This window comes from Equus quagga, chromosome 1, assembly GCF_021613505.1.
Source record: "Equus quagga isolate Etosha38 chromosome 1, UCLA_HA_Equagga_1.0, whole genome shotgun sequence".
Classification (NCBI taxonomy): Eukaryota; Metazoa; Chordata; class Mammalia; order Perissodactyla; family Equidae; genus Equus; species Equus quagga.
Genome location: NC_060267.1, coordinates 166,903,460 through 166,975,548, shown reverse-complemented (window position 1 = coordinate 166,975,548; position 72,089 = coordinate 166,903,460). Strand labels below are relative to the sequence as shown.

The 72,089-nt window shown below is 41.1% G+C and overlaps 1 protein-coding gene across 3 annotated transcripts; it reads right to left on the bottom strand.

Annotated features, from left to right (window-relative positions):
• Window positions 1-16,085: 16,085 nt before the first annotated feature.
• ACP3 (acid phosphatase 3) lies at window positions 16,086-59,890 on the bottom strand. 3 transcript variants are annotated; one of them, XM_046668392.1, is made up of 11 exons: window positions 59,695-59,889; window positions 49,127-49,222; window positions 45,587-45,673; window positions 44,714-44,866; window positions 40,379-40,477; window positions 38,790-38,882; window positions 37,039-37,171; window positions 32,400-32,482; window positions 30,505-30,608; window positions 26,802-26,971; window positions 16,793-17,041 (listed from the first exon to the last, which is right to left on the bottom strand). In XM_046668392.1, the coding sequence occupies exons 1-11, from the start codon at window positions 59,812-59,814 to the stop codon at window positions 16,923-16,925; spliced, it is 1,257 nt and encodes a 418-aa protein (XP_046524348.1). In that variant the 5' UTR covers window positions 59,815-59,889; the 3' UTR covers window positions 16,793-16,922. The 3 variants fall into 3 exon arrangements, with proteins under 3 accessions (XP_046524358.1, XP_046524348.1, XP_046524367.1); XM_046668411.1 differs by lacking the exon at window positions 16,793-17,041 and adding an exon at window positions 24,969-24,991; XM_046668402.1 differs by lacking the exon at window positions 26,802-26,971 and having other exon boundaries at window positions 16,086-17,041; window positions 59,695-59,890.
• Window positions 59,891-72,089: the final 12,199 nt, after the last annotated feature.

The window sequence follows — 72,089 nt, the reverse complement described above, 5'->3', positions numbered from 1 at the left end:
CCTAGTAACTGCTTTAAGAAATGAAAATGTATATCCACACAAAAAACTGCACACAAATGTTTATCACAGCCCTGTTCATAATTTCTCACAGTTGGAAACAACACAAATTTCCTCAATTGGGTGAATAGCAAAATTAAGTGAGGTACATCTATACTACGGAATACTACTTAGCAGGAAAAAGAAACAAACTCTTGATACATATACTGACTTGGTTGAATCTCAAAAGCAACCTGAGTGCAAAAAGTTGGTCTCAAAAAGTTACATACTGTATCATTTCACTGATGACTATCTGAAGAGGCCAAAACTATAAAGATGGAGAACAGATGAGTGGTTCAGGGTTTATGGGTAGGGGGAGAAGGTAACTATAGAGAGAGAGCTCAAGCTCAAGAGATTTTTTTGGGTGATGGAACTGTTCTGTATCCTGATTATGGTGGAAAATACACAGACCTATACATGTGTTAAAGTTCGTACAACTGTATACCAAAAGGAAAAGGACAATTTTACTGAAAATAAAATCAAAAAAGAAAAACAACATAGAAGAAATTTTCTTAATAATAATGTCCCTTCTCTTCAAAAAGCCCTTGAAGAAAAGAAGGAAGTTGGAGCCAAATTTCATTCCCCACACCCCAAATCAGAAGTGTCAACCTTTGCTCAGCTCTCTACCTTGCTCCACCAAAAAGACAGCCATGGAGTGAGCCTAAGAAAAAAAGCCTTCTATAGACACATAGTTGAATAATATAGCCTTGCTCTTTAAAAAATAAATGATTGGGGGCTGGTCCCGTGGCGCAGTGGTTAGGTTCGCACATTCTGCTTTGGCGGCCCGGGGTTCGCTGGTTCGGATCCTGGATGCAGACAGGGCACCGCTTGGCAAAAGCCATGCTGTGGTAGGCATCCCACATATAAAGTAGAGGAAGATGGGCATGGATGTTAGCTCAGGGCCAATCTTCCTCAAAAAAATAAATGATTGTTATTGAGCTATGAATTGGTATTCATCTGCATCATATATAATTGGGACCATAAACTATGAAAATGAAAACGTGGTTGTAATTCATCAAAAACTTAACTAAAAAATTAATTTAATAATAAACAATTTAACTAATGGACACATATGAGTATATAGACCTTTATTCCACCAACTTATTTATCTATGTAACTTCAATCTGTAACTAAATTTCACTGAAATTCATTAAAATTCAAAAGACGTGCTTTTTAAGCTTCCATTGACATATTTTGTATCAAGATGATAAAACCGACACATAAAACAATTTGGAGCTGTATTTTCCTATCTTATAGTAATCTATTTCCCTAAAATTATTCAAGGACTCATTTGTTTTCCTCACTGGATTTGTTAAGATGATATTTTCTGTTGCCCGTGTGAATCTCAAGCATTTTTCCCTTTGCCCGTATGCATTTAGGTAATTTAAAAAATGCAATTTGTTTTGTTCCAAGTGAACTAAATTGAGTGTTGAGAATAAGGAACAAGTTCTAGAAAATAGATCTTCTATCACAGAGTGGCAGCATGACCCAGCAGGTCCCTTAGTCTATTTTCCAGTATCTCATCTCCCAAAGGAAAATGTGAGATGTGATTAATTACACATTTCCTCTCTGCTCTTAAGAGTATATAATAAGGCTAATTATACTGATTGTAATTCTAGCTACCACTGCACTAGGGTATTTACAAATGCCATCTTCTTGGATTGTCACAAACAGCCTTATGACATAGATAGCATAAGTAGATCTGTTAAGTATCAGAAACTTGAGGTTCTTCAGTTTAATTCCAGCTTTGACATCCATGACCTTGCAAAGCCCAGGCTCCTCACCCCTGCTCTGCTCCCAGCAAGTCTGCTTTGCTAACAGCTGCCTTCTCTGTTTTTTCTGTTGGCCTTTCCGATGTTGTCAGCTGTTCCGTCTCAGTCCCTTAAGCTTCTCAGTTCCTTCTACTATCCGGTAGACTTTCAGTGGTGTTGTAGATGATCCATTCAAAATATTAATCTTGCTGAAATTCAACTCAAATGACTGGACTTTCTCTTCAATTCAGTTACCCATTTATTGGGTCACATTTTTTACTGGGGAGTTGTGCATCTTAGAAATCAAAGACTAAAATCCCAGTTACTGACCAGACATTTATCCTTCCAGCTCTTTCATGCCCAAACTGCATTTAGCCTCGTAAAAACCTCTGGTCTCCTTGATCTCTCCATTTTCCCTTTAGTGTCAGCTCTACACTCTTCTGGCTTTTCTCCTTTCCTTGTCCAGCTTGAAATTCACGAGTCATCATTTGACCTTCTTAACACCAGCCCCTCTTTTTTAATCTTAAAGTGTTCCTTGGGTGGACTCCTTCTTGCCTTGACCCGGTGACCTCCAGTCCTGTCTAGTTCCCTCCCCTTCTTCCTCTTTACAGTCTCCATTTTTACTTCCTTATGCCCCGTTAGTTCATCCCCTCACCGATTCTTGCTTTATCCTGCCAAACCCTAAAAGTGTTTCAGGAGGGTTGTTAATGTTGGTTCAACTGCCAAATCTAAGGCACGCACGATTTCTTAATTCCCTGCGTGGTTCTGCCGCTTTTCAAACTGCAGATCATTCAGTAAGGTTTCTGTTCGGAAGCGATTTGTATTTTCTTTTCTGTGTGTTGTCTTTTGCCGGTTTTTCTGTTGGATTGCTGGCCTTATTTTTATTAATTTCTAAAAGCTCCTTAGCTATAAAGGAAAGAAAAAAATGCCCACTATCATGTATGTTGCCATTTTCCCCCCACGTCTGTCATTTGTTAACTTTGTTTATACTATTTTGTTCCATGCTCTGATTTTCCATACATATATAGTTTTATCCATTAATCTCTTAGATTATCACTTCTGTTTTAAAGACTTTAAAAAGCTTTTTCTATTCTAAAATTATACATACATGCATACACATACACACATATATCTGTATAATTTTACATGTTTTCTTGGTATAGTATATATGATTTTATTTAACAATGTAAATATATGATTTATCTGAAAATTATTTTCGGTAGAGGTCCAGGTATATTCTTTCTAAATAGCTAGCCAATTGCTTAACCTCACCTTTTCTTCACTGAAACATCACTTTTGTCATACATTAATTTTCTGTATGCATTTGTGCATATTTCTGGACTTATATTCTTTTCCCCTCATTGGTCTGTCTATTCATGAAGTTGTACAAAGTTGATTTAATTCCAGTAGAGTCATAAAAATAACCAAGGTCATATACAAACCTGTTTTTGTTTTTTTTTAAATGAATGTGAAATGGACTGACACTTTAAATGCTGTGAAGTCTCTTTCTGGAAAGAAGTGGGGAAGATTGGCCCTGAGCTAATATCTGTTGCCAATCTTCCTCTCTCTTTTATTTTCTCTTTCTCTCCAAAGTCCCAGTACATAGTTGTCTATCTTAGTTGCAAGTCATTCTAGTTTTTTTATGTGGGGTGCTGCTACAGCATGGCCTGATGAGCAGTGTGTAGGTCTGTACTCAGGATCCGAACTGGCAAACCCCAGGCCACTGAAGCAGAGCATGCAAACTTAACCACTCATCCATGGGGCCAGCCCCGTCCATACCTGTTTTTATGTGATTATATTTTTGGTAGATATATTATGATTTTTAGGAATAATACACATAAATCTCTTATTGTCTTGATCCATCACAAAATATCTTTTGTATCTCTTTGACTTTTCATGAAGTAAGACGCAATATGTGACAGAAAGTTAGGTACTCCTTTGTGCCTCAGTTTCCTCACCTTGGGAAATTAGATGAATTAATTCATGCTTATTTCTTAGAATGCACACATGGTTAGTACTCAGTGTTAGCTATTATTAATGAAATGAGTAAGTTAGGACCCCTAATCTTCCCTCTACCTCTTTCTCCACTCTTCTATCTGCACGTTGCTCCCTCAACTTTCATGAGATATGATCATCTCTTCTGTAACCATAATTAGTCCTCACATGCTTTATCTGTTGGTTGAATCTAAAATATCAATGTACAGTATTTCCATTATTGTGATTGTGTCAATATTGTTTATTATTCTATGATTTCAGTGTCTTTATTTTATTTTACTTTTTTGTCATATGCCTTCATCAAGTCACTAAGATCACTGAAGATATATTTCCCAGAATCCTCCAACTTCTTATTCCAATCTGGACCAGCTGCTTTCTGGGCTGGACGCCAACCTGTCAGCCTGACTTCCTTTCACCCTACTCCTGGATCGGAGCCAGTGTTCTTGGATCTCAAGTCTTTACCTTTCTTGGATTTTATTCTTGTTTTGGCTGAAGAATATCTTCAAGTAATTTTCTTGAAAAAGTGCATGAGAAATAAGGCTCCTTAATTTTTACGCGTCTAAAAGTGACTTTATTTTTCCCTCTCACTTGATTGACGTGTTTACTGGGTATAGAATGTTAAGTTCATAATTATTTTTCTCAGAAAGTTGAAGCTCTTACACCAGGGATCAAATAAGAAATCATATCCTTATTCCTTTGTAGGACATATTTTTCCCCCTCTGGAATCTTTTAGGATACTGTCCATATACTAGGTGTTATGAAATTTCTTGAGGCCTTACCACTGTTTGGATCTTTTTCTTTTTTTAAAATTCCTCTTGTGGTCATGATTACATGAGTGTATACTCCTGTCAAAAATCATCAAAAGGGGGCTGGCCCGGTGGCACAGTGGTTAAGTTCACATGTTCTGCTTCCTGGCGTCCCACGTATAGAGTAGAGGAAGATGTGCATGGATGTTAGCTCAGGGCCAGTCTTCCTCAGAAAAAAGAGGAGGATTGGCAGTAGTTAGCTCAGGGCTAATATTCCTCAAAAAAAAAAATCATCAAAAAACATAGTGTGTTGAATCGAATTGTACCACCAGGAGGAAGAAATCCTGTAGTGCTTAAAGCCTGTGCTACAGCATTCAACATTAGATTATACCATTGTGTATGGTCTCTCTAATTATTGTGTATTTATATGTTTAATATTTTGGTCTTCATGTAAAGTAGAAATTCTTAAACTTCCTTTTGGGTCATGAAACCCTCTGGCTTTCTGGTGCATCCTATAGAGTCATTTCCAGAATAATATTTTTAAATGTTTAAAACAAAGTGTGTAAGGGGCCTGCCCTGTGGTGTAGCAGTTTAGTTTGCACACTCCACATTGGTGGCCCTGGTTTGCCAGTTGGGACCTTGGGTTTAGACCTACACCTCCCTGTCAAGCCATGCTGTGGCAAATGTCCCACATATAAAGTAGAGGAAGATGGGCACAGATGTTAGCTCAGGGCCGATCTTCCTCAGCAAAAACAGGAGGATTGGTGGCAGATGTTAGCTCAGGGCTAATCTTCCTCAATAAATAAATAAATAACGTGTATAAGATTACAAAGGAAACTGGTTAAATTCAAATATAGTTACCAAAATGCTAAAAAACAAAATTGTAATAGAGTAATATATTGCTTCTTTATCAACGCTTTATATAGTAGGATCTAGTGGAGGATTTTGTAGCCACTATAATTTCAAAGTAGTGAGTATAAACAACATTTTGAGATAGTTGTAACGACTGAATGTGCTGTAAAAACATCTGCGATTTCTGTTGGTAACAAAATCACAAGTGTTGCTATAACGACTTTAGTTCGTACTTACATTCAAAATGGACAGAGATGCTAAAGTTTAGTTAGAGAATAGGGAAAATAAAAATAAATTGTTTTCCTTCTAAGTTCACAGACCTCCTGAATTTTCTCCATGGACTCTTATCTGTGAACCCCTGACTTAGAGTAGCGGCTCTTTGAGGTATCACAGACTGCATGTTGCAAATATCTCCCACCACCAAGCGTCGTTCACAATATGACCTTGGTACTCCCTCATTCAGAGGTACACTATTTCTCCACTTCCTTGAATCTGGGTGGACCTGTGACAGCTTCCGTCACAGAATGTGTTAGAAGGGATGCTGTACCAATCTGAGCACAGCCCTTATCTAATCTGTCAACTTCTGCTTCCTTCTTCGTAGCAGCAAGACACCGTGTAAGAAGTACAATTATCCTAGAGCACCATGCTGTGAAAAGCCTAAGCCACAGGAACAGGCCGTGGAGGGTGAAACACCATGTAGACAGAAAAGATGACCAAGAAACACTGAGATACCACACATCTGAACGAAGAAGCTGTTTTGGAAGTGGATTCTTTCATCCTAGCTACACTACTTGAAGCCACATGGATCAAAGGTGAACTGCCCCTCTGAGCTTTTCCAGAATTCCTGACCCATAAAATTGTGGGCAAAATAAAATGCCTGTTTTAAGCCACTGAATTTTGGGGTAGATAGTTAGGCAGTAATAGGCAGAATAGAGGACCCTAACCATGCTCTGCATGTCTCTTGTAAGCTTCACATTGGTTAGCAAACTGACAGGCATAAAAGAGGGTCTCAGGAATGGTTGTCATATTGAGGCTTGCATAGCATTTTGGTGTCAGTAAAGAACAACAGGTGGTAACATCATGGGATCAAAGTGTATTGTCCCATAGATGACCTACCGCTCTAAGGCACTCCTGCCTGCTTTCTGAGACCCCAGATTAGCCCTGGAATTCTCCCCAAATGCTGACTACTGGATTGGTTTGCAAAGGTTCTCAGAGGTTACACCCTATCTGGGGAAGAGTAGAAGAGGATTAAAGAAACGATAATGGAAATGTAACTTAAAATGGTGTAGTTGTACTGGAAGCAATCTCTGTGCATATGAACACTTGGACTGGTCTGGAGACAGACCCAGAGGGGCACTGCTGCATCATGGTTGTGAGCTCAGGCTCTGAAGTCAACATGTTGCAACTGAAATCTGGCTCCACCACAGGGCCTGCCAAGTGACTTAATTTCTCTGTGCCTCAGTTTACACATCTGCAAAATGGAAATAAAATAGTGTCCTCCTCATAGGAGTATAGTGTTAACGAGTTAACACATTTGCAACCTTGCTTGGCACATATACCTCACACTAAGGACCAAATGAATTTCTCTTGAATTACTTTCAGTGACTCGAAGTATTTAGGTGGTTCCTAAAATACTTATGTGCCACATGTAATTTTAGATAGTGTACGTATTAACTTTTTATGATTACAGTAGTTTATATTTATTTAATGCATATTAGAAAACTTATAGCTAGCATTTCTGAGTGCACACATAGGATAGGATAACATTTTTAAAAGGGTCAATTGAAAGATATATTAAGCCATAAATAGTACAGCTATGGCCCAGCTGGTGAAGATGAAACTAAAATGCTTGAAATTGACATGTGGGAGTCACAAATCTAGGAGTTTGCAAAGGGGAGAGGAATAGAGAAATGGAATCGTTTATTCATATTCACTGAACCAGCCTCCATGCCAGCAATTCTTTACCTTAATCTATTTTATTTCGTATTTGACCATTCTAAAATGGGCAACACTATTTAAAATCTATATCCGCCTTCGAAAAGGATAATATATCTTTACTGGGCCAAGCTGTACTATTTTCATTGCAGCATCTTTCCCTGAAAAGGATCATTAATTGTGATCTACAAAATACTGGTCTACAAAATCGTTGTGTTAACTTGGTAAAAGCAAGTTTTTATTAGATTGACTAATTTTATTGTCATGTTCTCTGTTTTCCGGGAACTGGTCCTTATTATTTTTCTGGTGTCAACTTTGAAGCACTCTTTGAGGAGCCTATGATGGACTTCCTATACTATTCAGTGATGACCGCATGATTTGGCAGTGACTTTGCGGCACAAAAATTAGGGGGAGATGTGGCAACTCTGTTGGAGATCTTGGCACTAATTTTTTTTCCAGATGAGACTAAGGGAGGGCATGAGTCATTAACAAATATCTGATTACTTTATCAACATATTAGATTGTTACCTGGATACCTTAGCCCCAAAATATGGTTCATAAAATTATGAGTATCAAATCTTTTCATATCTTATTGTATCTACACAAAAGCCACAAGCTTAAGGTCATGTCTATGTAATTGTGGTGGGACAAATTTAATCAAGAGAATTAGATGTTTTATGAGTAGATTGTAAGGCTACTTCCCAAATCTTTCAGTGACTTTGAAGTGACCAAATAGGAATGTTATTTTCCTGAATAAAGTGTAAAAAAAAACCCAACTCATTTTCATTAAGAGCCATCAAATTTGAAATTATCAAAAGAAAATTATATTCTACCTGCAAGGGACTCACATATCACCTTAGGAGTCGTTTTCTTTCACGCATCAACATGACACAAATGACAGACATTTTTGGACAGAAAAACTAACAACAAAATAAAATAAGAATGAAATGTGATTTTCTGAGAGTCTTACCAAAGTACTTTTCCTCAAAGGAAGGCAGTGTGGTTTAGAGGCTACAGAGTTCAGCACCTAGAAGAAGACAGCTGGGGTTCAGATCCCATCCTTGCCACCTTCCAGCTCTGTGACGGTAGGCACATGACTTGGTCTCAGTCTCCCAACTGTAAAATGAGCATGCTGTTCCTATTAGTACCTGCCTCACAGGACTAGCACATAGTAAGAGCCACTTAAGTGTTTGTTAAAAGAATGAAATATACAAAATTTATTTGTTGACCACAGGAATGTTTCATTAATTGCTTTAAGGAAGCTAGGATATTCCAAGTTCATAGAGTCCCATCCATATGGGTACTTTTTCACATTTTAATGAAGAATAACTTCTTAGAAATTACTTATATATATATGCAAAATGTTTACATTATGATGATAAAAGTTTCTTAATGTCTTATGTTTTGAAACTTCATTGCATTAAAAGCGTTGTATATAACCTCTTTTCTCATCTCAATTTGTCCCCGTCAATCTTTCAGAAAACCAAGGGAGATAATTTTGTGCCTTATGAGTGACCTGAACTGAACGTCGCCCTCAAGAGGTCAAGAAGATGATCTGTGTAGAAAGGAGAAAGAAGAGGAACAAAGTGACTGTTTTGGGAACTTGGCTAATAAGCGGGCTAGGAAATTGTGAGAATTCATGTGCTGTGACAAAGGACCATTCATAGCTTTCTTCTGACTTATGGGAGAGAAAATGCATGTTTGCCACCTGGAAAAGCTGCTTCATAATCTGATCATGCGGATGGCCAGAGCCTTGTTGAAATCATCCAGTTACTGAAAGGCACCCATTCACCATCAGCCCGTTCAATTTTGGAGACACCGTCATGTCTGCTTCATTGAGGTCAATGAAACGTGGGCACAGGGGAGGCAACTTCTATACTTATAAGAAAGAAGTTGAGATATAGCAAGAGACTAAAGAAAGTCAGAAAGATCTACCACCTGCGTTCAATATTATTCTACTTGAAATTATTTTGCTTTATCATTAACAAGATAACAAATCCTTAGAAAACCAATCCTTTCCTTGGCTTTTCTGTTTCTGCAATATCTACTTTCATACTGAATTGGTAATAACTTACGCAGCTTCACTGTGGAATCTGTCTTCATATTTTAATAACTTTTGTTGTCTAAGCACAAGTTTCTTTTACAGTTGTTTTCTGTTACAGCTGACCTGCGCTAAAATCTAGTTGTTTTGATTTTTCTTTGGAGAAATATTAAGAATATTGTGTTCTCTCAGAAAGAAATCCTCAATGAAAGCAGCAGTTTTAATAAGATATCAAGTTTCCTGTTTTTCCACCAAATGAAACTTTCAACATTTTAATAATAGTTGACATTTCAAGCTGTGGTATAAGAAGATTGGAAAAAAGACACTTTCAAGAATTGACAGAGAGCTAATGAAAAATGACATCTCGTGCTTGTTTCTTTTAACTTCATAAAACTTGAAATAATAGTGTTTTTAGATGAGAATGATAAATTCCTGCCTTTTTCATTCAACATTTTATTTAACAGACACTTATATGGTGTTTACTCTGTGCCAGGCACTCTTCCTGGCACTTTACCAATATTAACCCATTTATCCCTATAATGACCCTCTGAGGTAGGTGCTATTATAATGTACATTTTAAGGATGAGGAAGCTTCGGCATAGAGAAGTTAAATAACTTGCCCAGGATCATACGGCTAGAAAGTGGCAAAGCTGGGATTTGCACCTACACAGTTTGGCTCCACTACCCTATTGTCTTTTGTGCTCCATGTTTGATAATGGTTAATGACATAGAGATAGTGGCGTTGAATAAAATTTCCCATGAGTCACTTCACCAAGAATAGTAATTTCTAACACAAAAGTACTTGATAACAATTTGCTTTAAGACTTGGCCCCTCTTCTATAAAATTTTAAAATAATTTAGTTATCAGTAGATCAGGCATAGATGTGAGAAGCCAAGATACTGTTAAAAAAAGGAAAAAAAAAACCCAAAAATACATTTTTAACGATTGAAGGAGAGACATACAAGTTCTATTTTTTCCCCAACCATTTTATTTGTTTCAAGTATGATTCACTGTGCACAACATTTGTAAGAGAGATGGAAGACAGGAAGAAGTGGTGATAACAAGGAGTTTTGGAAGATATAACAACAACGGATTACATATTAAAGTTTGGCTTTAAATTTTCTGTGGTATGCTAAAAGTTACTATTTGTCCCAGATTTTTCAGGGAAGTTATTGTTTCAAACATTATATTACATTGTAAGTTTATTTTTCCTATGTTTGGGCCATGAAAATATCACTGTAAGCATACTACTATTCATTTAATAATAAGTGAGTTTTTTGGGGAACCACAAATTGCGAATGGCCGACCTTTTTGAGGAGCTATCACCCTTTGTCCTCAAGACCACCATTTTAACAGGCCTTAATTCTTTAATTTCCTCCAGTCTTCAGGTGAGATTTATTAAACCTACATTTCAAAATGTAAGCTCATTTCCAACTTCTATGATTCTTTTTTTGAAAATACATCTTCAACGCCTACTTAAGGCAGTTTTAGACCTCTAAGTTACTTCACAGATTCATGATGAAGTAGATAAACCTGAAGTAGCAGGTGAGTCTTCTGCTCACCCTAAGGGTTATTGCATAGTTTAGAGCAGGGTTTCTCCAAATAAGGTCAGCAACTTCCTTAAGCAGAATCATGTGTGATAGCAGTTAAAAAGGCAGATTCCTAGGCTTACTGTGTCAGAATTTCTGGAACTGAGACCTTGGAAGCTGAATCTTTAGCAAGCATCCTAGGAGATTCTAAGCACACTGAAGTTCGAGGACTGCTGTTTTAGTTATACTTTTGTAGAGTCTCTATCATTAATGAATTTGAGATGGGGCTTCCAACTTGAAATTGATCAAAAGCTGGTATGGTGAGCACCAACAGCAATATTGGTTGGGTCAATCAACAGGTATTTATAGAGGAACTAATTTGAATCAACCCAATATATAGGGTTCTTGAACAAGGGCCAGAAATGAGTCTTAAAAATATTGTGCAAAATTAACTGGAAGGAGGGGTGACCACGTGGTTTACAACCAGAAATGTGGTGCTGAAGAGCAAAATTTTGTGGTGACTACAGAAGGGAGGGCCAAATTCTTGAGGCGCTCTGAAGGAATAATAATATAAGCCAGTGAAAAGTGAAAAACTCAGTTAAAGAAATTATTTGGCTGTGAGCCCTATAAAGTCAAGGTCTATAAGTAATTCAGTACTGGACTTCCCATGTCAAATAATGGCACAACTACTCAACCTTTTCTTGAGCTAAGATTTCTTTTGAAAAATATGGTGGAAACTAGGGCCCCTACTTTAAGCTGAGAGCAGGCACTGAAATGTTTGTGAGCTTAAGTCAAATTGCGTGCATAGTGTTAGCTCTGTGTGTGTGTTTTCCTCCCTTTACTGAGTGGCTTGACTATCTTTCATAACATTGACAGACACAGTTATACACCCCTTTGCTAGAAAAACAAACTCAGGGTTTCCTCTTTAGGGAAAAAAAATCTAGTGCACCTAACTTCCCTTCCTCCCAATTATTTCTTTACTGAAATGATAGAAAAGGTGTTAAAAATAAGAAGGAAATCACAACAGTGCTAGAGAGAGTGACATCAGCAGGTCAGATATTTTGAGAAATTCTTCAATGAGAAGCAGATGTGATCAAAGCGATGAAGAAGTCAAAACAGGTAAATTGCAGTCAGACCCACCAGAGATGAACGTGTGTCTTTCTGAGGGAGCCACAGAGAAGGCTGGAGCTTGGCTCCTCATATAGAGCATCGGGGAACTGTGGAGCACTTGTCGGGGTAAGCAACTCAAGAATGCATTCCCCATCAGCTGCTCATCCCGCTCCTTCCTCCATATATCAGAGTGGCTGCCACCAAGGTAGAATCCGGAGGAACGCTCTCTGTGGAAAGAGGGTCCTCTTTGGAGAAGGCTCCTAGTGTGGCTTCTGTGCCCTGAAGGAGAAACAGAGCAGATGTTGAGGTAATTCAGGACTTACGTTACAGACACTGAGGGAAAATTTTTAAAAGTCAAGGTCATTCCACCCACGAGATATATACATACAAACATTCATCCTAGCCAAAAGTAAAGTCCTTTTATTGTTTGAGATGTCCCTAGCTGACATACCACTTCCCTGCCCACAAACACTACTGAGCACCTGGTGCTACAACTCCCACCCTTACACAGAACCTCGAATCAGCCCTTCTCATGCAAGTGAGAGCATCCACTTCTGATCATGGTTATGTACCTCTTAGCACACTAACTTCCACAAATAACTGTAAACTCTGGGCAAAGTGTAAAATACAACCACAATGAAAGGTACTTGGGAGCAATCAAAGGCAGGCAGATACTGGAGGGGAATCAGCATTTAGAAAAAAGCGAATAGTGCTAGGTGAGTTTTATTTTTTATGGCTTTTAGCCTGAGAGCAGGTTCAAGTCTGTGCCATACAGGGGCAGAGGGTGAGGATGAGATGGTTAAAATGGAGGGAAAAAAACCCCATAGTCTTGCTGGCTTGAAGTACCAGAAGACAGAGTTTGGGGGCATCCATAGGCTCTCAAAAGTGAGAAAGATATCCCCAAGAATTGAAAGGCTCTGACAATTGGAAGTGGGTAGGAAGACCTTCCACTTTGTTTGTTGTACTCTTCTGTATTATCTGCATTTATTTTTGTTTGAATGCAATTACTTGTAATAAAAAATTTAATAAACTTTTAAACTCTAGCAGTACTTCTTTTCTAAGCATGCTGTCAGATTTCTTCTTAAGGCATTTAATAAGAAGAGGAACTAGTCCACTTAGTTTAGGGTAGTTTCAGAAAAACTAGACACTGCTACAGTTCAGACAGATTTACAAAGAAAACATTTCGGAAAAATCTTTTATCAATTAGGCATGCATGCAAAAATAACAAGAGGTAGACGTAAAAAAGATAACTTTTATTTCTTCACAAAAACCTGAAAGTGGGTTTTACAAATTATAACAAAGAATACATTCTCGTTGCTTCAAAAAGTTTGTCATCTGATGGTTTAAAGTGCAACAGTCCAATATGTCAGCCATCAGCCACATATGGCTATTGACACCTGACATGTGCCCAGTCCAAAGTGAGATGTGCTAAGAGAGTAAAAGGCATATCAGATTTCAATCACTTAGTATGAAAAAAAACTGTAAAGTATCCTATTAATAGTTTGTAAAATATTAACTTTATGTTGAAGTGATATTTTGGGGTAAGCACTGGGTTAAATAAATTTTATTATTAGAGTTAATTTCAGTCTTTATTTTTACCTTTTTAAAATGTGGCTGTTAGAAAATTTAAAATCCCATATGTGCCTGTCATTTGTGGCTCACATTATATTTCTACTCAGCAGCCCCGGTCTAAAGCACCAAAATGTAGCACACATCCATTATTGCTCAAATGCGGGGTTTCTATAAGGAGAGTTTTGAAAGAGAACTAACTTTTTCATTTTCACTTACTGAGAAATCCCCCGGCTATGAAAAAAAGAGTCAATGCTAAGAATATTAGAACAAGACAGAAAGAGAACGGGAAGTTGGGAGAATAGGTTCCCTATTGAATGATGAATTCAGGGAGAAGAAACGCCAGTTCTAAGAAGAAAAGGTTTGTTGGTTGAATGACTTCCAGCAAAATGTTTGTCTCTAATGCTTGCATTCTTCTAATGCCATAAACAATTCTTTTATAATCCTAGTCTCTTAATATTTTCTTTGTACAATGCCATTCTAGCTAGGAATATTGTACCTACAACTCTTCCTTAGAACTTTCCTATATATACATTGTTGATATTTTTTTATGTTAGGGAATTTCCCTACGTGGTAATTATTGCATTATTCTAATTCTGTTCAAAGCCCTCTACAGTGGTTCAAATGTGGGGAATACATTTCAGAGCAGAGGTTATCTCCCTAGCAATTGTCTTTCAAGCAATATTTATCATCATGTCATCTAGACTGGTCTTCCCTGACCCATCTGAAAAAGCCACTTTTATCAGTAGAGCGAATCTACATATTTTCCTGCTGAAGTTGGAAGAGTAGCTTATTTCCTGAGAAACGTTACAGTACATTTGTGCTCTCTGCTTTATCACTATAGATCATTTGTCATTTGTGATTTTTCATCCTGCCATGAAGTATGAAAAACAATTACAGTATTTATCGACAGAGTAGCTCTGTGGAAGGTGAAAGAAACAACTAAATTGAGAGTGAGAACTTTCTTTACAATAATCAAGAGATAGTGGAAGGAAGAGAAATGGGGGGGGTCTTAAAAAAAATCCCTCAGAACCAACAGAAAGTAGAAATCCTTTTGGCTACTGACAGTATGAAAAGATGATATGAGGAAAAGGTTGTGAAAGCTTTTACTTTTAAATTCTACCAACCCTGTAAAGGTAGCTCTTGGGGTCAACACCTTACTAATCATATTAGGGATGCACAGTTTAGCATTTAGGCCAGTGATTAGCAAATATTAGGTCCACCATCAATCTTTGTTGAATTAGAAAATCTATGATTTGTGGTTCTGTTTGTACTTCCATTTTAAAGTCTCATCACTTATATTAGCATAAGATATTGTGGCTTCATTATTGTATGGCTGTCTACTTTATGGAGACAGAAATTTGTCATTGATGTTCTTGCTGCTATAGACGCTTTTCCCTTTCCCAAGCCGAGAATGTAGCCAGATCTTGTCTTTCTTTGCCTACGTGCTTCTTGTGTTGTAGCTGGAAGCAGCAGTGGCCAGGCAAGAGAAGACAAGTCCTTCCCAGGCTTTTGCCTGCAGTAGCCTTGGCTCAGTGAGAAACAGTAGAAAGTGAGGCGACAGAGGTAAGTGCTTAGAGTTTAAAGGTGGAAGCTGTGGGATACAAGGGGAGAGGAAGATTCCTGAGACTAAGAGATGGGGAGTGAGTCTTGGGAGGTGGTTTCGGTGCTGGGCAAAGATCCCAAGTAGAAGACCGGACAATGCCAGGCTGGTGAACTCCAAGTGTGTGGCCTTGGGAGCCACGGCACAGATGTCCTCTGCCTACGTTTAGAAGACCATGTAGGCACGGACAGTGAGCTTATTGGAGACCAGTGTGGACAGTGGCCTAGAGGACTGTCAACTGACTCCTCCCACCAGGTACACTCTGGGACCTTTAGTAGAACCTGAGGAGGTGAAGATCCCTACTAATGAATGAGACTGAATTTCCCACCAACTGGATGGTTGGAGGCTCGGCACAGAATACAACTGTTTAGAATAAATTTCAGGCTTACTACAATGGTACCATTCATGAAAGTGCTTCCTTGGCCAATGACCAATCCAGAGCATAAAATGAAAAACATGTTGTTCACAGAACATGAGAACTAGATGTGACTTCTATGTTCACCTTGTCCAGACTCTTCATTTGTAGGTTATGAAGCCAAGTTTGAATATTTAAAATAATTTGTTCCAAGTCATTGGCCTAAAGCCAGTGTGAAGCTGAAGCAATGGGTCAGTCCACTTTTCTTTCTACCTCCCCTCTCAAGAAATTTAGATCTATTTGCAGCAATTAAAGTATATTACTGTTTTATCATGCCATGAATAACCCCTATCAAAGTAAAATCTCTTACTTTTAAAATGAAATAAGGAAATTACAAGTCTAAAAATATCCAGCTCTGAGGGACAGCCCTGGTGGCCTAGTGGTTAATTTTGGCATGCTCCACTTCGGCGGCCCAGGTTCGGTTCCCAGGTGTGGACCTACACCACTTGTCTGTTAGTGGCCATGCTGTGGTGGTGGCTCACATAAAAGGAAAGAAAAGAGGAAGACTGGCAGTGGATGTTAGCTCAGGGTGAATTTTCCTCAGCAAAAAGAAAAAAAATCCAGTTCTGATAGTGGAGATAAAAAAAAGAACCATGGCTTCAAGGAGTTTCCAGTTATTCCCAATTATAGAATTGTGGGGAAAATGACCTGAGCTACAACTAAAGTAGTTGATATTACAGTTTCTGAGAATTAAAAGCCTCTTCCCAAGGCATGTTCAATATAGATATGTGTATGTATGTAGACATACATCCAGAAATCTGTTAGCTATCCAACACTGGCTGGGTGTTTCTTTTTAAGAGTGTGTGAATGTTTGTATTAAACCTACCCAACAGCTAAATAAAAGGTTTATTTATACCTTCTGACTGGGTCTAATTTCTTAAGAATCATCCTATGTAACACTACTTCTAGTCTAATTTTCCCCATTGTCCAGACTTCTCTAATTTATGTCTTTGTCACACCTTGTCACCTTTTGCTCTTTGCAGGTAAAAGGCTGACTGGAGCTTGCCTTCGTATTTCTCTCTGGACATCTGTACCTGAGAATACGACTATTCTTTGCAGAAGAGCCTCTTTCTAGCTGAATGAGAAGCCCACCCCACGATGAGGAGTTCAATGGTGAGGAGACCTAGCTAAGTAACTTGGGTGTCCTTTCATCAGTCAGTCCAGCAGCTGTCCCTGCGTCACTGTGAGTTCAGGCCCTGCTCTAGGCAGACTTAAAGGGACAGATGTGGGCAGAGTGATGCCCACATGGTGAAAGCCTGTCCTTTGAATGCTGCATCGGTGAGCGATGCCGTGTCACAGAAAGTTGGCCTGGCGTGTCTGCCCTCATTCAGCCGTCTGTTCAGATGTTCCGATAGGAGTCTCTCTGCCAGCAGGGCCCATGGCGGATGAGGGTAAACAGCAGCACCACTAGGACGCCAGACACCAGGCAAAAGGCAACAGCAAGGATGGTCTTCAGAACTGTGGAAAAACAGGAACAGCGTTAATTTAAAATAAATGGATTAGGAAAATACGAAGATCACATATCAGTGTTGATTTCTTCCTTAATGGTAGATTTCAGTGGCTTTTCTGAAGCAGCAGTGTTGAAGTCAGCATAGTGTGGTGAAAAAAGCACTGAGCTAGGAGTGGGGAGTGACCTAGGTTCTGGTTCCACTGTGACCTTCGACCTTTGGGCCTCAGCTCCTCCACTACGAGAGGATAATTGACTGAAGTTTTTCTAACGTCCTCTTCCAGCATTAACTTCATGTATTTTTCTACAGTTAAAATGATCAGTTGTTCATGATCTCAAGGTCAGAGGAAATTCTGAATACTCAACTGCAATCATTAATTGGGTCTAAAAGAAATGGAATATCATCTTTTAGTCTTTGAATTTGATTTTCGGTAAATATCTTTTAGAAAGGAAACCTTGAGCTCATGTTGACCTTGGAAAGCATTTTTAGGATAATTGTGTGCTATTGCTAACCTGTACCTTATTTACACATACCTCTTTGATAGCTGACCAATCATGAAGCGGATGTATGAGGTAGTTTTTTTATGAGACGCTATTCATTATTTCATCTGAAAAGTTACCCCCACTCTTAACACCCTAGTTCACTATAGTAGGCACATCATAAATATCAGTTTGCACCATCTCTAAATGCACGTTTACTTTTCATTGTAAAAATATGAGATTGCTTGTTGGCTTAGGCAGTGAGAGAGCAAACATCTCTCTGATCCTGATAGCTCTGTCTACAGAACACTAATGCTCCATGGAACACACTTGAAAATCACTTATTTAGGACCAGCCCCGGTGGCCTAGTGGTTAAGTTTGGCACATGCCACTTTGGCGAGCCTGGGATTGATTCCCAGGTGCTGACCTACACCACTCATCTGTCAGTGCCCATGCTGTGGCAGCGGCTCAGATACAAAAAGAGGAAGATTGGTAGTGGATGTTAGCTCAGGGTGACTCTTCCCCAGCAAAAAAAAAAAAAAAAAAATGTTTATTTAGCTTAATCTTATCATTGTAGAGAAGAGAAAGATGAGAAGTGGAGAGACTGGATCATTTGGCTAAAATTCAGCAGATAATTGTATTTGGGTTGGAATACATGAGATCTCATCAGTCTCATGATTTTAAAAACCAACTATTCACTAATGACTTGCAAATTTAAATCTTCCCCAAATTTCCCCAAGACTCATATCCAACGGTGTACTTGACATATTCCCTTGGACATCTAATAGGCATTTCAACCTCAACAAGTCCAAAACTGAATTCCTGATCCCCGCCTCCCCCTCCTCCCGCAAATCTGTTTTTGCTGGAACCTCCCCCATCTCAGTTGATGGAAACTTCTGTTTTCTAATGGCTCAGCCCAAACCCTTGGAGTCTTCCTTGACTGTTCTGTTTCTCTCGCATCCTACATCCAATTTGTCAGGAAATCCTGTTGGTTCTACCAAAAACTATATCCAGAAACCAGTGATTTCTCTCCTTCTCTGCCACCACCCTGCTTTGAAACACCATCATCTTTTGCCAGGATTACTGCAACGCCCTCCTGACTTGTTCCCAGCTCCTATTCTTTCTCCTCCACAATCTATTTTCAACACAGCAGCTGAATGACTTCATGTCAAATCATGGACTTCTCTACTTAAAAAAAAGTCTGCAATGAGTGCTCCTCTCACTCAGAATAAAAGCCAAAGTCCTGATGATGACAGTTTATGAGGCTCTACATCATCTGGCCTCATTAACCTCTTGGATTTCCTCTCCTACCACTCTCCCTTCACTTACTCTCTTCTGGTCACACAGGCCTTATCGCTGTTCCTCAAACAGGCCAGGCACACTCCCCTCACTGCCTTTGCTGTGGTTGTTACCATTGCCTGGATGCTCTTCTCACAAATCTCTGCAGCAGGTAACTCCAGCACCTTCTTTGCTCAAATCTCATCTTATCAATGAGGGCTTTCTATTTAAAAGTGGGTCTCCCCACACCCACCCCCAGCTTAGCACTTGTGATCCTCACCTTCCAAAATATTTATTATGCTTATCTTTTATTTTCCATCCCTCCCTCTCTCTAATAGAATGTAAGCTTTGTGAAGGCAGGAACCTTTGACTTTTTTGTTCATGAATGTATCCCAAGCACTTAGAACAGGACCTGGCACATAGCAGATGCTCAACCAATATTTGTGGAAAGAATTAATGATGCAGAACTCGTAGGTTCCCAACTCTTAGTCCTGTACTTTTCTCATGATGTCAGGGTTCCTCTTACATCACGAGAAGGTGAATATTAGTAAAATTAGATCCTGGTGGATGGGTGACATTAGCACTGTGGATAGAGTTAATGCAAAGTTGGAAGGAACTAAAAAGAATTGAGGAAGGAAGGAAGGAAACGACTAAATGGAAATGGAGGAGGAAGGCAGAGACTAACGATTCTCAAAATTAATGCTCATGGCTGACTTTCTGTATTTGGAAATTTATTTTCAATTATTTTTATTGGCTATGTTGTCATGGTGGTCCCACGGAATGTGCTTTCCTTCTCTTTTTCCTTCCTTTGTTCCCTCCTAGACATGCAGTGAGCACACACCACGTTCCAGGTCAGCTGTGTGCTGGGTTCTGAGGTTCCATGATCCCTGCTCTTGAGAACCTCAATATCTAGTCAGAGAACCAGATAGACAATTATGAAATAACATGAAAAATACTAAAATAGAGTTGTAAAAGATATGTCATTGGGACAGAGAGAAAGTTGCAATTAACACAAGGTATTCTATTTGGAAGACAATGAATTTGGAAAGTCTTCTGAGAAGATGATAAGATTTGGGCTGGCCTAGCGGCAAATAAGATTTTGCCATGAGACAGACTGAGTTGCATAAGAGTTTGTTTGGTAAATAATGAGCAGTTACATGTGGCTGGAGTATAGGTTACGGAGAGCTAAGATAAGACATGTAGGCTGGGGCCAAGACTTTAGAAGGTCTGGTTTGCCATGAGGCAAATGGAAATCATCAGCAATTATTACACATGGAAGTGAAATGGGCTAATTTGTATCTTAAAAAAGCCCCAACTGGAAAAAGATAGGATGACGGAGATAGTATAGGCGTAAGTGAGAGCTAATAAAATGCCTTTGACAAGATACTGAGCGCTCAGCACTGGAACTGTGGCCCTGAGAATGCAAATGAGAGAATTCAGGAGACTCCTGAAGTAGCACTGACAGGCTTTGTGATGGACTAGAGATACTGGCCACAGAGAAGTTGTGGTCAAGGCCACCCCCTGGGCTCTAGCTTGGGTGAATGACAAGACGATTAGGCTGTGAATTGAGATTGGAAGCACATTAAAAAAGGATCCGTTTGGAGTAGAGGAGATAACAAATTTTGTTTCAAATGTAGGATTCCAACGGTTTGTTATCCTGATCGAGATGGTCAGTAAGCAGCTGGAAAAAACAAATCTAAGAATTTTATGTGTAGATATAGAAGTAAGAATTATAGAAGATGCAGGCCTGGGTAATACCGGCTTATGGTGAGTGTGGAATAAGGGAACCAAGGACCGGGCCCTGGGACACAATCATTTAGGGGGTTGGTAGAAATGATCCACCCAAGAAAAACTGAACAAGGAGTCTGAGAACAAAGAGAAGACTCAGGAGAGATTCTGTCTCTCTCTCTGGTGTTTATTTCTTAAATTATGTACTCCCTTGTACTGTAAAGGATTTTGCGAGTTTGACAGAGTAATGTTCTAGAATCGGAGAAAAGAGAGAATGATCAATTGCATGTTACTGCAAAGAGGTCCGGTACAGGTAATGGCTGACGACGTCCACTACATGGGAACGCGTGAAAGCTGCTGAAGGCAGTGTGAATTGGCACTGCTCTTTTGAAAACTATTTTGGCAATATGTCTCAAAAGCCTCTTCCTCCTGCCATTAATCCCCAAGTCCTGTCTGCTCTACTTCTTTTCCTCCTTTGAATAAGTCTGCTTTTCTCCTTCACTCACCCTAGTCCTTGGATGACTGCAACAGCATCCTGACTATTCTCCCTGCCCCCGGTCCCACTGCTTTCCAATCCAGTCCCCCCATGGGAGCCAAAGAGGTCTTTCTGAAACAAGGCAGTGTTTGAAACCTTCCAGTGATGAGACACTTAAGCCTGCCTCTCCAGCCTCCTTGCACTCTCAGCAGACATACTTTTTCCGGTTCCTAAAATGCCCCATGCATGTATTTAGCCTCTTGGCCTTTCTACATTCTCTCTCTTTTGTTTGTAACATTCTCCTCTCTCCTCACCTCCATTCACCTGGTTAATTCCCTCTGTCCTTCAGGTTTCAGTTTCAACATCACCCCCTTTAAGAAGCCTTCTCTGACCCCTGAGACTTAGGTAATTGCCACCGCTGTATGTTCTTATAGTCGCCTGTATGTCCTTCTTTATACACATCATGTCCTTCATTATGTATTTACCATACTTTACTGTTAGGGCTTCATTAATTCTCTATTTCTCTGTCCTCCTTGCCTGCCTCCCCATCTCCCTGCCAAGATCTAAAAGTCACATGGGGACAATTTTCTTGTTTTGCTTCTGTTTCCTCAACAAATGTAACATCTGCTACATAGGCACATATTGAGTACCTAATAGGTATTCAATAAATATCTATTGTTTATTAAATAGTCATATACTTTGAATCACTAATCCTATTTTGGGGAATTTTCCTAAGGGAATAGTCCACAAGACAGTGTGGAATGGAAAGAAACATGAAAAAGTAGAAACATGGTGTTGGAAAGCGTTAGGCTTAACCTCTGACCTTGCCACTTGTGGCACGTTATTCTCGGAGCTTCAGTTTTCTTCTCTGTAAAATAGGGATGTTGGTACCCACTTCACAGGAAAAGGAAAAGAGGCCACTGCATTAGGCACTGGTGACTTTGAAAAGGGAAGTTTCAAAGAAGAGATGAAGGAAGGATGAACATCATTTTACCGAATAGTCAGGAGTGAGAGGAAGATGAAGAAATACAGTCAGAGAATGTAAATTATTAGTTCAAGAACGTTGGGATTGAAGAGAGTGAGATGGAACAGGCACTTGAGGGTGCTCTCTCATGAGAGGAGATTTGGGCATTTTCATAGGAGAAGGGAAGGAGCCCGTACAGAGGAAGAAAATGAAACTAAGGGATTCATTGAGGTCTGAGGATTCTGTAGGGGTGGGATCATATGCACGAGGAAAGGAGGTTACTCAAGGAGGAACATGTTTTCCTGAGGGACAGCAGTAAAGACAGGTTAAAGCTACTGAGATATTCTGAAGTACTGACAGGAGAACTTAAAAATTTTTTCAATGGATTATGTTGCTCTTCTCAAGACATCTGATGAAAATTAAAGAAGCCAAGATGGAATTAGAAGTTTGGGAAAAATAACAAGGCCTTCCTGTAGAAAACAGGAAAAGAATCCAGTCAGGGTGAATACATTTACCAAGCAGTGTTGAAAGATGCAGCTGAGGTTGGAATAGAAATTTCAACATTTATAGTTTGAAATGGTGACAGCAGGCTTCAGCTCCACTCAGCAGATCAGAACAGAGAAACTGTGTGGTTAATTTGATCTAGGGTTGTCTACTGGTGTGGTGGGCGGGGTATGGGATGGCCATTGTTATGACTGTCAGAATTTTGTAGGTTGAGGGCAGGAGTGGGAGCAAGGAGTAAGTTGGTGTATACCAAAACAAGTTCCCAATGTCATTACTGAATGATGAGACATGTCCTGGGAAAATGATGATAATGCCAACAAGGATGAGAAAAAGGTGTTATAATTAGATGCCCTCATCTCTGAGGGAGGAGGGAGGCAGGAAGGGGTACCACTAAACAGGGGCTCTAAACAGCAACGGGGTAATAAGAGAATGCCAAGGTGACTATGCTGAAAACAGAAGCCAAATAATACGAATATGTTGGTACATACATACGTATATATAGTCAATAACTATATATTCAAGGCTCATTCACAGCTTCTCTTCCCTATTTGTTGAACAACTCAGTTCCAAGCTTCTGACACCTAGGCCCAGCCACGAGAAAGTAGGCTAGGTATGGAGGACTGAACATTTGTTCAATTAGTAAATATTGATTGAAGGTACCAGGTTCTAGGTATTGTCTACAAGCTGAAGATTCAAGAAGGAAAAAGGTATGGGTCCTGTCTTTAAAAGTTCATGGTTGAATCTTGGGCAGGTGTATATGTACCATAGATTCTCAGCTTTACAAAGATCATGAGGGGAAACTGGAACTTCCCACCAGTAAATTGCCTTCCTGTGAAATAATTGGAGTTGGAGATTGAGGTAGGGATTGAGAGAGTGCTAGCAAAGAAAGCCTGTGTTAGTAAAATTTTGGAATTAAAGAAGCATTTTCTAAAAATAAGATTTTATTATTTTTAGTAACTAGCATGGAAAAAGTAACATAGTATGGAACTTCGACTTATCATGAATTTCCCAGCAAAGGCTCTGGTTAACCTAATTGATATGAGAATGAAATTAATTGGATCTACTAGCACTAGCTGAAAACACTGCATATAAGTATGGTTAGGATTTCATGGGTGGAAATATCCTGAGGAGGAGGGTTGCCAGACGTTCTGTATATCCAGGACATGTCCTGTATTTAGTGGTTTTGCCCTGCTTCCTGTATTGGATTTCCCAGGACACCCTAAATGTCCTGAATTCAACTTTTTTTCAATAAATTATAAAAATTCAGCAGTTAGAGCTATTTTTCAAGTTTATCTGAGCATCCTGTACTTTCATTTGCTAAATTGGGTGGCCCTACTGAGGAGTCATTCAACCCCTACAACCTTCCAGGCTTTAGCCTGCTCTATAGTGTCTCTGCCAAGGCAAGGGGTCATCGAGCCAAATGGACACTTCCGGTCTGAGGAATTTCCTAACACTGAACACAGTCTGTCTTCCTGAAATGTTTACTGCTGCCCTTAACATCACTCTTTGAGACCACGGAGAACAAATCGAATCCTTTTTCCTTACAGAAATTCAAATTTTGAATTCCCTTCGTTGAAGACCACCTCATGTTATAGACTTTTAACAAGTTTTCTATGAGCTTAAACCAGTGATGTGCTGGTAAACTGGATCTAAAAAATCAAAAGTCAAAAACCAAAACTCTGATTTGTGGCACATGCTGATTTCTATAGTGAAAATACCACTGCCATGACACCATGACCAATTTCAAACTGCCAAGTTGAAGTCATTGAACTCAGAGTTGGGAAGTGATATGCTCATTCCACTCAAGATCTGTTTGAGTGGCTCCAGCGCAACAGTCCTTAAAGTTTTCTTTTTATTAACATTTTTTCTGTTTAATTATATTCCACTCTATTTGGATATTGAATTGTTGCTATCGGCGTCTTGAGGAAAAGAATTCTGCAAACATACTACACGTAGAGTTGATAAGAGGAGGGGACAGCCTGGCTGTGGAGGATGAAGGAGTGGGTAGGGTCAAAAATAACTCCTAGATCACTGGTCTTTGCTTCTAATCAAGATAGAAAAGAGTAAGTTCAAGGAGGAAAGCAATTAATTTATACACTCATTGAGCACATGTTTATGGAGCGCCAATCCATGCCAGTGGCACTTTTAGGAGCTAAGGACAGGTATAGGAGAGAACATAGATGAAATCTTTGCTCTTGTGGAGATGACATTTTCTCTCCTTAGAATTGGCCCCTTCAATGAAACCTGTGGGAAGGAAGATTCTGGATCTTCTGTACTCTGGTTTTTCTTTAGATCATATAAATCTTTAAACTTTTACAGAATCTTCTGAGTTAACTCCCTTATCCTTTCCAGCTTCAAGCCACCAGGACATTCGACAAATGCCTTTCTAACACTTTGTGACACACCATTGGAAACCTCCATCCAAACTTACTTCATTTGGTGCAGTTGCCACTTCCTGCAGGAAGTCTTCCCTGCCATTCCTTACTGCCTCCCTCCTTCCAAATCCAGGTAACTCTTGTTCCCATCACAACCCTTGGAGTGATAAGACATAGTCTTTGTTATTCTGTGTATTATGTATCTCTTTACTTTCCCACTACATTGTAAATTTTCCGAGAGCATTTTCTTAGCAAGTTCCATTTTGAATAGATGAAGCAGAGGCATCCATCAGCTTAGGCTTTATCTGTAGTAAAGTCCAATCTAAATGCATTTTCAATGTAAAAATATTCATTTACACCAGTCAGATCATTTCTCTTTATATTAATATCTCCCCTCCTGTTAAATTAAAACCCCCAAACAAAAATAGAGCCCCTAAAATCTGTCCTTCAGGAATTTTATTCTAATGAAACACACACACACACACTTTTAAAAATTCATTATAAAAGTAATGCTTTTGAACTTCCCAGTAATGACTTTATTCACTATTTTACATTTGGCTCACTGCTGGAGGAAAGTTACATGCATGGAGGAGAAAGAATAATTAGATGATTATTTGGCCCCAAGGCCAAATATTTACTTGGGAAAGAAATAATACAAGTAAACATATTAATTGATGTCTTGTGTCAGTGATCCCAAGACCAGGCAGGAGAGGGCTTTGCTCTAGACTCTGGCATCCAGTAGAAATCATCTCTAGAAATCATTTCATCTTTATCCGTAATGGTAATGTAGCATGGTGTTGCATTTGCCACATGGCAAATCAATAGGACTCTGAGAAGTATCATTTGAACACGATTTCTTCTTGTGTAATGAGCAGTTTTATCAGGACCTGTAGTTTGCTTAGGTTTTCTGAAGATACCACAATCAAAGCCTCACACGTTCTTTTTGTCCTCAAAAGAGATATCATAGCCACACTTTCAACATTCCAGTAAGTTTTGATCTTGGAGGCGTTCAGAACATTCTCACATTTCTAATTTTGCTCCAGTTTGATATGTGTCATCATACTTCCTCTCTTAAATCAACTTCAGATTCAACATCTCTTACCATCAGAGCTTCAGGAGAAACTTCACTCATTCAGGGCTCTCATCCCTGACGTATGGTGCCTGAATATCTTGTTCTCATCAAATTATTTATTTGCTATGATGTATGTATTCCAAGAGTTGTCATATGTATTATATATAGCAAAGTTTTCTGGCAAGTTTCATTTTGGTTTCTTCAAAAGTAACATGAATTTTCCAGGGCCAAAGGATACAAAGAGGTATTTATTTTTCAGCTCTGCCTCCCCATATGTTTTATAAATAAATAAATAAATAAAGAGAGAGAGTACCAGTTTCCCAGTGAATAATTTCTCCAGATCTCTCCATTGTATTTCATTTCTTTGCCTCTCCTTGTGAGAAGACTGGAACTAATGGGTAAGTTGGTCCTTTGCCCATTAGCCTAGGATTAAAGTCTTCCCTTCCTTGTTCTCACCCTAGATTGCGGATTTTGTTTGAAACCTGCTCCATTTCAGGCGCTTAAGGAACAGCCTCATTTAATCCTGCACAAACAAAATCTGGGAGTCCTTAAACAACAAAAGGTCCTGTGTAACCCATCATTAGGCTTATGGCAGCCCCTTGAACTTTGATCTAAGCTTTGCCTCTGATTGTATTTGCCACTGATGCCCTTTTGTATTAACAATGAAAAAACCAAGCCAAGGTTTAGGCAAGTGGGGGCAGAGGTAGGTAGAGAGGTAAGAGTTGCCTGAAGTTGGGGGTCCTTGTAACATACAATTATCACCCCAAATCCATTTCCCTCAAAGCTGGGGGTGATGGCCAAATTAAATTCTCAAAGCACCACTGGCCTGGAGAAAGGGCATTCTGCCCTTTCTGCAGAGCTCTGTATATACCCTAAGCCGTAATGTCCTCAGTACCTTGGTGGTTGCTTGTGGTCATACACTCCGTGGACCAGTCCTGGGGGATCACAGGGGCAACCAGCTCAGCAAACTTGGTCAGAGGACAGCTTGGGGTGCAGCCGGGCAATGTGAGGGCATGTGGCTCGTGCTGCGTCTCGTTCCGATAGTACATCTCTACGAAGTACTCCCTGGTGGAGGAAGGGGAGGAAGGGAGAGGAGATAGCTCTGTAAGTTCTGCGTTGCTGAACTGCCTTTGAATTTCTTTCCACCTGAACTGTAACATGTCAGTTGAGGGACTACTGGAAGAATTTATGGGAAAGAGTAGATTTTAGCCAATTTAGGTACAGGAATAGGGAGATTGGGGCAGACGGGCAAGATCCAGAGAGTGGAAATGGGAGGGCTGATTTGTTGGATGATCAGGGACATAGGAGGGGGGAACTAGGATGCTTAATCAGAGGAAGAGCTGAGAGGCAACTGCTGGGGGATTTGGGGGGATTTGATGAGTCTTTGAGTAAGAAGTGAGGGGAAGGTGGAATTTTGGGATTTCTTTCTCCTATTTTCTCCCTTTCACACATCTCATTTGCTCCTTCCTTTTCTCTCTTTCCTTCTCTCAGTAATTTTCAATCTTTCCCCTGAATGAACCTATCTCCCCTCTCCTTAACCAGGCCATAAACATGGAATTGAGTAATATATAACATACGTGCTTGAATATACAGCAGGACTTACCAAAATTATACCTCGGGGGGTGGGGGTGGTGGTGTATATTCAAGTCCCTACCTTCTCTCATATTAAGGAAGGATCTCTCAATACCTTATTTCAAAAAGCAATGTATTGTTTCAGGAGGTACCAGTGGCCTAAACTAATCTGGTAAAGCTAGTATGAGGTGCTCATGGAAGTCATTTGCCAAAGGGGTAGGAGAGAAATTCAAGTAGGATTTAGCGATCCTTCTTGGGGTAGTAACCACACAATTGCAACTTTTGAATATTGTTATAAACAAGCCTCTTAAAACATCACCTTAGAAAGCCATCTAAACAGCAGTAACCACAAATATTTACTTATAAGATATGTTTAAAAAAACTCCCAAATATGATATGAATGAGTACTTAGATCCTAGAATAACTTTTCCAGTGACCGTACAGTATCTTTTATCTCAAGATGATATGACAAAGATGACTAATAGGCCATCAAAATTCATGATTCTCTTTCCATGGAATAGAGATATGGCTGACAAGTGACGAGGTTTTCCAGACTCCCTTGCACCTAGGAGGGACCAAGTGACTGATCTTAGCCAGTACAATGTGAGTAGAAGTGGTAGGTGCCCCTTCTGGGCTGAGATGGTTGATAAGCAGGTTGCCTTCTCCAACTTCTCATTCCTTTCTACAAGAGTAAGTATGGCACTCTTGAAAACTGTAGGTCCAAAAGATGGAACCCTAGGTCCCTGAATCACCGCGTGCGAATCACACCATGGGTGAGTCACCTCGTGTTGGCCAGGAACACCTGTGGGGGACTGTTAGGTGAGTGAGAAATAAATCTTCATTGGGTTAAGCCTCTGAGAACTTGAGGTTCATTTGTATGGCAGCCTTATTAGTTAATACATTTGGAAGACAGTTTTAGGGGACTCAAAATGGCTCCAGTGGTCAAGACACAAGTTTAAGATGCATACAAAGAGTTCAGATAAAAGTGTTTCATAAAGTACAGAAGTGGAAAGAAGCAATGTTTTTAACTTAGTGAATTATTTTATATAGTATATGATTTTAAAATTATGTACCTAACTAAAAATTAGATATTTTAAGAATATATTCAGCCATCTTATCTACAACCTTAAAAGTTTATATATTTAAGATGGCTAAAAATCTAAAAATCCTCTCTGTCTCTCTTGTTATTTTCTCACAGGGAAAAGGTGGGATTGCCTTACGCTCAGGCTCACTTTTGGATGTAGGCATATACAGTATCTGTTAACTCGGAGTCTCTTTGTTCCTAATTTAAAAGCAAATTTCACTCTTGACATTTCTCTGAAGTGTTAAAAAAAAAAAAACCCAATATGACGACAAACTTGACTTCTACCTGTGAGTGGCCCTTGGTTAAGTTTTTTTCTGTATGTCAATGTATCTCATTGAAAGATACCCCCACTTGATTCAGAAAGTGATTCAGTTGGACGAAACGCTGCAGCGCCCTAAATAAAAGCAGGTTCAGGACCACCGAGGTGCAGAAACCAAGAGGTGGGAGGTTCGAGTAAAGTGGGCAGCTTCTTTTGTGTTACCCCCAAAGAGATAGTGCCTACTCCTAGAGCTGATCCTGGAATTTTCGCTGGATTTATTAACTCTGCCTAGAGCTGACCTTCGAAGGGGCAAACTTATGCAGGCTTTGTTAAGAGAGCACTTTCTGTCTACAGTCTTCTCATTCCCATTTTCTGCTCTGTTTGGCTATTCCCCATGTTGTGGGTATTGTCTCTCCACCCTGACTCTAGATATTTGAGAGCAAAGATAGCTAAGATCACATTTTAGTTCTATCTCATTGTACTTGGCACCGGGTTAGAGGGTCAATAAAGGATGACCCTCCCCTTCCCTAACTGTGCAGGACTCGCTTCCTTTGTAAACAGTAAGGATGGTGGCTGAGGATGAGGCTTCTATGCTTCTCCTTTCCTACTCTACAAATCCAGGGGGCTGGAAACCGACAGCCAGGACTACGCAATTTGCAAAAAGAAATGCAGGGCCCCTTGTTTAAAAATTATTAAGAATTTTAAGATGGCATCAGCAGATCATTAAACCAAGCACGGGCTCTTCTGAGCACAGGCTATGCTACTGCACAGTCAAGCTGGTCCCGCCTGCAGCTCGTGAATGCCTTGTGGGGAGGGCAAAATTAACCTCCACAACTAACTCTGAAATAACACTCTGGGGTCGCTGCCCTAACTCAGCCCCTTCCTTGCTCTTATTCCACCAATAATATCCCACAAGATCTGGTGACTTGCCCAAAACACCTCCTCTGTCTTCTTTCCAATGAGCATGCCAGTGTCACAGCTGATACAAATTCTTGGTGTGACCTTGGCTACTGTGACCAATTCTTCCTGGTTTGCCCAGGACTTTCCTGGTTTTAACAATGAAACTCATGCATTCTGGAAAGCCCTTCAGTCTGGGTAAACTCAGACATTCGGTCACTAACTTTGGTCTTTCTAGTGGGTTCAAGCAGAGCCTTGGTCAGCTGTGGAGGGCCACACCAGATTGCAAAGTGGTGAACACTGGTCAGAAATTGTGTTTAAAGCATCTTAACTGGCAGATATGAATCACCAGAAGCTGCATGGATACGTTTGAAGTCTTTAATAGAAAGAACATTATTATATAACTATCAACCAACTTTATTTTTCTCTTGGCATCTTCTATCAGCCTGAGTTTTCCAAGAGAACAGTGTAATGTCTACATATGTGTTAGAACTCCTTCATCTTTTTTTAAAAAACGTAATTTCTATGACTTAGGGTGGTTCTCTCAAATTTTGCATCTACTGTGTATGTACATTATTTCCCAATAAAAGCCTTCATGAAAACAAAGAAAAAAGGGGTCATGACTAGCAAAGATACTGTTAGTCAGCACCATTCTTGCCTCTGAATATAAAACCAACTCAAACCAATCAATAGACAAAACAACCCTTAAACCAACAATAACAATAATAATAACAAAACCCGGGGTCCAGGGATGTTAATTTTGAAAAGTACCTCTCAGATACTCACCCTGCTTCAGAGTACAACTCCATTAAGTGGCAGGCAGCATAGGGAGGAAGGATTCCGTTGTAGACATCTAGCGCCATCTGTAGGCCACTCACAGTAGTGTCATGCTACAGAGATTTGAAACAAATTGTTTCAGATCTTTACCTCTGGCTCAGATTTACGTTCAATAGGCATACATTAAGTACTTGTAGAGCGCCATAATGGTTTCTGATTCAATTATATTTCCAATACACCTAGTGACTTAAGAAGTAGAGAGGGGAAGAACTAATTCTGGTTGAGCATCTGCTGTGTGCTAGGCAGGAAGATTTATATACATATCATTATTTCCTTTTTAAAGATGAACTGAGATCCAGAGAAATTGAGTAACTTGCTTAATGCCATTTAACCCCAAATGGAAGAAAGTAAATTTGAGCCAAGTCTTCCAATTTTGTCCCACGCTTTTCCCAGTAGAACATATCTCTATCTTAGCTTGTTTCATTGATTTTTATTAAATTTTAAAATATTTTGGAACACATTAATGCTATATTATATCTTTTCCTATAGAGTAATCTGCAATTTTAAAGTTGGGAAAGAATATATGAGGTTATGAATGTTTAGAGAGGATATAATAGAAGGAAATAGGGTGTGTAACTTAAAACTAATTGTTAAAGGTTTATCACAGAGTGTCTGGAAGGCATAGAGGACCGGTTTTCAGTCCCAGTTTTGCCACTGATTAGCTATTTAATCTTAAGAAGTCCTCAACTTCCATATCTACAAAATGGGCATACCATTCGGTTGCCTAAACTATATGGCAGTTACACATCTTCAAAAGGGTTAGAAATGATTTACTAGAGAAAGAAATGGAGTTAGAGATATATGACTTGCCAGAAATCACACAACACATTAGAACTGGAAACCAGATATAGAAACTAGAAAAACTGGCAGAATTGACTAATTCCAGGTCTGCCTCTCTTCAGGAAGGACTGCATCCCGTTCCCTCCATGGGCTCTTTCTCTAGTCTATACCATTTAGAACTCCAGACAATCAAAAACCTTCCCATATCTTTAGTCACCTCTTCCATCATCTTGTAGAATGAAAACGTGGCTTTCTCCAGCCAAACCACATCTGAGAAATCCGCTGTCATGGAGACAGTGGGTGGGAGACTGAGTCAGCATATTGTGTCCTGTTTCCCTGCTCACCCCAGACTCCATGGACGCCATCTCAGTGTGTGATACGTCCCCAGAATTCGCCCACAACTATGCGTCTTTCCCTGCCTCCCGCTCCAAGATGGAAGTCTTCTCTAAGATTGCTCTCTCTCTTTTTTCTTTCTGCACCCAAATGTAGCTCTACCTTCAGGATGCAGCTCTCTTTCCCTTTCCCTCTTCTAGCCCGTTTGCCATCTGGAGTTTTCTACTTGGATGCCTCCTGCCATTTCCAACCAAATTGTCTAATGGGAACATTCACCCGGCCCAAGACCACCTCTGTTAGTGGTTCCACCCTCCTTCCAGTCATCAAGGCACCTTCCATGTCATTGCCCTCCACCCACATTCCAAGTCATCACCCAGTCCTGTACACTCAGCCTTCCTCATCACCCTGCTGCCACTCTGCCTCTCCTCTTGCTGCCCTGGCTTTAGTTTGGAACAGAAGGGATGTTTTCCTTCTCTGAGGCATGAAACAACTGGCATGTAAGGCATTTCTACACTGCTTTGTATGGTGTTTATGTGTTTACTTGTCTTCTTGTCAGTATTAAATGGTAAGTTCTTCAAGGGCTAGAATTATGTATTTGATTTTAGAAGCTTTGAACAGGTGTCTACCATTTACTAGGCTATAGGGAAAGAATGATGAAGACTATGAGGCCCCCTCCTCCAAGAGATCACACACTTGAACAAATGGATTTGAGCGGAGACAAAAATACTTACTGCAGAATACATGACAAGTTTCCTGTGGTTGGATGGCTGAGTTGCACTCTTCATGTGATTGAGGATTTCACCGACCAGGACACCTTAAATAAGATAGACCAACATTGGAGCTGAACCAAACATGGGCTTATATTTCAGTTCATAAGCTTTTTGTTAATTCATACTTAGTGATTCTCTCTGCTGTGATTCTCAAGACTTAAGAAGAGAGGGAAAGAACTAACTTGGTTGAGCATCTGCTATGCATTTGTGGTGTGATTTACAGACATTATTTTACTGAATCCTGACTTCTATCCCCCACTTACAGGTGAGGAAGCTGAGTCCCAGAGACATTAAGTGACTCACATAGCTGGGGAAGGAGAGCTGGACTGGCACATTTGGACTCTACTAGACCAGGTTTTGCTAAAGCTTGAGTTAGGAGGCTGCGAACTTAGAAAGAATTTCAGATGGCTTTTTTCAGACAGTTGCTAGCCACTGCTCTTCTCCAGTGCTGGCCCGAAATGACAGCTGGCATGTACTTCTCTGTCTTCACGCCTCTTGCTTCCACTCTGGCAATCAGACCTGTGAGAGGCCATGGGAGACAGCAGCTCTCTGGATGTATGCACGGGTAATGGGCTATTTTCTGTGGCCCATTTCTCCAGGCTATGTTGGGTATCACTAATAAGGGGGCAGCCAGCATCTTTAGCTTTTATCTGAGGGCTCCATCTGTCTTCAGTAGAGGAGAGCTTTTGCCTTTCACGTTTGTTGCTCCTGAGGTGGTGAAAGGCAGATGGACAACGCAGAGTCTCCATCCTGTTTGCCGACTTTGAAGGCTGAGGGGTACCTGTGGCGCTAGGTGCTGTTTTGAGGACACGTTGCCTCAAGAACTTCCACAACCAGCACCTGAAGACTCCTTGTGTCTCTGTTTGGTGGTCTCTCTACTATACATGTGCTCTCCTAGCTTAAGGATGACCTTTTTTTTTTTGTAATGAGCAGGGCACTGATGTTAACAGACTGACTACAATCCCACTCTCTGGGGTCCACTCAGCAAACACACACTGAACAGCTACAATGGACAGATATTACGCTAGGTAAATCAGACACAATTCCTGTCCTCAAAAGATCATAAAACAGTAAGAAGAGACTGTTTATGCCAGTAAGCACAGTAAGGGGTTAATTATGGAGGCAGGCGATCTGCTCTTTCTGTAGGTCCTGGGACCTCCTTGCCTGTGATTGGAGCAGCCGCATGCTACATCTCCACAGGTCTGTGTCTTTCTGTACAGAGGAGGTTGCCCTCTGGGAGCTCTTGAAGGACTTCCGCTTGATCTTCACGCCGTGTTGGTACTAAACTCTGTGGCAAGTTTCTGGGAGTCATGACAGCCAGATTCTTCAATCAGCAACTTGTCCTTCGTCAACAGGCAACTTTGCAGCAGACTCGGTGTTGCTAATGGAACGTGATAGCAGTGCTGGGCTCTGGGGTGATTGGCCACCCTCTCCCAGGAGAAACTAGGGGTAATTACTATGATTATCCTCAGGCTGGCATGCCAATAATTATGTTTTATAGGTGGGGAAACTGAGGCTCAGAGAGGTTCAGGGACTGTCCAAGATGACACGACTTGTAAGCAGAGGGGCTGAGCTTCTTTGAACCCAGCATGTCTGACTTCAAAACCCTTGCTCTTAATCATTAGACCACACTGTAGCGTCAGCTAGCTTCTGAGTTCCCTGTTGCATCATTTATTAAATCTGCATAAACTAGACGAAATACCATTGCTTGGAAGACATAAACTTCACTTCCCTCACTCCTGGGCTACCACAGGGGTTGGCACACCTTTTCTGTAAAGGGCCAGATAGTCGATGTTTTAGGTTTTGTGGGCCATATGGTCTGTCACAATTGTTCATTTTCAGGTGGAAGCACAAAAACAGCCATAGACACCGCCTAAATGAATGAGGGTGGCTGAGTTTCAATAACATTTTACTTATAGCAAAATAAGCAGCATGCTAGATTTGGACTGCAGGGTGAAGTTTGCAGACCCCTGGTCTAGAGCAAGAAGACGTTTCCATTAATACAGATACGACCAACCATATATTCCTAAATGAGCCGTAGGGATTTTCTGGTGCATGCTTGTACGTATGTGTGTGTGTGTGTGTGTGTGTGTGCAGCAGCGGGGTGGGGAAGGATATTACTGAAGTGTCACCTCTGAAACCAGCGGATGGAACAAAAGTTTCGGCAAAGGTCAGAAGATGCTAGTCAAAGTCCTGATGTTCCTTGTGACTCTGTGTCATCTAGACAACACATGTTTTCTCTGCAGGATTGTGCTCAGCCGCTTCATCATTCAACAAGCACGTAGTTGAAATCTCTCTTGCCCAGCCAGATCTGAACAACAGGTGGAGTGTGTGTTTTGGCAGGAATTACTCCGGAAACAATTTCCTGGCTTATCAATGGCACTGGACTTCCTCCAGAAAACAGGACAGGTGTGTTCACACGAGTGCCAGCCTTCAGAGTCCAAGACCGAAAGAACACGTAGGAAAGGACTCTCACAGACAGAATCTAGTTTAATGCACTCATCAGACGGGGCAACTGAGACCCAGGGAGGGGAAGTGACTTCCCCGAAATGCAATCTCTAATAGCCAACGGAAAGAAAGAGGAAAAAGAGTGAGCTGTTAGGATAAACCCAATCTTTTATTATTCTGATACAAACCACTGCCTCTCTTATTAGATTATTGTCAACTCCAGCCTGGTTTTCCCTGCCATTTTCTTCACCATCTTGCATGTAGAGAAGTGCTTCGGAAACTTTAATGTCCATGTGAGGTACCTTGGGATTTTATTAAAATGCAGCTTCTGACTCAGCTGATCTTAGGTGGGGCCTGAGATTCTGCATTTCTAGCCAGATGCTGGGTGATGCTGATGTTGCCGGTCCCCGGGCTGCATTTTAAGTAGTGAGGGGCTGAATTCCTGAGCCTGTCATGACTAGGTTGGGGGAAATAAATCAAGAGTCCTGCATCCACCATGCGATGGGGCTTGGAATTGAGTCATCCTCTTGGCACCTGGTGGTCCAGGAAGGAGGCCTGGTGCTTGTGTAGCCAACGGGGCCCAACTTCCACCCTCTGCATCCTTTGTTGTTTAGTACTTGAGCTTGAACTGCTTCCTGGGCTCCGTCCCTACATGCAGTCTGTATCCTGTCTGATCATTTCCCCAGCATACCAGATTCCATCTAAGACTCATCTCGGGTTGCTCTCCCTTCCCCAAGGGCTGGATCTTGTTGCTCATGCCCTTAAAATGGGAGTCAGGACTTGCACATTTCTCTCTGGTCTGCCTCTGTGCCATGCAATCAAGACTTCTCTAACAGCCAGTCTGCAGCATCCTCACATCTTTAATGACCACTGTCCTAAATTATTTGCCCCAAGATATTTCGTTCGCCTCATATGAAGTTGCTCCTGACCATCCTGACTTCACGCTTCATTAGCTGTTCTCCTGGTTACAGCTTCCCTCACCCTTTGTATCTGTTTGTCTAGCTGTAATGACTCCTCTCCTGGTCGGTGATTTGAATTCTTTCTCTAGCCACGCAGCCCTGAGTGAATGTCCTCCTAGTCTGTTCCAACCCCAGGGTGCTTTGCCTCTGTGTGTTCTCCTGGGGTTCTGCTGAACTTGTTCTGACCTCATGGTGAATAGGATCTGGTGATGGTTGGAGTCCTGATGTGATTGTACTGTTCCCCTCACACTGTCTGGTGTGTATAACTTGGAAGATCTCCTGTGGCTTAGAATTGCTTCACTGTTGTGTCAACCTGACATGGTGGACCTCCTCTTGCTCTCCAGCCTTAGTTTTAATGCTTACGTTAACCACACCTGAACCTGACACACTCTTTGATGTCCTGGCCTGCCCATGCAGCTGCCCTCAGAAGCCTCAGCATCTATCCCCATCCTGCTTGGTCCTGGCTTCTTTCTTCTACCACCTGTCCTGATTACAAGAGCTTGGCCTCCTCTCTTCTGGGTCTAGCTTCATTAGGATAAGGTGTCCTATGCTATGAAGGGCCAAATCCAGCTAAGAGGCATCACTGAGAAATAAACACCTTTTAATACCAACGGAAAGATTCAAGCTGTGCCATAAACTTGTCAGTTGCGATGTGTATTAATTTACAGGGCATAATTAGCCTGCAAAATATGTTTTATCAACTTTAGCAATGGTGACCACCAAGGGTTTCAGGAAAACAGACCACTTTATTCATACCTCCCGCTTGAAAAATTCACCTATAGGCCGCCAGACACAACTGACTTTTATGGGGCTCATATATGAAATCCTTGATTCTTTATTCTGGAAAGAATGAAAGGTATCATTTAGCTTTAGCCCAAAGGTTTCATTTTCCAGATAGGAAAACTAAGACCCAGAGTAGGTAATGTTGATAACTATAACAACACATAATGTTTATTGACAGTTTATTATGTACCAGGTACTGTTTGTCCTAAGCCTTTTGAAGACATACATTCATTTTACTCCTCACTACTACAACACGGGTATCATTATTATCCCCATTTTTCAGAATGGAAACTAGTGCAGGAGTGATTAAGTGACTTGTCCCAGGTCACACAGCCGATTGGTGGTGAGACTCAGATTCAGATCACTCAATCACAAATCCAATACCCTCCCCTCATTTCTTTTATACTTACCCCCCTGCAGTCTAGATTTCTCTTCCTGCTTGTGAATTCCATAGAGGGACAGGAGGGACAATTCTGACAATTCTCTCAACTTAGTCATGGCGTCCTCTGTGGCCCAGGAGGGTAGAGTGAAGTTGTGAACACTCTGTAGCAAAGAAAGAGGAAGAAAATGTGTAGTTTCATTTCTGACTGTCTTTGTTGACATTTTATCCTCTTTTTCCCACAAGAACTACATGGTCCAGCCTTTCTTGTCCTGCCATTTCTTTTCAGGAAAACTTTACTTTGTGATAAGTAAATTGATTTTTAGGAGGAAAATTCACAGAAACTAGTTTTCCCCTTCCTACCAAGCCTGTAGCTTCTAGCTTTAAGGGGTGATTCCTTATCAACAGGGTGATTCCTATTTGCAGAGTAAGGGTGTGGGATGGCAAGAATGTACCTTATTCCTTCAGGAAAGGTTTGGAAATCTTTCTACTCACCTGTGGTGAACATAAAAGCTGACAGGGTTAGATGATGGTTCCTTACAAGCTGAGTGATGGGCCTGAGAGGACAGCTGGGAAAGGTCACATATTTCTGGAGCTTTCAATAATACACCCCCCTCCTATCTGCGTCTAGTTCACAGACTCTTGGGGAAAGTCTGCCTCTTGCACACAGTAGGCACTTGGTGAATATTTGTTAAATGGACAAATATGCTGCAGAGCAGGCCAAGTAGGGACCTTGTGCCAAGACTTATTACCTGCTAGGAAGAGTTGATGAACAGTCCCCCAATTTCAAAGGCAGGAGTGAGAGAGAGAGAAATCATAAAGGAGGAGACCAAAGTGAAGTGGCCTACAGAGGAAAGAAGTGAGAAAAAAAGAAAAAGAAAAAAGAAACCACACATGACCACAAGATGAATAGCTTGGATTAAACTGTAGGAAGGAAGAAAAAAAGCAAGACTTGAACCAAAATGTGGGATCTTGTCTTGATTGAAGGATCTTTCATAAGACTAACAAATCTTCCTTGAAACAGATGTTGATGACAGAGTGAAAATATTGAGAAAGGAGTGTGTGCTTGGGGCAACGAATTCTATCACAAAGGGGGGCAAACTGTGTTATCTGTTATTGAGACAGAACTATGAGAGTAACTGCTGCCCCCTAGACCCTCATGCTGATCTAAAATTAGAAGTGGATATGAGTCATATGAGGGTCAGAATTTTGCCCCAGGATTCAGTGAACTGGTTGGGAAAACAGGACTATAGAGTACTCCTTTTGGCCCGCAGGTGGAGCATGGTGAGTAAAAAACACCATGCAGCCTTAAAATACTCAACGGGAATTTAGCCACAAAACTTACAATTTCATATGCATTGTACAGCAAGGAAGAGATTCTTTCCCAACAAACCAATGTCAATACCCTGGCCGAAAGTTGGCTCGCTTATTTCTATATCCAGAAATGACATAATTTTTTTTCTTTTTCTGTACCATAACATTGCTTTTTTTCATTAAAATCCATGACAGGAGTCCAGCATTCCTGAGTGACTGAAAGATAAGTAAGTGCCAAGGCATAGAAGCAAAGCCATTTTGCTCGCAATTTTATAAAGGGTGAAAACATAGATAATGGAGAGAAGATAGAATTTTCACGTTAATATAAAGAAGTCTTGAATTTCAATGTCAAAGGAAGTGTAAGTAATACATCTAAAATAAAGCAAAAGAAAACGTATTCATTCATTTCGAAATAGGCATGTCATAAAATCAGACTGCAAGTTATTCTTTGATATTTTTTTCTTTTACCTCACAAAATAAGGGGTCGTAGACTTTACTCCAAATTCCAAAAAGGTCCTGGCCATGGTATCCTGAAAGTTTTGGCAAGGTTTCTATAAAATCCTGAAACACACACAGAGGGAGAAAAAGAGTTTCGACCCCAGAGATTCTCGACTTCCGCCCTATTGACATTTTGGGCCGGATAATTCTTTGTTGCTGGGGGCTGCCCTGTGCTTTGTAGGAGGTTTAGCTGCATCCCTGGCTTCTACCCTCTTGATGCCAGCATCATCACTAATCCCTCAACTGTGACAACCCAAAACTTCTCCAACATTGTCAAATGTTCCCTGTGGGGCAGCTGTGCCCCCGTTGAGACCTGCTGTTCTTCACAGAAAAGTGCACCAGTAATATTGGCTATGATAATGCCAACCCAAAGAACTTTATAAACACTAATTGATCATTTCTCATTATTACATTAAAAATGCAGGCAAATGCTGGCTTATATGTCCCTGGTTTGTCCTGGAATCAGATTGAAGCACACTGCCCCAAATTCTCTTTGCAAGTAGGTGAAGTAAAACTCACATGTAAATAACTAGCTGTGAGAAGGGAAAACATGTCTCAGGCCAGAGCACCCCAGGAAGATGCAACAGAAACAGCACCTGGGGTCTGGCTGTAAGCGTGAAATGTGGACGGGATGCAAACATGTCTTTAGGTTCTGTACTTTTTTTGAATCATTGCGATAATGAGACCCACTGCTCAGCTATCTGCCTGATAAAATCGGCAGCAATTTCTAGGAAAGTTTTTGGAAGATATTGTTTGTCTGATGGATAAATTTTCTAGGAAAATATAATTTGCCAATATTAACTCAAACAGATTTCCGTAAAACAAATAGAAACAATTATTAAAGAGCTTCCCCTCAAGAAACAAAACAAAACAAAAGCTCCAGGGCCAGATGATTTTATGGAGGAATTCTACCAAGCTTTTTGAGTACATTATTCTAATGTTCCTTTAGTTGTTCTGGAGCATAGAAAAAGAAAGCAAACTTTCAAAAAATTTTATGAACTATGTGCAATATTGATATTGACAAATACTGGCCAGAAAAGAAAACTATAGTCCAATGTCAGTCACTTTGAATATCAGTGCAAAATGTCTAGGTAAAATATTAGCAAATAATTCAATATCATATTAAAAGAAAGGGGCTTGATTCTAGAAATGTAAAAATGGTTCAATAGTAGTAAATCTACGAATTAAAAAAAAAAATCTATGAATAAAATAAAAGACTATCTTTTGTATATGAGGAAAATAGCCCCAGCCCCTCACCCTCAATAAACAGATTGTTTCAAGATCTGCGTTTATTCTGATCCAGCCATGCACTTTCACCTGGTTCCTCTCAGGGACGCAGGTATAGGATTTGAAAGGGACTGGCTTCTTTCCTGGCTTGTGGCCCCGGCACAGGGAAAGGGACCAGGTAGCGATGACGGACCCTCGTTAAACATCCTAACCCATTGCCACATCCAGCCACTGGCTGCCACATTCTGCCCACACTTTTAAGAAGCTAGAGCTTCATCGTTTGTCTTGGCCCTCATACTCCTATACATCACTAAATGACACTGTTTTTTAACCTTATAAGGATGCAGCCTCTTCTGGAATTCCTCCGAATTCAAAGTCTCACTCTCAAGTTCTTGAAAATGAGGGCAGTCCCTGAAAGGCAGGTACAGCAACTGAGGACAAAAGAAAAGTCATAAATCTCTCATTAGTCAGAAGAACTTTGCCAAAGAAGCTGAACACATATTTTAAGCCTCATTAGGTGCAAAGTGATTTGAATAAAAGATTCAAATGTGTTTTGAGCTAAATGGAAATTCTAAAATCGAGGGAATAGAGATAAGTTGTCTGCATGTCTTAAATATGTACCCAGAACTGAAAACCTATTTTTTTTTTCTTTCGTGAACTTGCCATTGGTAAATATTCACCTCCTGGTTTTTCTGTGGGAAATGATACCTCTTTCCTTCTTTCTCCTGGACCTCTTTCATTTCTAGCACTAGATGCACATCTGTGCGCCTGTACACACACACACATGCACACACAGAGTATAGAGAAATTACTTAGAGGTTCTGGAAAGAATCTTAAGAGATTGATTAACCATTTATTGACTTAATTCTTGGAAATTTACGGACTATTAAAATAAGGGCACATACTAAACTTATAGAAACATGTATTCTAAAACCTATTATGAGGACAAACTGATCATCCTTTACTGAGTTTAAATTCGGTGATCTTTTGTAGTGTTAACTATAATGTGCAAGTTGGCGACTCAAGTTTATTTTGTTGCTCTTACTCTACATCTGGCTAGTCCTGCCTTTCCAGCCCTTGGTGGATATTACTAGCCGGATGTTTCTCTTCTTCCTCAAATTTAACATATACAAAGCTTTCCTAACTTAACTTCATTTTTAACTGTTTCCTCTTTGTAATCTCTCTACTTTTGCCAATGGCAAAATTTATCATCCTGCTTCATAGACTAAACACTTTTGCTTGTCTACTTTCAAAATCTATCCAAAATAGACCCCTTTTGTTTATCTCCATTGTCCTCTCCCAGTCCAGCCGCCGTATTCTGTGTTTCAACTACTGCAAGAGCTTCCTATTCGTTGGGTGGGTGTCTACTCTTTCTTTCACAATTCCTTCTCCATGCAGCAGCTACACTAATCCTTTCTATTTTCTTTTTGTGAACACGAATTTTTTACAGCATCAATCAGATCATGCTATTCTCTGGTTTACAACCTTCACTGGCTTTCCATCTTACTTGGAATAAAATCCAAACTCACTTAGCCCCTGGTGAGCTGTCTGTCCTGCTTTCCCACTGCTGTCGCTCCCTCTCATTCCTCTCCAGCAGCTCTGTGGGCTTCTTGCTGTCCCTTGAACACACAAATCTGGGGTCTCTACAGACTGTTTCCTGCCTGAGACATTCCCCTCAATGACTCCCACTCCTGGCCATCCTGCCCAGCCACTACCACATTCCTTGTTTTATTTCCTTCAATATTTATTGATTGCCATCTGAGATCATTTTATTGATTTACTTCTTTATCATCTATTTCCTATAAAATATAAACTTGAGGACAGCTAGGATCTTGTCTATCTCGTTCACTGCTGTGTTGCCAGTGCCTAGAACAGGATGTAGTATTAGCAACTCAGAAAACATTTTTTTTATAAGTTACTTCCTGTCTGTCATTTCCGATTCTATGGGTCACCTGGTCTTACCTCGCTTCCCTTCCTCTATTGTCTTTACCATCTAATTTCAGGCCTTCGTGTCCTCATTTCTAAATTGCTTCAACAGTTATTCTCAGAGGCTCCAGTATCTTTTCCTCCTAAGCCATTGTCAGACAAATGCCTCAAAACACCACTCCTCGCGCGTGTGTGGTACTGAAGAATGCATGCAGGGTTCTTTTATGTCCACTGCTTTACATCTAAACTTCCTTGAATGGCTTTCAAGTTTTCCCACAGGCGAAATGACATTGTTGAGGGAAAAAGCTCAGGACCATTCATTGAAAAGTCTAGGTTTTAACGAATGACTTAACCTTTCTAGACTTTAGTTTTCTCATCCCGCGTATTGAAAGTCAGGCTGCAAATAAATAGAATAATCACCTAAACATCTGTCCAGCATTTTGAAGTTTACAAAGTCTTTTCCATTTCTTAAATAACTTGGTTTTCACAAATTCCTATGAAGAAGTTAGGAGGGTACTCATTTTCTGAGTTCTCATTTTACAGAAAAGGAAACTGAGGTGCAGGGAGGCTGCTCAAGGTCAAGTATCTGAAGTGGAAGTCGGCTGTCAGACTTAGGTTTTCCCAGCTTCATATCCAGCCCTCCTTCTACATCACACTGCCTTTCAGTCTCAAGATTCCTTCTGGCTATTAAATTTGGATTCTCTAATCTGTGCCCAACATAGTTATTCAGTCTTACGTCCATTCTTTCTAAATGTGAACTCTGAACGAATAAGGGCAAGCACTCTGCGTATTCACTCACTCCACCTTTTTGGGTTGCCTTTCTCTCCTTTCCTACCCTTCCTCTGAGTTCTCACTCTCCCTATGAAGACTTGAATGACTGCCCTTCAGTAGCTCCACATTTGTCTCATTCTCTGAATTCCTCCAGCATGTACCACTTGTGCTTGAAATCATCTCCCACCATCTTGCATTTTGTGCTACACATTTTACACACGTGAATCTTTTTTCATCAAATGGATTATAAATTAGGGAAGAAACCTGTCCTCATAATTCTCTACAGCGCTCAGCACAGCTCTGGGAATAACTTTGTGCTGATTGATTGATTTTGTCAGATTTCTTAGTTGATGTTAGAATTATGTGCATCTTAGTGAGTAGGTAGCTAGAAGCCATAGGTAGACAATCTTGCTGGCTTCACTCTCCCTCTCCCTTCCTCTGTTTCTCTCGTCCTCTTCTAACAGCGGCTGTATTCTCTCTACTATGTAATTTAATTACTACTTTTCAGAATTAAGGTTAAACAGCTTCCTTGGTCTACACTGGCTAAATTTAGTGCTGCCGTCCAATCTTTATGCAGAAAAAGCTGTGGTAAAAGTGATTTTTTTCTTTTTGGAAGAAAATATTCATAAACTCCTAAGAATACTGATGATGATAATAGTTCACTCTTGATTCTGTGAAGGAAAGAGGCATCAATAAATCATCCTGTCTTTTCAAGAAACACCAGAAAAATTGGTGGGAGTAGGTTTACCCAGAGTGAGGTTGACAGAGTTGGGCTGTTTCTACAAAGCATTTGGGAAAATTTCTTAAGTCGCCAGACACAGTAATGAAGCCAAATTTCTGGGTTTACTGGCAAGGCAAAGAGGATAGTAACCCACCCCAGAGGCCACCGGCCAACAGACTGAGTCCAGCAGTCATGCTAAGCCTGAGACAGGTGAGATGGTCATGCTTTTAAGCTGACTGTGGGGGAATTAGGAAAGATTTCTTGTTCCAAACTGTTTCTTTCATATAGTCTTAAATTCCACACCTGGGAGATTAGATTTATTTATTACTGTGTAAAAAATAGCAATTCCTCTGAAAAGGTTGAAAAGTTGTTGGCTAGTCCTACCCAGTGTAAATAAATTTGAGAGTTTCTCTCAAACAGCCTCATTCAGGCAGCTTGGTTTATAGTACTGGTTCTTAGACTCGACTGTCCACTGGAATCATCTAGGAAGATTATTTTTAAAAAACTGATGCCTGGGTCCTGCCTTCAGAGATTCTGGTTTGTCATGTCATGTTTTGGGCATCAGGAGTTTTATAAAATTCTCAGGTGAGTCTAACATGCAGCCAAGTTTGAGACCCACGAGTTAGCAGGGTAGGAAATGAGCTAGGCCTGGTTCTGGTCCCATAGTGATGTGACCCAGCTGTGTGGCTCTGGGCTCATTTTGTTTATTTAACTTCTCTGAGCACTTATTTCCATGGCTACAAAAGGAGAACACTAATATCGTCCATTCAAGGTTTCTACGAAATGTAAATATGATGACACATATAAAGTATTGGGCCCCAATTAGCCACTCAAATCTTTTTCTTTCCTCTACCTCGGAATGGGGATTTTTCATTGGAGATGTGTATTTTGTAGGTAGTGAGATCTTAGGATATTTTGGACGGACGAGGAGAACCCCGTGTAGGGTACCAAAAGCCTGGGAATTGAAGGCAGAACACTGGGAGCCTCGTGTGTGTGTAAAGATGGAGAGGGACAAATTGCCAAAAGTTGAAAGAGTGGCAAAACAAAGGGGATAATAAAGATCCAAAGAGAAATTTCTGTTCCTACTGTCTCTTGCCTAGGGGCTTCTAAGACCTACATTGTCCTCTGCACTTTTATTTAGGAAAGAGTTAAGACTGCACAGCCCATGGAGTGTCCAGACAAGTACTGAGCAGCCTGCCTTTCTTGTTCCAGGCCCAATGGCATCTCCTGGTTTTCCCAGAATACTGACCCGATCTTCAGAAAGCGGGACCGTGTGCACTGGGATGGGCTGCCAGGGTAGGCCGGGATTCCAGACGCTCACACCCTCTGGGGGAAACAGGGCTGCAAGGTTTGTCATAGCACTCATCAGAGTTCGGTCAACGTCTGTGCTTCGAATATAAACCTAGAGGGGAAAACCAAAGCAGAATCCAACTGAGAGGAACTGTGGGGTTTTTCCTGTGGAGCTAGTAGTATACTTGAGAAAGGGCAGGGGCACCCACAAAATATTAGCAGACATTTTGATCATAATTTCCTATTACGAGATAGACAGTATTATTAGCACGCCATGATATGTAGAAACCTGCTTGCAATAGTTGAATTGACAAGAGACCAATTCAGTGGTGGCTACTTGCCAAGCCAAAGTATTTGCCATAGGTGTCCACAAAATTTTGAATTTACTCATATTCATAAATTTTATAGGAACAAAATTTTTGTATAAAGAGGAGTACAATTGTAAACAAAATCTCTGACTTATATAAGTTCCTTGGGAAACAGGCAAAGCACTTTTAATACTTTTTTTTTTGAAGATTGACACCTGAGCTAACAGCTATTGCCAATCTTTTTTTTCTGCTCCCCAAGTTCCCCCAGTACATAGTTGTATATATTTTTTAAGTTGTGGGTCCCTCTAGTTGTGGCATATGGGATGCTGCCTCAGCGTGGCCTGATGAGCGGTGCCATGTCCGCGCCCAGGATCCGAACCAGTGAAACCCTGCGCCACCGAAGCGGAGTGCAGGAACTTAACCACTCGGCCACCGGGCTAGTCCCGCAAAGGACTTTTAAAAATGGAATATTATGTTAAATTCTTGCAAGGGACAAGGTTCCCGCTCTTAGCTCCCCAACTTGCCTGTTCACGTTTATAGGTCTCATTCAAGAATTTTCCATATCTTTTCCTTATATACTCTCCAAGTTCATAATGCTGCTCCATGCCCAGCTATGGGAACAAACAAAAGCAAAAATTAGTGAAAGTAAGTTCTAGGAATCTCATCTACGAGTCTCATCTCTCCTCATTGAATGGGTAGAGTGAACAATGGTGTACTTTAAGTTCCACAATGACAATACATTTTAAAACGGAAACAGCTTTAGTCCTGACTCCCTGAGAAAACTCATTCATCTTCGCTAGTACTTAACATAGAGCCTTGCAGTTAACAGTTGGTGATTGATCTGATTTAAGTAAAGGCTTCATATTTGGTGTGGTAGAGCGTTCAATGGTTCATCTTTGTTGGTCGAGCATTCAAGGGGCTGGTTGAGCGGTTGATGGCAGTTTGGTGGAAGAAATACAACCACCTGATAAGAAGTTGGACTTGATGAATCCGAAGATCACTTTCAACCTCTGGGTGCAATGACTTATTATCTGCCCAGTTTACCTGTGCCTGGTTCATGAAAAACTAGAGCCTGTTACTTAAAGTGTGGTCTGTGGATCAGCAGTATTAGCACCTCTTGGGAGGATGTTAGAAACCAAATTCTTGGGCTCCAACCTTGATCTACAGAATCAGAATCTGGGGGTGGAGCTCAGGAATCTGTTTTTAACAAGCTCACTAAGATTCTGATGACCAGTAATCACTGAGAAGCATTGCTTTAGCTCAATAATCCTTGAGCGTTACTATGCATCAGAAGCCAAATTATCTTACCGGTGCTTTTTGAAATGCAGATTACCCAGATTTCCCCCACAGATTCTTCCTCCTTAGATCCGGGGTGTCTCGCTGGAATCTGCATTTTAACAAGTGCCTCAAGGGAATCAGATCCACTAACTGAGAACCATTCAAGCACTTGAATGCTTGAGACTGCATTCAAGTCTGTTTTTAATCCAGATCCTCGCCAGAGCTTCAGGAGTCAGGGAGGATGTGGTCACTGTGGCTTCTGCTTGGTCCCACTCGCTCATTTGCTTGTCACTCCTGGCTACCATGATCGTCACCACCCCCCAGGATGGGGAAGGAGGTAAGAAAAGAATAATGTGTGCTCTGAGGTTTGTAAGTTTCCTGGATGCCCTGGGTAGCTGAAGAAGCAGACACTTTGGGTCTAATTTGTTGTTCTAACCTATAGCTGACTTTTGGGGAAATAGTCGCCTTCTACAGAGCAGTGGTTTCCAAACTTTAGCATGCACAGAATCACCTGGAGGACTCATTAAAACAAAGATTTGCAGGCTTCAAACCCAGATTTTCTGGTTCAGTGGGTGGGGCCAGAGAATTTACATTTCAGACAAGTTCCCAGGTGATGGTGATGTTGCTCATTCAGGGACCACACTTTGATAACCACTGAAAGCCATCACCTTGTCATTACGTAGACTGGCAGTACCCGGCCAAGGGCAGAAATCTGAGCCCTAGAACCTTGCTGTTCACGAGTGGCCATCAGCATCACCTGGGAGTATTTTAGAAATGCAGAATCTCAGGCTTCATGTTGGACCTGAATTAGAATCTGCGCTTTTTTCTTTGTTTCCTAGTTTTATTGAGATATAACTGGCATTCATCACTGTATAAGTTTAAGGAGTACAGCATAATGGTTTGATTTACATATACTGTGAAAAGATTACCCCTAGAATATGCATCATCTCATATAGATACAAGAAAGAGAGAAAGCAAAAAAGGAAACAAGTTGTTTTTCCTTGTGATGAGGACTCTTAGGATTACTCTCTTAACAGCTTTCGTATATATCATACAGCAGTGTTAACTGTAGTCATGCTGTACATTACATCCCTAGCACTTATTTATCTTCTAAGTGGATGTTTGTACCTTTTGACTACCTTTCTCCTATTACCCGTCCCCCCATCCTTTACCTCTGGTAATCACAAATCTTATCCCTTTTTGAGTTTTTTTTTCAGATTTCACATGTAAGTGAGATCATACAGCATTTGTCTTTCTCTGTCTGACGTGTCACTTAGCATAATGCCCTCAAGGTCCATCCACGTTGTCGAAAACGGCAGGATTTCCTCGTTTTTTTTTTGGCTAAATAATTTTCCATTGTATATATGTACCACAACTTCTTTATCCATTGGACACTTCTATGGTTTCCATGTCTTGACTATTATAAATAATGCCGCTATGAACATGGGGGTGCCGATATCTTTTCAAGTTAGTGTTTTTGTTGTCTTTGGGTATTAGGATCTGCATTTTAACAAGATCCCTAAGTGAATTCATTTGCACTTGGAAGCTTGAGAAACACTGCTCTAGGAGAAGCTGATGGCGAGTCAGGAGACTCCCAGAAGAAGAATCCAGATCCCACAATCTGGAAGAATCTTAGTCTTACTGGAAAAGCAGAGCAAGGGAACGGGGGTCTCTACAGAGCCATAGGTATTGAGATGCAGCCCTGAGTTTTAGTAACCCTTCTCTCATTCAAGGAGCCAGAAGCTGGGTAGGCTGTACTGGGAAGAGCTCTGACCTGGGAGCCAAAAGATGCTGGCCTCCAATATCCTCTCTGAGCTTTCTCCTCTAGGAAACATTGCGGTTGAGTTAGGGCTGTAATTGGGCAGTAATTCTCAGCCTTGACTACACAAAAGAGCCAACTGATCAACCAAGGAGCTTCTAAAAATCCCAATGTCCAGGCCACATCCTAGACCAATTAAATAAGAACCTTTCAAGCAGACATCAATATTTTTTAAAGCCCTCCAGATAATTCCAATGTTTAGCTGAGATTAAGACCCATTAGTTTTGGAGATATCCAACTCTAAACATTCTATAACTTTTTCTTAACATATTGAAAGAGTGCTTTGGTGAGGACAAAAGCAATGCACATGGCCTTGTGGCTTCGAAGAGCGATCCACTCTTACAAGTGAAAGGGGTGGGGCGCCTTTGTTCCCCAGTTCACCTTCCCCTTTGGTGCTCTTTAGGAAGTAGGGCTCTCTATTTTAACTGACCACTTATGAGGAAGACTCAGTCCCAGTACATCCAGGAGATAAGAAATCAAATTCGGTATCAGCACTTGCAGAGGAATCATGTTTTCCCAAACCTGCTGATTCAGCTCCTTGATTACAAGATTATTTTCTACTTTCTCAGGTGGAGCCTGAGAAACTCAGGGGCTGGCTTGTAAGTATCTCTTGGCTCTCTGCATCTTTAAGCTCATCTATCCTGTTGTCCATGCATACCTCTTATGATTTAATAAAGACAACAAGGTAAAAAAAGATCAAAACAGGGAATTCTATACAATTTTTCTACAGTTACTAGTCAGTAGGGGTGTCTTGGTCATGATTACAAATTATTGAAGCTGACCATTAGCGCCCCTCACTCCACAATTGAAACACATTTTAGATTTTTTAGTTCCCAGGTAATTGCGCAAAATACTTTCCCACGTCTGAGTAATTAACATAGTTATGAGGTTTCAATAGACTACAAATCCCACAGAGTCTAGTTTCCCTTGAGACTCATCAGCAAACTTTAGCTGAAAATCAACCAACCTGAGTGAGTTGGCCAAATCCTTGTGGCCATGAGGATTCCTTAATGGGGTCGTTAGGAAAGGTTTCGATGGGACTTCGGTCTCCATGTCTAAACACCTGAAAAGAGATTGAGGCAGTCACGTTACAAATTTCACTGAGGTGTTTTGCCTCCGCTCATCATGATAGATTTTCTTCCAAACCACTCGTTCTCAGCCTTGCCTGCTCACTGGAATCACCTAGGGAGTTAAAATTCTGAGGCCTGGATCCCACCTTTAGTGACTTTTGTTTCATTAGTTTGGGATGTGGCCAGGGCATCAGTTTAGAGACCTCCCCAGGTAAATCTCAGGTTAAGAACTGCTGTTCTAAGCTGACTAACACTTTTTCTGTATTTCTGGTAATGTAAGTAACAAGATGATCAGCGAGGAGAAGTCAGGTGATCCATACGTGGAGACTGGTTTGTACATTGGATAGGGTGAGAAGGAACACAAAGCTTAGCAAGGTCACCTTGTTGCAGACAAACTCTGATGAGATGTTTCCTTCCTGAATTATGGTTACAGGAATAATGGTGTTAACATTTTTACATATAATAAAAATAGTGGCTTTTAAATGCTATAGACAATTTGTGACCATCTTGAGCCAATGATTAGTTTTTAGGACGTTAGGGAGAAAGGACTTGTGGGTAGGGAGAAAAGCTAATTCTCAATACTTTAAGAACATCCTTCTGGATTTGTATGCATTCATCTTATTTTGATTGCACATTTAATTCTTTGGGGAGAGTAGTCTGGACTTTTGAAACCTTGGTACTTTGATTCTAATATGCTTTCTGGATAGAATACCAAACCAAACACAAAGCTATTTTATAAGCAAAAAATAGGGCAAGAAAAACACTGAAGAAATACAAGATGAAGTCGATGCTGATGTTAGCGAACATTTGTAATACAGAAGGCGTCTGCATAACACCTTGCATTATCTGAGATTTCCTGCACTTGTCACTTATACTACGTGGCTAAGATGCTCCATTGAAAAGAAAGCCAAATGTCTGCTCTTTTGAAAGCCTATGAAACAGTTCAGTAGCCACAGAATAAGGAACAGTCTCAAACTTTAGTCATCTTCCAGATGAGATTCCAGGAAAGTGAGGGAGGCTTCTAAGACCGGATAGTGTCTCTGGTGTCTGAAGAAAACTGAGCTTTTGGCCCCCTAAACTGGTGAGAAATTGCGGTCTCAGAACAGACTACAGCACACAGGGACAGTAATATAGCGGAGCTTAAGAAATCATTTTGGTCAGGTAAGGAATTGTCATAAATGGTCCCCTCACGGCAGGAGGAAAGGCTGCATATCTTCTGAGGAGCATCCACAGTTACCAGTCACTAGGGCTGACTTGGTCACAGTCAGAATTTATCGAGGTTAATCATTAGTGCTTCTCTTTCCACAGTTGAAACACGTTTTAGACTTTTTAGATGCAAGGTAATTATGCAAAATGCTTTCCCAGATCTGAGTAACTAAAGTCGTTATACGGTTTCAATAGATTATAAACCCCACATTGTTTCATTTCCAGGATCTCTCAGCCTCAGCACTGTTGACATTTTGGTCTAGAAAACTCCTTGTTGGGGGCTGTCCTGTGCATTGTAGGATGTTTAGCAGCATCCCTGGCCTTTGCCCACTGGATGCCAGTAGAATTCCTCAGTTGTGACAACCAAAAAGGTCTCCAGACACTACCAAATGTCCCCCAGGGGTAAAAATCACCTCAGTTGAGAGCTATCGAACTAGCCAAAGAGAAGTCAGATGAGAGACATTGCGGTAAATAATTTACAACACTTCCTACCAGCCTATAACCACAATAACGCCTCAACATGTTTTGAACACTTGCTTTGTTCTAGAAACTGTGCTAAGAGCTTCTCATACATTTAATCATCTCATCAATTCTACAAAGCAGTTACTATTAGTTACTATTACTATTTTCATTTCACAAACGAGGAACTTGACCTTAAGTGACCTGCCCAAGGTCACACAGCATGTAAGTGGTAGAGAAGATATCCAAGCACAGGCTGTGTGTCTCCACTACCAGCATTCGTAACCCCGTGCAAGAGGCTCATTTCTCTATGCTCAAACATACCCCTCAGTGTCCCACCAGTGGATGATCTGAGAACTGGGGCTTCTCTATAAACTCTAGTCTTTCTCTCTAAGGTTGGAAGCTGTGCGTGTGTGGGTGGGTATGTTGCTGCAGAGGAAATCAAAACTTTGACGTAAGAAAAAGCCCCAGATATTATTTAAAAAATAAAACTGAGGTTATGCAAGTAAATGACAGTATGGCTTGGGGAGAAAAACAGGTGTGGTGCGCTTAGAGGAGTGCGTCTTAAAGAACATAATCATGAGACTTGGGCAAGCTTTCTTACTCCATCCTTATAGGTCAGAAATAATTGTACTCCCCTACATTGCAGAAAGTTTTAAGGCTTTCTGAGGTAGTGGCTCAAAAATGCTTGAACTCTTAGGAAGGGGCGTCCCTCAGAAACACTTAATAAACCATCCCCCACCTCCAGAGCCGGAAATCAGAGCGACAGAGAGAGAAAGGGAAACAGAGAGAGTGCCCGCAAGTGCACAGGTGGCATTCTTAAACTTCTGGAGTTTCGCCAGTTCAGCTGGAGCCTTTGGGCTGTGCCTAGACATCCTTTTAAGTCTGTGGTAGGGCAACCTTCTTAACTGCTGCTCGGCCAAATTAATAACCTCTGTTCGCAGTCCAGCAATCATACTCTATGAAATCCTTTGGAAATCTAAAAATATATTATTAGCGGTAGGACTTTGCAGTACTAATGGGAATTGCCATAGGACAACATCCAAGGTAATAACCCCTTATGTTTTTGCAAACCTCCACGGTTTTGGAGAATCCCTTCCCCTGCTGTTGCTTTTAATTCTTACAACTCCTCTGTGAGAACAGGTCAGCACTATTGCTGCACTGAACAAATAAGGAAACTGAGGCTCGAAGAGATCGAGTAAGCTGTTGAGATCTCCTAATTCTCATGACTGCCGGTCCACTGTTTTCCTCACCATATCACATTCACCTTGCCCCTTTAAATCACAGGTAACTTTCTGCTGAAGGACAATGTTGAGTGATCCTGCTCCATCCAGTCTGCTAACCAGATCTGGCGCATTGCGTAGGACATGGAGTCCCTGAGGAGTACACTGGAGGATGCCATGTCCAGTCCCTCTCTCCACGCAGCAAAGTGCTTTTTAAAAAATGTCAATTGGAATATGTCACCTGATTGCTTAGAACCCTCTAATGTCCTCTCACTCTATTAAAATTCTTTTGTGTGTGCAAAATTGTAAAGATATACCAAAGTAGAGATTTTTATAATGAGCCTCCATGAGCCCATCACACGCTCCAACAATCGTCAGCTGGTGTGTGGTCAGTCTTGTTTCTCTCGTACCCTCTCACTCGCAGACATTATATCATTTCCCGTTGTTGTTTGCAGAGTATTCAAAGTCCTTACAATGGCTCACAAGACTCTACCTGACCTGGCCCTGCCCACTGCAGTGTTCTCACCTTACATTCTTGCCAAACATGCCTCGCCACAGGGGCCCCTGCTGTTCCAGCCAATACATTAAGCGTGTTCCCACCTCTCTGGGCCTTGGTGTTCTATCTGCCTGGAATGTCCTCCTTCTGCTTCTCCTGGCGCACAGGCTCAAGTAAACGAACACCATTTCAGAGGTAAGAAGGGAAGCCGATTGGCTGTGAGAGGAATCAGGGTGGGAGTAGGTCCTGCACCTGCCACGAGGGAGGCAGAAAGGCATGCCCGTCTAACGACTCTTACGTCCAGGGCCCAGGAGGAACACAGAAGCCTGCAGGAGAGGGACACGGTGAAACTGTGTTACAGCGTGTGCAAGCTGTATGATACCTCAGAAAAGCTCTGGCTTTGAGTCAGACCTGGGTTCAAGTCCCTGCTTTGTCAACACCCCACTGGGTGACCCTGGGGAAATGATTTAACGTAAACTTCTGCACGCCAGAGTTCCCTCTGTGTAAATGAGAAAGTCACTATTTCCTACGCAGGAGGATCGTGAGAATTAACCGTGTAATATATGCAAAGCCAGCATCATAGTACTGAATACAGGATGCACTCAAATGTGTTATTATATCTGTTATCATTATTTTGCTGTGGTTGTTATATTATTCAGGCGTTTGACTTAGCTGCACTCTATACTCCCTCTCCTGCTGGCGATAGTTTGCAGCATATGGGGCAAATGAGAGCTACCTGTTGAGCAAAGGGCAACATAGCCCTCGCCTCCAAGAAATATTTCTATTAATTTCTAATCATCTCTCCCCTGTGACTGAGAGGAATAATTAATTATTCCTTTGGATTTAGGACACTTGGACACTTGGGAAGCTTCAAGCGCCCGTAGTGGCAACCTGCCCAACCAAAATATCTTGAGCCAAATAGAATTTCTGGAATTAGTTTATCACCCTAAAAATTTGCAAAATGCATTCCGCCATAAAACCAGGAAGAAGCTCCTGTACTGACCTCCCACCTGGCCCGGGAGCAGCACGCGGCACAGAGCGCGCCCAGCAAACACCCTCGCAGAGCAGACAGGTCTCCAGTCAGCTCCGCCGCCCCTCAGCCCCGGTGACTAGGGAGCCACAGAGCGCAGGAGAGAGACGGGAGGGCCGTTTGTGAGTGGAGGCAGGAGTCCTGGTTTCCGTTTTCCAGGAGAGAGTTTTGTCTGGTATATCTTTTATAAGCCAACTCACAAATTCCAGATGTGCCACCAGACACTTGCGTCTTGAGTCCCCAGCACCCAGTATACCACAGAGAAGTTCTGGCTCCTTTTTTATTGTTGTTATGTAATACCAAGATAATATTATATGCCTTCCTGGGCCATTTTGGAGATTCAAAATACAAAATGTAAAGAGCCTGGCATCTAGTGGATGTTTACCATATGGTAGCTGTGATTGTAATTCTGACTTCAATGGGAGTGAGAAAAAGGTTTACAGGCCTCAAGGATTCCTGCCTGTGTTCCAAGGTATTATTCAAACGTGGACAATGAAGATGAAGGCAAGTAGAAGGACAATCGGTCGTCTATTCCAGCCGAAGTGATGGAGGAAAGAACCAGCAAGTCAATGGATCAGAAAGTCAGAGAATGGGTGAAATGAGTAAAATCTGTCAATCTCTTGACTCACATTTTAAATGCATATTTAGGCCAAGAGTCTAAAACTGGGAAGAAAGTCATTAAACTTAGAAGAAAAAAGACATGTAAAAATACTTCATCTTTTTGAGAATAAAGACAATAAATATAGAAAAGAAGCCTAGCATTATCATTAACTGGTTATGCGAACACCATAAAAAACACACATGGGATGGGGCTGGCCCCGTGGCCGAGCGGTTAAGTTCGCGCGCTCTGCTGCAGGCGGCCCAGTGTTTTGTCGGTTCGAATCCTGGGCGCGGACATGGCACTGCTCATCAGACCACGCTGAGGCAGCGTCCCACATGCCACAACTAGAAGGACCCACAACGAAGAATATACAACTATGTACTGGGGGGCTTTGGGGAGAAAAAGGAAAAAATAATAAAATCTTTAAAAAAAAAACACACACACATGGGATAATTGTGTGAGTATATGTATATTAATAATAGTTACAATGTTTTGGGTGTTTACCAGATAGGCTTATAAGTGCTTTTTTTTTTTTTTTTTTTTTTTTTAAAATTTTTTTTTTTTTTTCCTTTTTTTCCCCAAAGCCCCCCGGTACATAGTTGTGCATTCTTCGTTGTGGGTTCTTCTAGTTGTGGCATGTGGGACGCTGCCTCAGCGTGGTCTGACGAGCAGTGCCATGTCCGCGCCCAGGATTCGAACTAACGAAACACTGGGCCGCCTGCAGCGGAGCGCGTGAACTTAACCACTCGGCCACGGGGCCAGCCCCTATAAGTGCTTTTTATGTATTAACACAACTAAGCCTCACAACAACTCCATGAAGTACTAGTCTCCCCATTTTACTGATGATGAAATTGAGGAACAGACAGGTCAAGTTACTCATCCACAGTCACACAGCTAGTAAGAGGTTGAGCTGGCATTCAAACCCAGGTGGTCTGATTGTTGAACCTGCACTCTTAATCGCCATGCTATAGTGTATCGTGTAGTACACAATTGGTGTTTAGATCTCATATTCCTCTTTAAGAATTTCCAACGTTCAATGCCTTTTATGCACCCTATCTCCGTGGCATCACTATCTTTCTAACAACAAAAATTAGACAACTCAGGGTCATTTTGATTTCTCTCTCTTCCTTAATACTCAAATTCAACCCACAGGGATTCTGCCTTCACAATTTTCTAAAGAAATTCATCCTTTCTTTTTCAACTCTACTGCTTTCTGACCCAACTCAGATGTTTTTATGCTTTTTTATGCTTTTCCTTAATTGTGGTGGTGTCCCTCTGTTTTTACTTCCAGCTTCTCCCAGGCTACACTTGACACACAGAAGTGAGTTGCCCCCGAGAGAAAAGAAGTTAGAATTCACAGTATAAATAAGTTAAGTAGTTAGCCTCAAGTTCTAGTAGAGATGATAATCATCTAATACCTTACGTTCTCTTTTCTTTGTTCCCTTTAAGTTAACCACGTGCCCCTATTAAATTTATAAGCTCAAGAATAATGAAGGATCATCTAGAACCTTGAGGACATTATACTAAGTCAACTAAGCCAGTCACAAAAGGACAAATAGTGTGTATTTCCACTTATATGAGGTACACAGAGTAGTCACATTCACAGAGTTAGGAAGTAGAATGGTGGCTGCCAGGCGCCAGGGGAGGGGAGAATGGGGACTCCCTGTTTAATGGATATGGGGCTTCAGTTTTGCAAGATGAAAAGAGTTCTGGAGATGGATGGTTTTGATGGTAGTGCCACCATGTGAATATACCTAATGCCACTGAACTGTACGCTTAAAAATGGATAGGATGGAAAATTTTATGTTCTGTGTATTTTACCACAACTTTAAAAAAAGAATAATTAAGGATCATCTAGATTTTATCCAAAAAGTTGGAAACCTTCTGTTTTAGACTGATGACTTCCAGCAGCACCTTACATTTGTACCATGGTTCACACGTTCATATGTACATCCTGCCGTTTGGACCTAGAGACAAATCTGTGAAGTAGGAAGCATAGTGAGGATCATTATCCCCAACTTTAAGTTTGGGGCACATGTGACTCAGCTGGATTAAGTGACCTACCTGCCTGTGGTCCCAAACCTGGTAAATGATGCTGGAACTTGAATTAATGAAAGTTCAGTGTTTTCCTAGGTATAGCTTTCAACTTTTATTTTAGCACATAGCATTAGAAAATTTGTAACAGTATTGGATTACCAGCCTGAAGAGTGACTTGTCAACTTTTCACTTTTCCAGGAAGAGTGCAGAGGAACCCTGGAGGTCAGCTCTCCCTGGAAATGTGTGATGGCTAGCATCATTTGAATTTGCCTACTTACAATATGGAAGTTACCCAACCCAGGGCAGAGCTGATGAGCTTAAGGTTTGGAGGCTATTTTCATCAAGGACATTCTATGCCTTGAGTAAGAATTTTGCATGGTTCACCATGAAGAATGAGAAGAGCTTATACTTTGTGACTTATCCTCTCTTTTTTTGTAAAACCCAAGTGGAATGAGAAGAATTTTTTCTCTCTGTCTGGGATCACCTGAATTTGTGGTTTTTCCCTGGCTTAGGGGAGAGAGAATGCTTTTAAAATGGCATTTCCCTATTTACGGATGGAATAACGATGTATGAAATTGCTTTGAAAAAGTCCAGTAGGAGTGTGTGGGCATATAGATGAAAGAAGATTGGCTGTGAGTGATAATTATTGAAGCTGCTTGATGGGTACATTGCGACTCATCATACTTATTCTCTCTCTATAAATTTAAAAATAGCAATTCTCTGAGGGATTTCTACGGGACACTCTGAAAAAAAGAAGAGGTGGATTCTGCAGTCAAAATTTAGGAAATACAATTTACTAGATCCTTTCCTTGAAAGCCACAGTACATATTAGAATACTAAAGACTCTGAGGAGTCCTGAGTTCAAGAGACTTTTAAACACAGTTTAACCCACGTTCTGTTCCTAAGGCTAATTTGATTACTGAAACCCATTTTTAACTGGGTAGTGCCTGTAAACAACTTGGCAAACTAGCCTTCCATGGGATGTACTTTGGTGAACCTGTTTTAAAAGATCATGGGGTGACTTTGTTCATGAAAGAGAACAACAATGAAGGCTAGGTTCCCTACTCTTTCTGCCCAGAACAGCTTTTCAGGATTGGGGAAGATTTATTTTTCTTGGAACACAAAGGAAACGCAAGGAAACCAGCTACTGAATATGAGTCAAGCCAACGCCCCAAACCTCCAAGGGGAGATCTCAGCTCACTGCGCTGGGTTAGACACACACAGCAGGAACAGAATACGTCTCATGATTAGGGACATGGCTCCTGGGATCGGACAGCCTGGGATGGCTTCACATCCCAAGTGTGTGACCATGGGCAAGTTGCCTAACCTTTTTGTGCCTCAATTTCTTCATCTATAGAATAGAATGGTTGCTAGATTTAGCAAACAAAAATACAGAATACCCAAATGTTGACGGAACATATTATACTGAAAAAATATTTGCTGTTTATCTGAAATTCAAATTTAACTGGGCATCCTGTGTGTTTTTGGCAACTCTACTTTATAGGGTTGTTGGGAGGATTATGTGGCATTATCTATAGTGAACTCTCAGAACAGTGCCTGGCACCTCGTAAGCACTCAATTAACTATAGGCTATTGTCATGAATATTACCACTTTAATCAGAGGCCCCTTTCTTTAATTCTGGTTCTCTTAATAATTTTCTAAGGATTTCCATGGTTATATATTTGAACCATTTATAGTCAAATATTTTCTATAATCAATAAGAAGAAGAAAGTGATATCTTCTGCCTTAAGTCCTTGCATAGAAATTGTTTTGTGAGGGCCAAAAAAGATATATTAAGTTGCCTTTCATCCACCATTAATAGAAGGAAGCCGTGGTAGGAAAACTTATTAACATTAGCCTTGTGTGACGATTGTTAATTTTTTTTTAGCTCCAAGAGAGCCACTTTTGTAAGGTTTTTCTTAGGGAAGAATTAACTTGTAGTCCCTGGATACATGTTAACCAAGAGGGGAGTGAGAGAAAGGAAACCCACAACAGTTTGGTAAGCAAGGGGAGTTAGCCTGGGGTATAGTGAAATACAGAGGAGAGAACCGATCCATTCAGTTAACTGAGAGTTCACTGTAATATCTCAGAGAAGATTACCACTCAGTCGGCTTGTCACAGGTTTACCGTGTTGGCAGTGAAATCTCTCCTACACTTGCTTAATTCACATGTTGGCAAGGAACCCATGAATATAACCAAAACTCTAACTCACATGGATTTCTCTATAGAAGGTACACAATATTGTAAAATTGTAAAATTTTTTCAGCACAGAAGCCTGGCAGCTGATAAATCATTTGTAAATAAATTAATGATATATTTCGCTCTCCCTGTTGACTCATGACCTAGTAAAGATCTACTGGACTAAGAATCATAATTTGCATAAACATATGGTTATGAAATTTTCCTGTAGAAGGGAAAGAAAGGCGTTCTGAATGCACCAAGCTGAGAACATAAGAACTTCATGTTTAATTAAATAAAAGGTGAACTCCCTTCAAATTATAAAAATAAATTGAGCCTGCTTACAGAAAGGAAATTTACTTATTTACCAGCATACTTTCACTCTATCAAATAAAAAATGTGGGGAAGAGAAAGAGATGGAGACAGCCTGTGAAAGACAGAGAGGGTCAGAGGCAGAGAGAGACAGTGAGTGAAACAGAAAGAAGAGAAACAGAGAGAGAGACACAATCAAAGACAGAAACCAGGAGACGTAGATGGATTAATTCCAGGGCTTGAATGTAAAGTGGTAAATCCCCTTTACTTTGCAAACTCTCTTTTAATTTTTAAAACAATGCCAACAGTATATTTTCTTTCCCTGGCATTACGCACTAGCTACCCCCCTCCCTTTTTTCATAACTTGTCACACATAACATGGGGTGGGGTGACAACACGATTTTAATGGTCAACTAAATCTATGTCTCAGGAAGTCATTCTAAAACTCTTGAGTTTAGTTTCACTTTTATGCTTTAAAGACTGTTTACAAATATATTTTCCAATTTCCTGATAAACAAGAGGGGAAGGAGCTATCTAGTTCAGCAAATGACTGTCTTTTGGTTTGCAAAGAAATAATCATTAAACTGAGGGAACCAGTTTAGTTCCCGGTGCTACCTACCCAGCGCCAGCGAGGCTTCTCCTGGCCTCTGCGGCTGTCAAAAGAAATCTGCATTCAAGGCAGTTGCAAAGTAAGTGAATAACCAAATAACATGGGCAAAGGCACACAGCCAACCAAACACCTTTTTGTCAGGACACGTTAAGGCTTCCTCATGAAGAACTTGAGAAACTTGATTATTCACTTTCGGAGTCTGGTCTCCCGGAGACGATAAAATGCAAGGGTAAAAGGAAACCTGATGTTGGTTCTTCAGACCCTGCTAGTAACACAGTTTTGAGGGGAAAGCAAGGAGAAAAGTCTACTCACCAATGTGACAAACTTCAGCTCCTTAGCTCCCACACCTCTGTCTAGCCCGAAGGAAAGCAGCAGGAAGAGGCTGAGGCGAAGCCTTGCTGCGCTGACCCCGAGGAGGGGGGCGGCTCGCATGCTGGGAGAGCTGTTTCAGGCAGGAGTTCGGAGGTGCTGCTTCCAGTGCAAAAGCCATTAGAGGGGAAGCTATTTAATCAAGGGATTGAAAGAGAAGGAGGAGCTGGGCGGAGCCAGACTAATAGTAAAATCTCCAGGGAGCTTGGGGCGGAGTTTGGCGCGTTTGATCAGATAATTTTGGGGCTGAGTGTTAGAAGTCGCCATCTCCTGGGTTTTTGTTAGAACACTGAGGCCCATACGGGGGAAAGCTGTTGCTCAAGGTCACAGGGCACGTGAACAGACATTTCTTTTTTAGTTTTCCTCCATCTCTCCTTTAGATGGGGTGTGATACCGCATTTGCTTTGTGGCTGTCACTTGGGAAAGCGATCTACCCAGACTTTGGAAAACGTAGGCCAGTGATTCCTAATCTTTTGGGAATCCAGAGTTATAGGGAGAGAAGTATGGAAGGAACTGCAGGTATTGGCATTTTTGGGTTTATTCCCCAGACCAAAATGGCTCCCTTTTCTAAAACTTTCAGGTAGCCTATAGAGGTATTTTTAAATCAAAGAAAAGTCAGGGCAATTTTATTTTGAAAATATTCAGTTACACCTTAAGATATTTGGACTCATCTGTGCTATCTCAAAATTAGGATTAGAAGTGTTTTTCCTAACCTGACACAACTTAAAAACAACAGTGACAACAACCACCACAAAGTAGCCTATAATTCTCTATTGTCAGTCACCAACTTTGGCCATAAGCCTCACACTCCGGCTGAGTCACACCCTTGTCTCTCCATCCATGATCTCACCGGGAACGCTACGAAAGAGGATGATCCGGATTTATCCTCTTTTGGAAAGCCAAGGGGCCTTAGCTTTCCCCTTTTCCCAACCTGGCAGCCCCGTCCTAGGCCAAACCAGGAGTTTTGTGCAGAGCTGCTGATTGGTATGCTTGCACCCCGTCAGCAGAGGGAGAACAATGGTTTTTCCCAAACTCTGTTCTCTGGTACTTTGCACTTACCTGTGACAGGAGTGTTCTGTTGTTATGTGATCAGAGGATGCCCTAGAATGTGGTGTGTGGGAGAACATTGCTTCTTCTGGTATGAGGAAGTATGTGTGAACAATGAATGCGTGTGTGTTAGGGTTAGACATTGAAGGGGACTTGTGACACTCTCTTTGTCATCACATTCTCCACCTGCCAGGCCCTGCTGTCATTTCTGATGGGTGAGATTTTGAGGAGATGGGTGCAGGGAAAAGGGGATGAAGACCGAGGGGTTGTCCAGGGCAGACATGAAGTTGCCACACTGATGCCTGCTGGATGCACCAGGCAACCTGAGAGAGGACGCTCTAGGACCTGCTTACCGTTCACAGGCTTAGTTCTGAACCACATGCATTAAATTGTGGCAGATCCCTGATTCTGTTCAATGTCTTGTTTTCTCAAAGATCAGCCTGGCTCCTTGTTTTCCTGTCTTCTTCCTCGTCTCACCCTTGCATCAGCCTGGCACTATTCTGGCTGTAGCCTTAGTGCTTCCTGATAATGACGCTGGTTCTCTAACCTACCTATGCCATGTTGTGCTAGGTTGGATAAACCCTACTTCTGACTCAAACCCTAGTTTCTCTGTGTCACCTCCTCTGGGCTTCTTTTAGCCCTCCAAGTAAAAACAACAACAACTTTTTATAGAAAGAATCCAAAAAAGGCTGTTTCAATCAAATACATTTCAATTCGAACTTAATTCAAGTTAGAATAAGTGGATGGTTCGTACTTCTATCTTAGTCACCATCCTAACTTCTACTTTGATCATCAAATTACAAGGGGAGGAGAAGATCACAAAGGTAGATCTGAACACCATGAAGTTGAGTTTGGAAGATCCTCAACTCAGATAAAATTTATTTTAGAATCTTCTTTGGTTTCTTGAACCTTGAACTCATAAGGCCTTTGTAAAGACTTAAAGAGTCATCTGGAATAAACATAGAGATATGGGAGCATTGAAAGTGAGACTTGAAAAAGTATTGGGATGTTTTTATTGATATCCCAATGAAGGGTGTCAATAATTTTAGTGTCAATGTTTAGCCGAACTCACACACTGAATCACTTTTGTTTCCTTGTGGCACTTTCATCATATGTCAAGTGTCCAACCTCTGATTAACACAGTATCAGGAAGTTTTGTAAGTGGAGCAGGTTGGGTTCATTGGAAAGAAAACACCCAGATGCATATTTGCATGTAGGAAAATTATTAGGAAGTGCTCTCAAGATCAACAACAGTTGGGGGAAGAGCAATAAGCGGGGTTGGGCAGAGGGAACTCCTAGCAGCTGACCCTAGGATGCCCTCTTGGAGTTGTCCTGAATTAGGGCGAGGAAGCCAGGCCTTTTTATCTCTGCATTTGCCAATCATTGGATGCGGGTGCTCCTGGCTGGGAGTGTGACCATGGGTATGGTGGCTTTCTTCTGCCATGGCAATTCTCACAGGAGTTGACAGCTGAGTGAGGTCAGACAACAAATTCCCAAGAGCTGGGGGGAATTAATCTTTCAGTTTATGAAGGGAGATTGAGTGGTGTAACACAGAATCCATGACAATGAACAAATATTTATAGGAAAAAAATTCATGATTCTTGGTGGATCAAGGGCTATAACAGCGCTGAATGTGCCTCTGATAGTGAGAGTCTGGGTTGGAGTTAAAATCTATCAACAGGCATATTGGTTGTTCACCGGGTAGGAAGACTGTGTTTAAACTCTCAGACTTGCTATGTCTTCACAGCTGTGTTATTTGACTCTTGGTGCCTCATGGACTATCGGGCACTCAATAATATTGATTGATCAACAGTCAGTCAACATAAAGGCAAGTTATTGCATCAGAGTCTTGTTACGATGTGAATTGCTTTGAAGCAAAATTTAATATAAAATGGGTTTAGAGTAAAAGTTCTCCTCCCCTCAACTGATCAGTTTGTGGGGGTTTTGTGTGTGTCTATTTGCCCATGGCATTAAATGACTATTTGATTGTTTAATATTTAGACAAATATCCCCCCATACAACCAATGACTGTGTCATTGGAATGTTATCAAAGTAAGGTGTAACTTCAGAGACATTCTTTCCTGTACTTCTTTCACATTAGCATGTGTAAGAATCACCTGGAAAGCTGAATAAAACACAGATCCCTGGGCCTCCCTCCCAGAAATTCCAGTTCGGGAGGTTCAGATAAGATCTGCAACAGTGCCCTGCCAAGACTCTGTTGGAGCCAGAGGCAAAAGGAAAAAATCAGTAATACTGATCCTGCCTTCATGTAAAATTTTGATATTTTTTTAAACAGTAGATTGTTTTCCATTAATTTTTATTTTTTTAAATATTGTGTTAAAATATTATTTATCTTGATTAGGGAGCTTTTGGCACCGCCTTAAATTATATGCTCAAAGTGAACACCTCAATCTCCTCACCCTACTTGCCAGGCATGACTAAGAACTGGAAGATGAGCGAGAACTACATCTTTGGGGATTAAATGATCTAACTTTCTCTGGATCTGTCTACAAGGAAATGAAGGCTGGGGTGAGATGAGGCCAGGTTTGGATGACGATAGTGAGGCCTTGAGAACTGAAAGGGAACAAGTATTTTTATCTGTTAGACTGAACCCCAGCTCTTCCTTCCACCGTAATTACCTGCATTGGGCTGGCCTCCGTCATAAACCTTCCCCCTTGTAATTAAGCTGCTTTTCTCACATTCAGAACTAACCAACCTGAGAGAACAGAGCTGACCGTGACTCATAACTGAGAAGGAGCTCTGGAGAACAGGGCCAGGGTCCCATCTCTGAAATTGTCACCCAGGAATGAGTCTCAATTGTTCAGGTACAGGCAGGAAAGATAAGGTACACGTGTTTTGTCACAGTCCACTTTGCGGGTCATTCCAAGGTTCTGATTCCTGGAATAACCAGGCAAATATTCCCTATCGCTCTTTCACCTTCAGTACAGTCTTAACAGATTGAACACTGTATTGGTTCTTTGTATTTCAAAGGTAAAGGAAAGAACTCGCAACTTTCAAAAATATTATCCTATCTCATTTTGTATAAAGATATATTGAAGAAAAGACTGAATGGACGTGTATGACATTTTGATGGTGATTTTTTCTGGGTGATGTGATTATGAGTGGTTTCATTTTCTTCTCTTTGGTTTTCTCTACTTTCCAAATTTCTAACAATGAACAGATACCTTTATTAAAATCAGAAGAGAAATTTTAAAATGTCTAATGTTAACTCTATGCCATTTCTCACTTGATTATTGGGTGCCGTCAGAGTCATAGAGGGTGACCTGAAAGGTGAGCTGTTTATAGCATAGCTCACCTGCCTATTCCTCTTATATGGCCAGTTCCTAAGCTATTGAAGAGAAAGAACATTTTCTTTCTCTTGCCCCAATTTCTGCCCCATTCCTCTCCCCCACCTTTTGATATGTCTTGTATGAAAAAGATACAATCTTCCTGTACTATCAAAATCCCAGATAACACAACACCCATTTCGAAAGTCCTCAGTTTGTCCTTAAGAATTTTCTGAATCAAATCATGTCACTGGTCTACTAAAAATCTTCTGTTGGCTTCCACCACACTTAGAATAAAATCCAAAATCCCTCCATGGCCTACAAGGCCCAGCTTGATCTAGCTCCTGCTACCCCTTCAACTCGTTTCTTATCTCTCTTGTCACTCTGGCCACACTGGCCTCGTTGTTCCTCACAGAAGCCACATGTGCTCCCGCTTCACCCACTTTGCATTTGCAGCTCCCTCTCCCTGGGGCACTCTTCCCTCAGGTGGGCTGAGTCTCTCACTTGGCTTTCTAGATAGACCTTCCTTGACCACCCCAGTTAAACCAGCAGCTTCCTTGCAGTCACTGTCACATAGCCCTGTTTTATTTCTGTTATAGCATTTTTCATACCTGACATTATGTTATATATTTGTTTGTTTGTTTATTGTCTTTCTCCCGCATTCGGATGTAAACTCCATGAGAGCAGAGGAGTTTACTGCTGTGTCCCCCTTGGATAGAACAACACCTGGCACATAGTAGGGCTCAGCAAATATTTGTTGAATGAATGAATGAATCCTCATGAATCAACTCCTTTTTCTAAAAAAAAAAATCTCCTAACACATTCTGAAACTTTCTTATAAAATTTCTAACCTGGTTTTCTTTTTATTCCATTACAGAAGGATGGGCATTTTTAGCTTGGATGACTTGCTTTGGATAAATAAAGTCTTGTCAATCTTTATCTTTTGATTGTGAGATTTTCAAAGCTTTGTGATATTCCAAGTGCTCTTCTCCAGCATTTAGCTGCTGACCTTAGGCTCCCTCCTGATTTCTATCAGTTGAGATGGGTTTCAGGGGAACCAGTCAACTGAAGGACAGATATTTTTGAATCTCATATTTGATTTCAAAAATTAATATAACTTCATTGTGCGATAATGTCCTTGTTTGTTTTAATAAAAATATTTTAAATTGCTTGTCATAGGGCACACATTCCATGATGATGTTACATGTGCATAGACAAATGCATGCCCCATAGATATATTAAATATACCCTTCTGGAAGTGCGGCATTAATCACCCTCAGTAGGATATTACTGTGAGAAGACATGGGGACACTTTGTGGTGCTTAACAGGGAAAACTTCGTGGTAGTCAGTACAGTGTCCTCTGTTATGTCATAGTGAGGTTGAGAATAGCTCTCCTAAAACATTCTAAATATACCCATTTTACCCAATTTTATCCTTCTTCACTTCTCAATAAATTTATGAGAGTCTGACAATAATAAAGGAAATTGAAACTTAAGTTCATATTCTTTACCTGACACTGCTCGTTAGAAATTATGTTGAACATATAAATATTATTCTTAGCATGAGAAAAACTCAAATGCTTTTATAACATGACATAATTTTGGGTATCATATAGATATAGGAAAGAAAAAGATTTTTGTAGTCCCAAGTTTGGACAACAAAGTAGTAGCTTTCTTTTCTCCTTTGCGTGAAACTAAACTCTTCGGGGAAATTCCTGCGGTAATATACAGAGATTAGTGGATTGGACCAGGTTATAGGGCCACATGGCTGTTTCGATCATAAAAGTCTTGCAATTCAAAGGAAAACCACGGGAATCTCCATTCATCGACCTCTTCTTTTCATTCTTAAAAAGCTTGATGGAAGACTAGGGTCCTTGTAGCTAAAGGACTTTAAAGTTACTGCTGTTACTGGTATTATGGAAAAGTAAAGAGTCATAAAATATATCCCCAAATATCAGTTTCTCAAAAATATCAGTTATCTGTATAAAAAAATACCTTAGCTTAGAGAAGTTCTATCAAAAATATATATGTGTGACTAGTACCACATTATGGCTTTACAAAATCCCATTTTTTAATCCACAAAACAATGATTCTCATCAAAAAGTTGCCAACTCCAGGGGTCGGCCCAGTGGAATAGTGGTTGAGTTCACGTGCTCTGCTTCAGTGGCCTGGGGTTCGCTTGTTCGGATCTCTGGTACTGACCCAGCATCACTTGTCAACCCATGCTGTGGTGGCATCCCACATAGAATGGAGGAAGATTGGTACAGATGTTGGCTCAGCAACAGTCTTCCTCACAAAAAAAACCCTCAAAAAACAAAAAAGACAAAAAAAGTTGCCAACTCCACCTCTTCTCACAGATCCCAGTGGGACATAGTTCCCATATTCAATCCTAAATCATCATCCCTTCTGTCAAATCCACTGCACCCAATGCAGGTCAGAGTACTTTTTCTTTTTCATTTCTTTTCCTTTTTTTGAGGAAGATCAGCCCTGAGCTAACTACCACCAATCCTCCTCTTTTTGCCGAGGAAGACTGGCCCTAAGCTAACATCCATGCCCATCTTCCTCTACTTTATATGTGGGACGCCTACCACAGCATGGCTCTTGCCAAGTGGTGCCATGTCCACACCCGGGATCCGAACCAGCGAACCCTGGGCCTCCGAGAAGTGGAACGTGTGAACTTAACCACTGCGCCACCGGGCCGGCCCCCAGAGTATTTTTTCTGAACCAGTTTGTTCAGGTAAAGAATTACTATAAGGCAGTGCTTCTCAAAGTGTGGGTTGAGATCTCTGAGATCCTTTCAGGAGGTCCCAGAGATTCTTTCAGGGGATTCCTGAGATCTATTCATAGGGCCCATGGGTCAAAACTATTTTTATAACAATACTAAGGTATTATTTTATTTTTCATTCTCATTCTCTCATGAGTGTTCATTGGAGTTTTCCAAAGGCTACATGACATGTGATGACATTATTGCTGTGATGACAAGTTGAATGTGTGTTTGTGTATTCTTGTGTTTTAAAATTTTCTCAGGGACCAGTCCAGTGGCCCAGCGTTTAAGTTCACATGTTCTGCTTCTCCATGGCCGGGGGTTCACTGGTTTGGATCCCGGGTGGGGACATGGTACTGCTTGGAAAAAGCCATGCTGTGGTAGGCATCCCATGTATAAAGTGGAGAAAGATGGGCATGGATGTTAGCTTAGGGCCAGTCTTCCTCAGCAAAAAGAGGAGGATTGGCAGTAGTTAGCTCAGGGCTAAACTTCCTCAAAAAAGAAAAAAAATTTTTTTCTCAGTTCTAATTTTTTCTTTTTTTGGTGACGAAGATTTGCCCTGAGCTAACATCTGTTGCCAACCTTCCTCTTTTTTTCCCTTGAGAAATATCACCACTGAGCTAACATCTGTGCCAATCTTCCTCTACTTTGTATGTGAGTCACTGCTATAGCGTGGCTAATGAGTGGTGCTAGGTCCGTACCCAGGATCTGAACCCCTGAACCCAGGCCACTGAAGCGGAGCATGCTGCACTTAACCCTACACCACGGGGCTGGCCCCTCGGTTTTAATTTTGAATACAATAAGTATTAATAGATATAACCCACATAAACAAAAGCTGTTAAGGATCTTCAATTATTTCTAAGAGTAAAGGTGTCCTGAGACCTAATGTTTGAGAACTGTTGCTACAGGCAAGCTAATGATTAAAGAGTTTGTTGAGAGTCTTCTAGGAACAGCCCATGAGAACACCAAGGTCAAGGAGACACAATCCCTCCCTCGAGGGGCATCTATCTTGTGGGGGAAGACGGACAATTACTATGTGATGAACCCAATAAACGAGCACAGAATATTCTAGTTGCTAAGAAGAGGAACACTTACTTACTCACTTATTACCCTTGTGTTTAGGTCAACAGAAAAGACATGAAGGAATGAGAGAAGATGGCGTATTCTGGGGAATGGCAAGTAGTTGGATTGGGATATTTTGAGGGTGAACAATCTCTTTAAAACCTATGCTGTGTCTTTAGCTACTTTCCTAAATTTGGTTGTCATTACTGGACCACATTCAAAAGGATCCACTAAGTAGTGTGTTGTAAATGTTTAACAATTGGCTCTGGAAAAAAGTTCTGATTTGTAGCATTTGCCATTCCATGGTGTAAATATTGCCATCATGGCTGATTTCAAGCTACCAGTATAATGTCACTGAACGTGGAGTTGGGAAGAGAGAAGTACACCATTAGAAATATTTCCATCGTACTGAATGCACTTACCAGACGTGTAAATAATCTCAAGAGAACAGATAGTAATACAATGTAGTAAAATAATTTGCATGTGATGAGTTTTGAGTATTATCTTTGTTTTTAATATAATTTATTTAAGTTTATATACTTTACTTTTTTAAAATGGCTGTGTTTAACAACCAGCTTGCAAAATTCCTGAAAATTTAACAATTGGTTCTTGCAAGTCAGTATAAGCTGGCTCCTGCACAATACTGGATCCACTGTCTCATTAGTACTACATTGTTAATTATGGCGTCACTACAGTTTCCTCATTTTTGGAGGGGGAGGAATACAGAACATCCTGACTGAGACACAGGTGGGGAATTGTAAAACTCCAGTTATGGGTGTCATTATGGGAAGGTGTGGGTGACAGACGGGGTGGGCAGTGGGAGTTGCGCAAGGGCTCAAATAGAAGAGTAAAGAATGGTAATTATGAAGTCAAGATCAGAGAGTAGACTAGATTTTAGAAACAGGAGTTCCTTAGAGAGGAAGGAGGAGAAGAGAAGGCATTAACAATTATGGCATGCCTACTGTATGCTGTGAACTCTGCCAGTCACATAGCACATCTTATCTCATCCAATCTCTACAACAAGCTTGAAAGGCAGAGAACTAAAAAGTGCAGTGTAAGAAGGAAAGCACATGTCTATCTAACTTCCAATCCTTACTCTTTTCATTTCATCAAGCAAGGATAGAAAATTGACAGAGTAGTGGAGTAGAGGTATCTGAAAGCAGAAACTAGGGAGACAAATACTGAGTCCAGAGTGGCGTGAGTGTGAACACAAGATCACAGTGTGCTGGATCTGGAAGGGTTAGTGCTGGATGGGGCAGTCCTCTAGCATCTGTGGCAGCTGCCTAAGAGGAATGTCTGTGGTCTCCAAAAACCAGAACACAGTCTAGCGATGAAAGAGAATTCTTCTGTCTTTTTTCAGGAAATACCAGGAGCTTTGTGCCCTTAAAGCCAGCATCATGAGAGTCAGTGCAGTAGTTAAAGGAATGTGCTATAAGCAAAATGCGGGCATCCGGGCTTATAAACATCTGATTTATGGCTCTCCATATAAAGCCCCATCAAGGGAGAAAGGGAAAAGATCCCAGGGAGATGGTGCTCAGCTCCGCCTGTGTCTCATTCTTTCTTCCCTGTATTGGTCCTCAGACAGCAGGAGGGCTGTTGACGTATCCTGCGCTGGTTAATGTATTGGTTAGGTCCTCCAGGAAGCAGATGCCAAGACAGCTCTTTATTGAGGCTTATACTTGTTAAAAGGGAAGGGGAGAAGGAAGAGGCAGAGAAAACTTGCAGACTGTGATGCATGTCCAATACCTAGGAAAGGGTGGGGGGGCATGGAAGAAGGATTGGGTAGAAAGAGCCTCTGACTGTGGTGTAACCATGAAAAAGTCTCAGTCTGCAAAATGGGGACTCCAGTGCAGTAAAGGAGTCCTGAACTGGGCAGAAATTCAGTACCCCGCCATGCACAGTCATTGTCTGGGAGCGACCTGAGAAGAAAGCGGCCTTAGTTCAAACACTACAGTGGATCCCAAAGGCACTGCAACTGGAGGCTGCACTCCTTGGAACTTACTGGCAAGTTTGTTCTTGAAGGCAGATCTGAGCATCACACCTTCATGTGTGCTCAGAAAATTTGCTACTGCTACTTTCCAGACAGTGAAGGACAGTTTTCACTGGCTTGGCGTTGCTCCCCGCTCCAGCTACCTGGCTCCTGACCAGGGTCGCCCCCTGAACATCTGATGTTGGAACTTCCTTTGCGAGGGCACCAAACACCTCCCCTAAACCTGTTATACCCTTTAATATGCAGGATTCTTTTGGTGGCAAGTTACAGAAATATAGTTTAGTTCATCTTAGGTAAGGAATTTTTTGCCTCATGTAACTGAACAAGGGGAGGGGTAAAGATCAATGGGAACTTGGAAGAAAAATGCTACGGGGTTCATCTAATTCATTCTTCTTTTCTCCTTCTCTCTCCATTGTGGCTTCAGTCTCTCAAGCCATACACCTTCCCAACTGAAGCTAGAATTAAGGCCGCTCCTAACTTCATCCAAGAAAAAAGGGCTTATCTTCTTCGACTCCAGTTCAAAACTCCTGGGGGAGGATCTAGCTGGTTACATGCTCATCATGCTCATGCTCATCATCTCACATTCATTCAAACAGCTGTTTACTGAATATCGAGATGTTCTGGGCATTGTTCTAGGTTCTTAGAATGCTGGAGTGAAGAAAACAGATAAGGCCCTTCTTTTAGGAAACTTTTATTTTAGCAAGGAGAGACAGATAAACAGGTAAATGAATAAATGAACAGGATAACTTCTGGCAGTGATAACTACTGTGAGTACAATAAAATAAGGTGACAGGACAGTGAGCAACTCCGCAGTGGGGCCTTCTTTAGATGGCTGGTCAGGGAGGGTTTCTCTGCGGTGACATTTGAGGTGAGGCCTGAATGAAGGGAAGGGATGAGCCTTAAGAGCATCTGGAGCAGAGAGGACTGGGCAGAGTGAATGGCAAGTGAAAATGCCCTGAGACAGGAATGAGGCTGTTGTATCAGAGGAAAGAAAAGAAGGCCAGTGTGGCTGGCGATTGGTGAACACAAGGAAGACAGGGAGGAGGCGAGGTCAGAGAGGTGAGAAGGTGCCAAATCACACAGGGTCTTGCTTACTGTGGTGAGTTTGGGCTTATTCTAAATGCAGTGGGAAGACAAATGAGGAATTTTAATCAAGGAAGTGATATGTGTTAGAAATTGCTGTGGCTACTTGTTAAGAATGGATTATAGAGAAGCAAAAGAGGGAGCAAAGAGAACAGCCGGGAGGCTAGGGAATTGGCCCCAGAGACAGATGCTTGGATCAGGGTGGATATAGGGGAGGTGGAAAGAAGTGGATGGATGGAAAAATACATATTTGGAAGGAATGCTGACCAGTCTTGGATATGAGATGTGAGGGGGAGGGAATCAAGGAGCACTCCGAGGCGCTGGGCTTGAGAAATTGGATCAATGGTTGTGCTATTACCGAGGTCACATATGAGAATGCTTTGGGCCATGAGCTGCTGAAGAACCATCTCAGTGTTCATATCACAAGTAGTACAAAGGTAGAATATTCCAGGGTTGGTTACTTTAGGGGCTCAAGGATGTCACCAAGAGCCTAGGTTATTTCTTTCACTTTTTCTTTCCCTTGGATGAGCTCTACCCATGGTCTCAAGATGGCTGCCAGTATTGTAGGTATAGTGCTGTACCTATAATATCGCTATACTACTACTGCATGCAGGTGGAAACAGCTAGATGCAGAAAAAGAATAAGTATTTCCTTCGATAAGGCTCATTTAATCAGTGAAGAAAAACTTTCCAAGAAACCCCTATTGTCTTCCCCTCATGTTTTATTGACTAAAATCACATCATAACACCATACCTAAATCAATCACTGGTAGGATAGGTCCTACCGGACCACTATGATTGACACACACCAACCACGAGTCACCCCTTGGACCTGGGAAGGGGCCCAGTCCCAGGAAGCACGTGGTTGTCTGGGACCTGAATAAGATTTGCGTTCTTTTAGCAAGAAAACGTGTGTGGATGCTGTGAGTAAGAAAGAAACATGTCAGAGATGGATTTGCGAACATGAGGAAGAGCGAGAGGTAAATCTTGAGAGAGAAACGGGTTTATCTTACTTATTTCATACAAACTTTTATAGCTCTTACTACCTGGTTCTCAACTTTAACCTCACACTGAAATTACCTGGGAATAAAAACAACATCGATGTC

Coding starts and splice junctions, on each gene's coding strand:
- ACP3 (XM_046668392.1), bottom strand. CDS start 59,814: ATGCGAGCCGCCCCCCTCCTCGGGGTCAGCGCAGCAAGGCTTCGCCTC. Junction 40,478..44,713: donor TCCCGCTTTCTGAAGATCGG/GTCAGTATTCTG, acceptor TTTTGTCCTCAG/TTGCTGTACCTGCCTTTCAG. Junction 30,609..32,399: donor AACTTGTCATGTATTCTGCA/GTAAGTATTTTT, acceptor AAATCTCTGTAG/CATGACACTACTGTGAGTGG.